This window comes from Larimichthys crocea, chromosome XXI (genome assembly GCF_000972845.2).
Source record: "Larimichthys crocea isolate SSNF chromosome XXI, L_crocea_2.0, whole genome shotgun sequence".
Lineage (NCBI taxonomy): Eukaryota > Metazoa > Chordata > Actinopteri > Sciaenidae > Larimichthys > Larimichthys crocea.
The window spans coordinates 11,251,816-11,323,904 of NC_040031.1; the positions used below are offsets into that span (position 1 = coordinate 11,251,816).

The following is a 72,089-nucleotide window of genomic DNA, read 5'->3' on the forward strand; positions in this document are numbered from 1 at the left end:
TGGGAAGACAATTTCCATGTGTGCATGCATACCTTACAGCACAGTAGCCTTAAGACACTTGCAATTCCTCCTGTAAGCAATAAAATAGATGGCAGCCCACATCTCCCTAGGTAGTATTTCAAGTCTTCTACTTTCCAACGTGCGTAAATATATCAATCATACAAAACATTTTTAAAAGTACGGGAGTTTTGTATAAACATTCCTGTCAGAATTCAGGAACAGATCACAGTATTAACTCACTTCTGAGTATTATAACAAATCTCTCAAAGTCCCAGTAGTAAAAGTAAGTTGAATTGTAATATAACTATAAATAAGCTCAGGGTTAACGGCGTCCACTTGGAGTTATACAGGAGGGACAAAAAGCGGATTTGATTAGTAATAAGTGGGTGTCTGTGGCCCCAGCCCGCCCCTCACGGTGCCATAATTAGACGCTCATTCCTCCAGTCACGCTGCAACTGCGACTCACTCAACTCCATCACATCCTCGGAGTCAGTCTTTGTGTTTTTTTTATTTTTTTTTTAAAGGAGCACTGCGGTTTATTCACCCCATCCTGAAACAATACGCAGCATCGTTTCGAAAACCCCCGAAGCTCTCGGACATCATCTTTTTTTTTTTTAAGTTTTAATTTTATTGTTATTGTTGTTGGGTCTCTTCATATTCAATGGGTCCGTGTGTAGTGCTGCTCTGCTCTCTGTTCGGAGTTCTCCTTGGCCAAGGTAAGTTACCTTTCTGCAAGAAAAAAAATAAACGGTAGAGATCCCGACTTTTAATGAGGGGGTAACAAAGCCAAACAAAACTACCTGTTCAAGACTTTTTAAAAACTTTTCTAACATGCTTTTGTCAGGATATTTACAGTGAGGATCAAACTGGTATTAGGCTGAAGAGTGAGACCCAGGGAGGTGATGAATTTGTCATAGGGCTAGTTGGGGCATGTGATGAAAGCACAGTTTAGAGAGCTGGGTGCTTCAAAGTGTTGCAGGTCTGAAGCAGGGTTAAAATCTCCATAATTTTATTCCATATGTGGATTAAAAATATGACAATTTTATTCACTGACTATTTTCATATTCCCTTAAGATGATGCCAATGAGATAAAATGTTACATAAATCATTTCTAGCAGCTATAAACCCTGCATCTAGAAACTACTACTTTTTTTTATACCATAACCTAGATCCAGCTTGATTCATAAAGTGATAAAAGAAGATGCCACATGACATAAAACACGAGTTGTAAGATTTCTCACTGCCCTGTTTTCCTACTTAGTGCCCTACAAGTCAAAGGCCAAGTGCCTTGGTATGCTGTGATGCTAAGTCAGATGTAAGTCTCACCAGGACGGGACGATCTAGACAGACGGTGGTGTGATTTATACCTGAGTGCCCACAGCAGGGTCACCCAGGCGTGGGACGAGTCATATCCAAATGCTCACAGTCCCCCCTGGTCACACAGGGGGCAATTTTCACAGTGGGCAGGCAGGGCCACCTTTGTCTAAGCTGTGTTCTTGAGATAGATAGATAGATAGATAGATAGATAGATAGATAGATAGATCATCTTGTGTAACAGCCATGTTATATCATTAAGACTGACAGAAACCTCCCAATAAAAGCCCTGAGTGCAGTCTGTGAAAGAGATGCACACTGCTGTTGTGATGTCTGGCTACAGCCAACTACTCCGTCTGGGCGGAGCTCCACCACTGGGCTCATTAAGCCTTGTTTACATGAGGCGTCTAGACGCAGGAAAGCCATGTGCTGCTCTGCCAAGACAGAATGGCCCTCACAACCAGCACCGCCATCCAAGATGGAAATCAGTCCTCTCCAGACAGACAATGCATCACAGAGACAGAGGAACGACAGAGGCAGACTGCATCCAAGACCGGAGCAATGCAATGCTGCGCCTGGTTTGCCTCTTTTGATAAAACTGTACCACACAGTTAAGTTTAAAGGCACTTCTGGTCTTTCAATTTAGGGGTTTTGCAGGGAGCAGCAGACAGCGGTGGCGTTTGGAATGACTCTGCGATGCTTAGTGGGTTCGAGTTAGTTATCAGCAGAGAGAGAGCCACTGCAGGGAGAAATGTGTAGAACAGACGTAGATGTGCCTGTCATTTCAAATATACTCACTGCGTCCATGGAGAGAGAGAGAGAGAGATTTTGAGATTATTTAGTTAGTGTGGAATTTGGATAGGTGCTCCTCGGATGCCTTTCCAGTTACGTTATAAGTTGGGTGTTTTGGCAAGAGGTTGTCAATTACTTGTAACGGTCGAAAAACAAGAACACTTGGAAGAGCAGCTCTTGGAGGGGACTTTTAGGCATTAAAAACCCTCTTTTACATGCGTATGATCATGTGTTTGTGAGAAAAACATTTTGTTTTTGTCACACTGGAACATCCCAGTGCTTCTTTTTAAACAGATTGATGTCTTTATGACAGACAGAGACTTTGAGAGAGCCCACTTGGTAAGCCTATGTGAAAGGCTTTTAAAAAAAAAAATGCCATCTCATTTCATCCAGCTGCTACAAGGTTTATTGGCCATAGGATTCTGGGATATGCCAGACTTCCAGAAGTCAGTAGTGAGTCAGCTAATGTGGCTGCCTAGTAATAAATCCTGTGTCCATATTCACTCCTTTCTGCCAGGTTAATCATCGTTCATGTAGTAGCAGTGACTTGATTTCTTTAGAAAAACCACATAGGCTCATTTTCAATAAACTCTTAGTCATTATTTGTTACACATACCTACTCCCCTGTGAAATGGACTGCAATGCTTACCCGTGGTTTTTAAAAAGGTTATCATTGCAGAAAAAACCTGTTTGTGATGATGAGTATTCCTGCTTGTGCTTCATCGTTGATTTAATGGTTATAATAAAATTCCTCCTTGCCCCTCTGGGAGAAAGCAGCAAATCTATAAAACGGAGTACTACAATTCCAGACACTTGTCCTCCCTACCTAATTTAACTTATTATCTGAAGTTGCTGATTTTTGCCAGACTTCTCGCGGCAGACGCTCTGTCTCAAACAGATGGATTTTGTTGAGTGTGTTTCGCAATCGCCAAATGATTCAGAGCGCTCAGTCACTACCCGTATTCTCTTACAATGGATCAACAAAATTTATTTCACGGTGAGTTTGTTTTCTCTTTTTTCTCTCTCTCTTGGGGGACTTATTGTTAATAACAATTTGGCGCACTCATCCCGGTTTGAGCCGAAGGCAAAAAAAGTCCAAGGAGCCGATCTGCCAAAGCTATTTCACGTTTGGCAGATCACACAAACCACAGGCGAATAAATGTACTTGATGTGATTGCGACGGCTGATTGTTTACAGAGTCGAGGCATTCCACGCTCTCTAATCCACATGAATAAACAGCCAGATCGCCGCAGAGTTGGTCGCGTTCCAGTCAAAAAAGCCTCTCTTGTGTCTGCAACAACATATCCATCATTCATTGTCTTTGGCAAAAAAATGCCTACAGGCAGTTTAAATTTGCCAGACACATTTTCAATTCTGTTTTTCCATCTTTCAGAGAACGCTCAACAACTTGCCTCGGAGGACAATAGCAATATCCTTTTTTCATTTGAGTTCGAAATCCAATTGCGATCGTAACTCACTTAATCACCAAAACAATGTGTCAATCTGCATTTCATCAGCTTTATTAATGCCAACATAAAATGCGTTTGTCAAACAAATTACACTGAATATCACAAGACAATGCCATTTGTTATATTTTGCACGTCATGAACGGCTTATAGGGTACAAAACTACCCTCGAGGCAAGTGTGGTAATCGCTTTGTGTGTGTGTGTCTGTATGCGGCCAGGTGTGTTAAGTGCAGATCTGAGATCTGTGGTGATTATCTAGCAGACTATGCCACATATGAAAATGTCATTTTGACCTGGAATGAGCTCCGATTTAGAATCTTCTCATCTGTGCACGCATGCAAAAACATACCTCGTGTAAATATATGTTTGTTTAATGTTCACAGGAGCAGAGCAGATCTCAATAGAGGACTGCTGTAAAGACGGCCAGAAGCATGGCACTGATAACAAAGACTGTGCTTCTCTCCCTCTCATCTCTGAGTCAACCACATGCAGGTAAGCAGGCTCTACCTGCTGCTGATCGCCAAAATCTCTACACCAAAAAGGGCTGGTGGGAAGACTTGCCTGGGGCTTATTCAGATTTACAAGTCATTAACTGCTGCACCCTTTTGTCACAATCTTACATTTTCAGTCTGCACCGCAGAAGCTCCTGCAGTATTAGCCCCAAGGGATTTGGCCTGTACCATGTATGGGGGGAAATGTCTGTAGGCTCTTAATATGAGATTGCTTTACCTTACACCCATAAATCTCCAGGCACATTATTCACTTCACGTGAGATCAGGAAACACTAATAGTGATGGGATAATAACAGGTCTGTTGGTAACCCTAGAAGGTGTGCTGCCACAGGTTCAGGGCACATAAGCTAGGGATATCTACTGCTGTGAACACACTGATGGCAAACACATTTACCGTAGCCACCCTTAGTGATCCCAAATTTGTCTAAATTATAGTGTGAGGAGGGAGAGAGAGGAAAAGGGCAGAGGTTTGTGGGGGAGTAAGGGTGAGTCAGGAGGGGCTATTTCAAAACCCAGGAAATACCTGGGTTTTGCAAGAGGTGAAACGCGACATAGAGGGACGACGGAGAGAGGCAATAACAGGAAATCTGAACGATTACTTTAGACACCGAAAGAAAGGGGGGGGAGTAAGAGAGAAAAAGAGTGGAGTGGGGAAGAGAAAAGAAAAACAGGAGCGCGGCTTTGCCCTTAAAAGGTTCTGCAGAGGAGGTGTGTGCCTTGACGTAAATTTGAGATCTTCAGTAGTTTATGTGGAAAGAGATTTCTGGTAAGAGTTGATAAAGAGGCTTGTTGGAAATGAGAGAGGAGAGATGAGGGGGTGGCGTTTCATGCTTTCTGTCTTGTAAAAATTGCAGCGAGACAGAGATCGAGACCAGACACAAACAGTCACCCACTCTTAAGTGACTGGACTGGTTTCTAGCAAGGAAAGCTAGACAATACAATGATCTTTAATCCGATTACTGGGTAACTGATATTTTGATAACAATGCTCGCGTGTGTGGGGATGATCCAAATATTACTTTTGGCATTTAAACAGCCGTCACAGTAATGTGCTGTGTTTTATTGGTCCCTGCAGAGAGATAGATTTTATGATCCTGAAGCATGGAAAGCTCAGAAGTCAAGGTCAGCTGCAATACTTCCTGTACCAACGTGTTACTCACTCTGTTCATGTATCATGTGTAACTGTCATCTTTAATTTCTAAGGAAAAACTGCGATGTTTCCACTCAGTTGACGTAATTGACCCCAAGCAAACTGTATATACTGGCAGCTGTTATTCACCCAAAGTGGCTCACAGGACACAACATGCTTATCTTAAGGGAGAGGTTTGTTTTAGCGATATTATTGTAACTGTGAATAAGGACATGTGGAGGTGGACAGATGTTCCTCTTGGGACTGAAATGTTGATTCAGCTCAAGTCTAAACCAACAGAGCGAAGGCCGTAGAGAGTGCTGCTCGGTCCACTTTATTCCAATGATGTCATTGTTACAAAAGGCTCGACTTGTGTTTTTGTGTGTGTGTGTGTGTGTTTGCTTGCTTACAGGATAGTACAGGAGCAATGCTGTGTAACAGTGCTTGAGGATGTCAAGTGCACCACTGGTATCAACATGGCCAAAGACCAAGGAGCCTGTGATACTTTATTCACCAACACCTGTGAGACCACAAAGACTACAAAGGTGTGTGCACATACATATGTGTATGTTTGTGAGACAGTGAAATCTGTGCGCACCAAACTATCTCCCCGTACTCAATCAGTGTACAGTACATCACTTTGCCGGGCAGCCGGTTTGGAGGCAAACGATTGATGAGAGCGATGGTGTGCATTTATGTGTGTGTGTTCATGTGCGTGCTCTGCGAGCAGGATGAGGCATGTCACTTCAGGGAGGAATGGAGCTTGTTGCTGTCAGATAGATTATAAATTCAGCTTTAACTCTAGGATCTTCCACAGGCTCACGTCCAAGTGCTTTTCAGCTGTTCTCTGTTTTCTTTCCCCTCTCTTCAACCCAACCCCTTCCTGTGCCCCTATATTCTTACAACACACTGCACATCAAAAGACCGCAAAAGAATAACGCTTGGCACAATGTAGACGATACAAGTTGGTACAGTACACTTTCTTAAAAGGATGAGATAATCATCAGCAGGACGGCTTGTCTTTACTTGATCTTGTGCAGACGGTGGCTTGTACTTAAATGTGCTCAGGTAACAAGAATAAAAGGAAATGTAGTCCATGCTTTGTAATACTATAACTTAATAAGACAACACTAAAGTCAGGTTTCACTGTACTTACAGTATTAAAGGGTTTCATTACACTGTGACGGCTAAGAGAAAAAGACAAAAAGCTGTGTTGTTTATCTGTAACATTAGAACAATGTTGAGAATTTTTCAAAATACATTAAAAATGGTTTAAAATAGTTGCTGAAAACATGTGAAAAGACTTCGAATGATACGTTACTGGAATGTGGAGTTAGAGGTTTTTTTCACCAGTTTTCAGTCTCAGGATTTTTGTGGGCGGTCCTTAAAGGGTGGCTCGATGACACGCTGAAGCCACCCTGAGCAGAGAAATAAAGATTCATTCATCTCACCCAGGGTGTTTCAAAGTTAGTCATGTCATTTTCTGAACTCATCTGACACGTTTTAGTGGCTTCAGTGCCTCCAGAGGACACGGCCCCACAGTCCTGGAGCTGAGAGTATTGCTCATTTTTACCCGATTTTGACACCTAAAACCAATCTGCTTTGCGCTGCTTGTTAGGAAGCCAACTCAGCTAACCTGTATCTGCATCTGTCAGTGTCTTTGCTTACAACATCACCAACCCTGATGAATCCTTTCCTCACCACCGTGGTGATAACCTAGACTTCGGGAGCTTTTCCACTGGCAAACATTACTTACAGACTGACTGGTGAAAGGAGAGAAATACACCTGGTGTTGATGTGGTGGATAGTTCATCACCCACAGAGTCGATCTCTTCTTCTTCTTCTTTGGATTAGGCAAACATGTGGGAACACTGAAGCCATCAAAACAATGAAATTACTCATGAATTATGTGGTGGGCAAAGAAAGTGTAAACAAAGCAAAATGTGTTTTATATTTCAGATCATTTTGCAATGATGACATCTTTGCACCCTCTTGGTTTTTTCTCTCAGTCAACTTCATGAGGTAGTCACCTGGACTGGACAACCGTGCCTCATCAAATACTGTAGGGATTCATATTATGACAAGGACCAGTCCATCATTACTTTAAGACATCAGTGTCAGTCAATGCGGAACATTACAAGAACTTTGAATGTGTGAAAATGCAGTCGCAGAAACTATGAAACACAATGATCAAACTTTCCTAAGGACCACCAAAGGAAAGGAAGGCTGCAGAGGACAAGTTCTTACACTTACCTCAGCTCAGAAACTGTAAATTAACCGCACCTCAGATTGGAACCCACATAAATGCTTCACAGAGTTCAAGTAGCAGACACATCTCAGCACCAACTCTTCAGAGGAGACTACATGAATCAGGCCTTCATGGTCGAATTGCTCCAGGGAAATAACTGTTGAGGAAAACCAACAAGAAGAAGGGAATTACTTGGGCCAAAAAACACATCGAGTGGACATTAGACCAGTGGAAATCTGGACTTTGGTCTGATGAGCCCAAATATTTATTTCTAGTGCCTGTGTCTTTGTAAGATGCAGAGACTATGAATAAATAGTATCTACATGTGTGGTTCCCACCGTGGTGCATGGAGGAGGAGGAGGTGCAAATTTGCGAAATGTTGACCAGGGAATGTGCAAAATGTGTTAAATAGAATTTGCATTGTGTATTTTACACTGTCCTGAAAACTGTGTCAAGGCCACACAGACATGCACCCACGCATAAACAAACACAGACAGACAAAGTAGCAGTTACCCACTGGTAAACAACAGCATTATGTAACAGTAGTATTTGGCAGAGATGTGGCACGTGTAAAGCCACGCTATCACCACACATGGTTATATTTCAGGTATATAGCCTGACCCCAAGTCCCTAAACTGAACCATGAACGCATCCATCCCCCCTCACTGAATTATGTGGGCTGCCACGATGATTGATGGCTTCAGCCAGAGGGCATGATGTCATCTCATCACTGTCTGTCTGTCCATCTTGCTTACTGACCTGCTGCTTTGCTACTGTCTGTCTGTCTGTCTGAAGCCTGTCAGTTGGCTTGTCTTCTCAATCAGCCTCCTCTTCTCCCTGTCTGTTTGATTGAAAGCTTTGCTCTCTGTCTGAATCACACAGCCCCATTCGTCATCGTACCAACCAACATCATCCCGCAATCTCCTTTTCCTTGTCTAGAGTTTAGGTTTCACTTCCCGTGTTGCATTACAGAGCTGTGCAGGGTGATAATAATTCTCTGTGAATTGTGGTTTTCTTCTCCTTTCTTGGTAAAATTGTGTAGAAATTCTTATGTATGCTTAGTCTGCATTATGCACCAAAGGTTATTCTATCATATTCATTTCTGTGTTCCGTAGATGTGCTGTGACTGTTGCCTTCTGGGGAAGGCGGCTCAGGAGAACGGCCTACCTTGTGACCACAACCTGTCCGTGGGCTACCAGTGTGGTCTGGTGTCCCGGGCGTGCTGCGTGGATGGAGCCGCAGACAACCAGACAACACCCACAGCAGAAACTAAAAGTGGGTGATGTAGGCGAAATGTTAACATTTCTCATCTCAGGTTTGGTTGCATCAAAGCACGTAACTTCTTCTATGGTAAAGGGGGAAAAAAAAGAGCAAAAAGAACAACCCACTGCCCAAATATTTCTCCAGATATTGCAACATAATTGAAGAAGAAAAGCACAGCTGGTGTTGTCAAACATAAACCAACACTGCCCCCTGCTGCATTTATGTTGCCATTGCTTTTAGTGTCCAGAGGAGATGAACAGTGATGACACATACAGTTGGAATTCATCTTTTGGTTCACTCCTGAACACATACACAACTTAGGTTCAGCTAAAGGACACTAACTCAGGAGATGGCAGGGATTGAATGTTTTGCTTATGGGCACTCCAGCAAAAATATATAACATCTCCACGCTCCAACTTCTCAGTTGTGAGGATTTGTGGCTTTTATCGTCATGCTTTCAGTATGAAATTGAATATTTTTGAGGGATTTGGACTGATAAATAGATAACACTAGATATCTGGAGATGTCCGTTTGGCCTTTAGGTTTGTTTGCTGCCATTTACAACTATTTTAATTAACAGACAAAGCAGTTTGCAGTTGAATGGATAATGAAAATAATCATACGTAGCTCTTGAAACATAGGGATGTTTCTTGCATATGCATTTAAAGTATTGTACGTTTTTCTCTCACACAGTACCGAATACAGATGAAACCAACGGAAATGGAGATAATTCAGTATTAAGTGATCTGTGCCACGGTATAGTAATACACACCCCCTAACTGATTCGATCTTGCAAAAGCAGTTAATTATGAATTATCAACATGCATGTGTTTCTTTTTTTGCAGGGAAATGCGCTCAACGCTGTGTGGGCAATGACACCTGTGCCTGTTTCACAGGCTACAAACTCAAACCAGATGGAAAGAGCTGTGATGGTAAGTAAGTTGAAAGGTTATATTGTGTGTGCCCCGTTGAAAAAAAAAAATCAGCACAATGAGAGAATCTCTTTCAAACGCTCGCAGATATCAACGAGTGTTTGCTGGGAGCCAGCAACTGTCGGGGAGGAGAGCGTTGTATCAACACAGAGGGCTCATTCCGTTGCCAGAGAGAGGTCAGCTGTGGGACCGGCTATGAACTCACCGACACCAACAATTGCAAAGGTCAGTCAGTCAGTCAGATGTCTCTCAGTTTGCTTATGTTACTATTTGAAGTATTGAAAAAGTGTGTTCAATTCTCCTGCGTTTTCCTTACCCAGATATTGACGAGTGTGAAACTGGTATCCACAACTGTGGCCAAGAGTTTGAGTGCCAGAACACCCAGGGGTCATTCCGTTGTGTTCCTAAAGTCAAATGTGGTGTCGGCTTTATCCAGGATGCCCTCGGCAGCTGCATTGGTAAGGACCATACAGACAGCTAACAGCTCTTTTGCATTGGTGCTGAGGACTTTGTTTGGACAACCAAACTTTAATGGTTGTTTGTGGTCACGAAAGATTGGCTCTTTGTGGTTTCGGCGACCCTTTGACCTTTTGTCTGAATGAAAACTCATCAAATCCAGATAAAGAGCACATGCTCATCAGTATATGGAAGCTTCGTGTTTTGGGAGGCAATTTCCAGGAAAAAAATTCCATCTGATCTACTAACATGAAATTGGGTTTGACGATATTTTGCTCATGAGAAACAAGTACATGGATTCTGGACCGCTCACCAGGGTCAGGATCAAAGACAAGGAGGCAGTGAACATGGGGCTGTGTAGAAGGAAAAGGCCTCCTTCCTCACATATATTCATCAATCTATCTATCAATTCATAATCTTAAAATATCATCTGTGTCTATGTTTCAGATATCAATGAATGCGTTAGCCAGACAGGCCCATGCCACAGAGGTCAGGTCTGTATCAACACGGTTGGCTCCTACATCTGCCAGAGGAACTCTGTCAACTGTGGTCGAGGATATCACCTCAATGACGACGGCACACGCTGTCTTGGTACGGCTGGAAAAACTCACCATTCCTAGCTAACATAAGCATCATCATTTTGTTTTCTGACGTTTGCACCCTCGCTGCAGATATCGACGAGTGTAAGGGCCCTGAAAAGGTCTGCGGGGGTCACGGTTGTATTAACCTGCTGGGCTCCTATCGCTGCGAGTGTGAGGCTGGCTACATCTTCAACAGCATCACTCGAGTTTGTGAGGGTGAGCATTCTCATGAAACACACACATCTGTGTGAATCTGCATATGAGAATTCTAGCTTCTTACTGTGGCATGTTTTGTGTTTTTAGATATTAATGAATGCAGGCACTACCCTGGCCGCCTGTGTGCTCATAAGTGTGAGAACACTCTTGGATCCTACAAGTGTAGCTGCACCACCGGCTTCAAGCTTGCTGGCGATGGCAGGAATTGTGACGGTAGGATGAGTATCTGAAACACGAGCAACTTTTTATACAGGATACAGCATGTTATGTGTATACTGTACGGCATACAGTGCATTCACAATGACTGAAACAATAGAGTATAGAGTAAGATGATTGTCCTGTCTGTTTTTACAATCCACCAACATTTATCAAGATAGACATCAACATTCAGAGTTTGATTTTTCAAGAAATACAACACTGCATTTCCCAAAGCATTCTGGTAAAACTGACAAATGATACTCACTTTTAAAAAAAATAAGTTATTTTTGTGGTAAAAAAACAAACAAACTGGCAGCTGTGGTTGCCAGAATTTTACCGTAATAAATGCGGTATAACTTTTTCTAATATTATAGTAAAAGGATGTTAGTAGATGACAGTAAAAGACCGTAAAGGTGGCAGTAGCTCAGTCCATAGGGACTTGGCTTGGGAACCGGAGGGTGGCCGGTTCAAGTCCCACATGGACCAAAAATATGGAAGGTGGACTGGTAGCTGGAGAGGTTCACCTCCTGGGCACTGCCGAGGTGCCCTTGAGCAAGGCACCGACCCCACCCATCTGCTTGCTGGCGCTGGTCTGGCTGGCTGCCCATCACTCCACCATCTCTCTCCACATTCGCATGTCTATGCCCTTGTACTGCATGTGTGTGTGTGTCTGGGTTAAATCCTAATCCTATCCTCGAGGGATTAATAAACTATTTCTTCTTCTTTCTTCTTAAAATATGCCATGAAATATTTCACAACCTATATTCATACAGCATTTTAATGTAAATATAGTAGTATTAGTATTATATTAGAGACTGTTAATTGCACAGTAAATCACAGTAGTATTTAATAGCACATTTTGGGGTCTTTTACTGTCACGTTTTGGCAATTTGTCACCCAAAATTTATATTTTTTAAAGTACAGACACATACATTTTTTTTTCAAATGATGTTAGATGTCAGCCCACGCACCTGTTCGCATGAAAACCAGCAACTGTTGATGTAGTACATATTCAAATGTTGAGCGGAGGGGTCCGCCTCTCAGGGTTCCTTTCAGTCAGCTCATAAGTATAGAGTTCATCATGGCCTCCGTCTTTTTCTCTGTGTAGATTTGAACGAGTGCGACAGCAACCCGTGCAGTCAAGAGTGTGCCAACGTGTACGGCTCCTACCAGTGCTACTGTCGCCGTGGCTACCAGCTCAGTGACATGGATGGCCTGACTTGTGAAGGTAAGAACTATGTGTAAATCCTTCTTTCCAACTCCTGTCAGACTATTAACTAACACCAGCACGGCTTAATGACTTTTTTCTATATATTTCTTACTTACTAAGTAATTTCTCATCAACCTTGTGTGTAAAATATACTGTAACGAGTGAACTAAAACTCTTATAGCTATGTGTTAATATGTATAGTCTGCTGTGTAAACATATATTGGAGCAAATTGTATCTTTTTGAAACAGAAGTCAATGAAGCGGTTAAAATATACTCAATTTCTTAAAGGTACTCTCTGGTTTGGCTTGTTTTTATCTCGCTGTGACAATTTTTAGATATAGACGAGTGTGCCCTGCCTACTGGAGGTCATATTTGTGCCTATCGCTGTCACAACACCCCCGGCAGCTTCCACTGTTCCTGTCCCATCAACGGCTACACCTTGGCACCCAACGCTCGCAGCTGCCAGGGTAGGCTATTTATCTTGTAATGTTAAACACGATTGTTGCGGAGCTTATGTCAGTTATTTTTGTGAATGTTTCCATCATGACACTTATTTTTTATCTTTTGCTCCTTAGATGTTGACGAATGTGTGACGGGAACGCACACGTGCACGGAGAATCAGAGCTGCTTCAATATACAGGGAGGATTCAGGTGCCTGTCCTTCGACTGTCCAACCAACTACAGGCGCGTTGGAGAGACGTGAGTGTTTAGATTTGTTGCTGAACAGGACACACTCATCAACACAGACACTGTCGTCTGCACTCATGGCAATATGAGAATGAATAGACAGACATAAACACACGCAGAGCAAGGTTCATGTCCCTCGCAGTCATGGCCATCCTATCAAGAGCCCTGAGCACAACAGTAAACAATGTCAGGCCTTTTAAACTGACCCCGTACTGTGTATATACTGTATATATATCGAGGCTCTGCATGTCCAGTATGCTGGAATGAGCTCAGAAAAGATTCGGCTGTAGCATGTTCTGTTGTTTTAGAGTGATGAAATGCACATGGATATTTTCTCATTGGCTCAGTTACAGTAGAGGCTGTGTATGACCACCCTGTTATGGAGGCACCAGTGACAGAACTTCTTGCATGATCCCACAGAGAGGCACCACGACTGGCCTATAGGGTGTCAAAATGCTGCAGACTGATGTTCCTCCCACTGCATGTCATGCACGGCAAATTAAATTTACACCTGGTCTCTCTTTTTTTTTTCTCTTTCTCTCTGTGCCTGTTTTGTTCCGTCTTGTCCCATCCTGCCCTGCCCCCCCCCTCGTCCCCGCCCCCACCCTTCTCTCTTTGCAGTCGATGCGAACGCTTGCTTTGCAATGAGTCTGTCGAGTGCCTGGCCATGCCCCTGAGAATAACCAACTACTACCTCACCTTCCCCACCAACATCCCTGTCTTCACCAACATCTTCCGCATGGGCCCCTCGAGCATCATGGTCAGCGATGACATCCAGGTTGCTATCACCGCTGGCAACGAAGGCGGTTTCTTCAAGACGGAGCGCGTGCCCACTGGCGGGGTGATGTCGGTGGCAAAGCTCATCAACAAGCCACAGGACTTTGAGCTGTCTTTGGAGCTAAGGCTGCGTCGCTATGGCACGCTCAGCACATACCTGGCTAAAGTTCAGGTGTTTGTTACCCAGGATGAGCCCAGAGTACCTTACAATACCCTGCTAGAATAGACACAGTTATGTAGGGTGACATCAGTTACTGCACTCTTTAAAAAAATGATGTGTCATTTTAAATCCTCTTTTAAATCGTCCATCCTGAACACAAAACGCATAAAGATGATACAATATGTTCAGAGCAATGTAGACTACTATATGTTGTAACATACAAATGACTGCAGCACATACTGAATAGATATATGCAAATGAATATAAATATAAATTATGATTCCCACTTAATGAAGACCAGTTTTCATCTTTATAACCAAAGATCATTTATGTTTATTTCAAACATAGATTTATGTTATAAAGTTTGGGCTCGCGTGGGTAAACTGTAACGAGCCCTTCCTATCCGTGCCTCTCTTCATTAAATTTATAAAAAAATATCTAATAAACACATTTAAGTTGATAATGTGACTGAGCGGTGCATATCTTAAAGGAATAGTTCGATATTTTGGAAAATAGAGGATAGTAATCGAGCATCTTAACTTAGTATAAAAACAAGGGGGCCGGGGGAAAAGGTAACAAACTCCACCTACCAGCACCTCTTAATCTTACTGATTAACATTTTAATTATTCCTTTAAACAACATTTTAATTAATCTAATTACTGCAAACTAACTGACACAGTAAGGCTGCTGGTGGTCAGCCTTGTCTTTCATTTTTGTCTGACACTAAACACGTGCTGATGGCACATCATTTTTTTAAGAGTTGACATGACAAAACAATACATATCAAAGAAGCACATTTTTAATACTTTACGTTACATAATCAACTTTCTAGCATTAAAGCTTAAGGGTCATTATTCAGCCTTATAAATGATGTCCAGTTGAATGTAACTTCTTGGAGGTAAGGCATTATGATTGCCGCTAGGTGGCGTTCTAGGTTAGGGTATATGATAAAATAGTAACAACCCAAGTCTGCCTACAATTGAGTGTAATTTGATGATGGTTGCATGATAAAATCTGAAGTTTTGCAGTATTTTATGGTTTATGTGTTGGATGAACAGTTTTCTATTAAAATTGAAATAGAAATAACACATGTTCAAGTCAAATCCAGTTCTTGATAATGGTGCATTGAGGGGTTTCATCAAATACAGCATAGGGAACAGCTGGAATGTGGGGCCAAATCACAGATGGAGGCATGTAGACTTCCTCACATAGTTTCATATTACGATTATTCAGTGAAGAGGAAAATGTATGCAAATTTCTAGTAATACAAATATAGCATTAAAGGTGCATTCTGAAATCTGATTTCATAAAAGAAAATAGTTGCTCGACTACAGAAATCTACACACAAAGTATTCTAATACATTTTTATTTAATATGGTATTAGTTATTATTATTTATGAATGTTTCCTGGTGATTTTAAAGTTTTTCAAGAGTTAGTATTTTTTGTAAACGCAGGACCAAACCAGGTGTATTTTAAATCCACTAAGAAACACACAAAGGTTTAAAAAAAAAAGTCAAAGCTTTTAGTCATATATGTGCATCCACCTCAAATTTCACTATTTATTATGTCCATAAAGTAATTCCACACCTCAAAATTCCAGCCCAAAACGAGCCAGATTGGGCCCTTTTAATGCACTTTTTACTCCCACTCCCCAAACATCACTTACCTTGCACCACAAATACATCTTTCTTTGGCAGTTATTTTCTTGCACATCTCTTTAGCTTTCATTACATTTGGGGCTTAATGTAAAATACACAGATTTCCACTGCATACTGCGGGTGTAAACCCCAGAGCAGACAGATAATCCAAATGAAGGCTGAGTAAGTGACACGAGATGGGATGCAGTGGCAAAGGAGAGGGAAATGTGCACCAGCAGGAGAGTATAAATAGTTTGACATGCTGTGAGGCTGCTGCCCGAGGGCTGTGGCTTATAATAACTGTAAATTCAGATGTCCTAGGTTCCTCCTGTCCTGAGCTGTCAGGCCAGTAAAGATGCACTTGGTCCCTAGTGGGGATATCCTTAAAATAAGAACATAGTGGCGCACATACGGTTTTTTCCTCCCCTTTGACATTGAGTTATGGGGCTCTGGGCTCTGGCCGGTGGTCTGAACAATTTGTGGTACAGCAACATCACCGCGCACAGAATGAATGATGCCCTGCAGTGTTTGTGTTGGGGCGTTATCAATGTGCCGACTATAAATAATAATTACCAAAAAAATAAAAGGCCCTATGCTTGACCAGAGGACTTTCATCCAAAAAGTCTGTTTTTCTTTCTGGTCTGAAAGTATTGGGGTTTTTCTCCTGGGCTGGGCCACGTGAGGCATGGGGAGATGAAGAAGAAGTTGTGCATTTGTGCATGCAAGTGCACACACACACCCACGCGCGTACACGTACACCAGCATGTTTTGCATGCACAAAGGCGCACATCCACAAGTGAACATTTACGCGCACATTCGGACGCGCGCATTCAGACACATGCATGTGTTAACACACACATGGAGCTGTAATTAGCTCCACTTGCTGCCCTTGCTTTGAAGTGCCCATCTGTGTGCAAGGGGGCAGTTCACCCTGGGTCATTATCTTCTCATAAATTCGCTCTCTACCCCAACAGAGCTTTCACCTCATCCTCTAGAGCCCCGCTCTGGTCTTTCTGCAGCTCAGGCCGTGGTATTATAAACTAGGAGAACATTTTGTGGGTTTGGCCTGGGCCAAAGCAAAACTTGGACCCACCCGCTAATTGCTAATTACAAGCCCCTACCCAGTGGTGGCTTGACTTTTTGTCAGGGGCTTCTCTCCTCGCTCTCCGTGGAAGGAGTCCTGCAACCCAAGCCATGCCTCGGCTTTGAGCTGCAGCCTATAGGTCCCCTGAGGAGCGCCAGAGATCCACGGCCCATGACTCACAATGTGGCTATATAGCTGCCATGCACATTAACTGGACTTATACATGGCAACTTGGCTGTTTTCATAACCCAATATAGCCGTGTACTGACATGTCTCCTTTGTGAAGACCGAGCTTGAATTTAACATCTTAGATGTCAAAGTCAAGGCTTTTATTTTGTTTCAATAGCTCTCTCATGATCACAAGTCCCCCGTCGTTTCAAAGACAAACTCTTGATTTATGAGGTTGTTAATGCCTTAGAAACCTCTCTCAGAGTCTTATGTAGCAGACAGGTAGTGAATAGTGATACTTCAGGTGGCGTTAGCTTTAGGAGCCAGCAGAGGCCCTCCATTCCATCCGACCTGTCACTGATTAGTCTGTGGAATAAACAAAGCCCTAAATAATAGGATGAGAGCTGCCCTGGGGAGAGACTGGGGAGTTGTCTAGTCATGTTGCTTACAATTTAGGAGTCTTTTAGAACACTCCCTTGCCCCATAAATCCTCCTCAAGAGATTATCTGATGTGAAGCCGGGGGATGCTCAGCAAATCCAAATATTTTCCTGAGCAGGTTGTGGATCATTCTCTGTGAGTGTAGTAATTCATTTCCCACACAGCTTGAAACAGTGTGTCAGAAAAGCATCAATGGCAGCACTCATCTCCACAACACTACACTACAAAGTTTGGCTTTCGGCATGAGCTTTGGCCATTGTTGGTTTATTATTCTTCCAAAATCACACAGATTGTTTTTGATGTTGACCGCTATATCCATATCTCCCAATGATGCCCTGTTAGTGTGAGCTTTAGAGGCCATGTGTCTTCTTTTTTTTTGTGTGTGTGGGTGTTTGTTCCCTTCTTTAGAATGGCAAGGCTTCAACTCTCTGACACCATTCGCTGTATGAAGACCTGTCAACCCAATGACGTCGCCTGTGTTCTGGACCCCACGCATTCAGTGTCCCACACCTTCATCTCCTTGCCCACTTTCAGAGAATTCACAAGGCCAGAGGGTAGGTACAAGTTCTCTGTGAAAACTGGTGATGAAAAAGTAATCCAGATACAGTTTCACTAAAGAAGAATTCTTAAAAGAAGAGTTGACATTATGTGATTTTTCCTATTTCCAATTCCCATTTTCGCCAAGAGATAGATGAGAAGATCAATGTCAATTTCATGTTTTTGAGAATTATTGATCTTCTCATCCAACAATTGCCACGAAATTATTCCCAAAATGGTAAATGGTAAATGGACTGTACTTATATAGCACCTTTCTAGTCTTCCGACCACTCAAAGCGCTTTACAGGACATATCTCATTCACCCATTCATACACTGATGGCATTGGCTACCATGCAAGATGCCAACTGCTCATCAGAACTGGGAATCGAACCACTGATCTTCTGATTAGTAGACAACCTGCTAAAACCTCTCCTCCTAACTGTTAAGTCTTCATATTAGAGGCTTCACTTCTGCGTCATGTTAGGATATTTGGAAACTGGAATTTATGTGATAACTGTGGTTTTCTGGTGTCAATCAAGCCCCCCGTTTTTTTCCTCTTTAGCTCAACTTTATCTCCCTTAATCTCTAAGATCCCATCAAACAACATTTCTCCGCCATTGTCAGAATCTATATGACTACCTCTGACCCCAAAAGTAGCTATTCCATGATGTTCTCTGTGCAGTCCTGGCTTGGCTGGCCCACACCAGAGAGTAAAGTACCATGCTGGTTGGATATGAGTAACCACGGTAATCACACGCAGACAGTGACAGCTGACAAGCATCTATTGGCCGGCATGCAGTGCATGTTTCAGACACACTCATGCTCAATGTCACAGGGAGTTAAGCTCTTGTCATTTCTCATAAGGTCTAAGTTGGGGTGTAAAGGACTTGAGCCCCTTCAGCTGAACAACAGTACTGAAATGCTTCAACCTTCCTGTGACCCTCTTAGTGTACAATAAACACAGTCCTCTCCATCTCCAATTTTATTGTCTTTCTCTTGGAAAGAAAAAAAAAAAGCAAGAGTTGGCATAAGGTTGGCGTTGCAATTCCAGTGTGATTATGATGGTTTAGGTTCCAAAAGCTTTTTGTGTCTAATTGTTATCTTCCAACAGAGATTGTTTTCCTGAGAACCACGGTGCCGGCTTATGGGTCCTATCACTTAGGTAGTTACGACGTCAAGTTTGACATCCTGGAGGGCAACGTGGAGAACGCCTTCGACATCATGAAGCGGATAGAGAATGGAATGTATGTGGGTGAGTACAGGGATTTTACTTTGTGTTGTGCGTTGGATGGATCAACCAAGTGAAAATACTCGACAATAGCGGCTTTAACACACATCCTGTGCCACACGACAGCCTCTGCCACTGGGTATTGGATTTTTGTTTTTGACAAAGGAGATGTGTCTTCTTACCTAATTTCTCTTTTTGAAATGTATATGTGTATTTTACTACAAATCAAACTCACATGTGCACATTGAGAAGGAGCAAAAATATCCCATAAGGAATGTCTGGATGTCTTGACATAAGTAAATCTGACATAGCCCGTTATGGTCTTTGCAGTGTGGTGGCATCATGTAGCTGTCATCGTCTTCATGGGGCTTCTTGGTGTCTGTGTGTTTTTGGAGAGTTGTCCTCTGTGTGGCTCTCTGAGACAGACAAAGGCCTGTTTCTGTCTCACCAAATATTTGGCATCAATTTTCACAGCCCTGTGGTTAAACAAAGTACCATTTAATTCACTTATCTACGGCTATGCTGATTCCAAACAGGTCATTATTTTCCACAATAACTTATGGTCGGTCTGAATGTACAGCAACAGAGTGTATAAATCTACAATTGTGTATGCACGTGCACATATGCAAGAGTAATTGCAGTTGACAAGCAGTTCATCATAACTACCTGCTCGGCGACCGCCAGCATGCAAAAAGAGCCCTGCACTAGCATAAGTAGGAGCAGCAGATACCATCTCCAGTGGTGTGTAAAAACAACACATGTTTGGGAAGAAGCCATTCCCATCCTTTAGTCTGGTGGTGACCCAAGGCTGCTGCACGCCTGTGGGAGAGCTGAACTGAGATTTGGCCCTGTGTGGATAAGGGTGTTGTGATCCCAAGGATGACACATTGTTGGGCCTGTCTAGGTGTTTTTGTTTTGGTTTTGAGCTTAGATGCAGGCAGGGTGGTAGTGGAAGGACAGCGTCTTTTCTTGCTGATGGATGAAGGGATGGCCTGTGTCAGTATGCACATCTGTCTTTGCAGAATGACAGGCGGAGAGGGAGGAGGAGGAGAGGGTGTGCGACTGTCCCTGGTTCTGGCTGGATTGTGGGCGCACGCAAGAGTGTTCTTCTCTTGTACGCTTGTGCAGAAACAGATGTGTGCTTATCAAACATACCCCAATTCACACAAAGACATGGGAGAAAAATGTTTTTAACCAGCAATGATTCACATAATTCACCGTTAAAGCAGTTATAATTATATTGTACTGTCTTATAATGGTATGTTTTTGTTGGAATGCGCAATGGCGTAATTCTGCATGAGTGATAAGCCTTATTTTGTAATATATCATTGACTGAGTGTGTCTGTGTGCTTGTGTGTAAAGAGGATTTAGGAGAAATTCCCTGTTTATGGTGGTGCTCATTTGCAGGGGCAAGTATATATATGTGTGTGTGCGAAGGAGGGCGAGAGAGAGAGAGAATAAAATTGCCAAAGAGAGAGAGAGAGAGAAAGACAAAGTGAGAGACTGTGATTCAATGAAAGAGGAAAGGGAGAGAGGGAGAAAGAAAGAGAAAATATGTGCAGAAGTAATCCTGGGCGCTTTGCTTCATGTGGTTAAATGTATTGTTCCATTTCCCCACGCTAGGCCTCAGTGTCTCGCCGAGCATTAGAGCACTTAAACTGACGACCACATGAAAGGCCTGTTTGTGAGGAGCCACTTCTCTCCCAAACCCATTGGATGCTTATTGGATGCAGCTCTTGCATGTTAGCACCAGTTGCCCATCACGTATCCAAATTGAGGCCCTGTGCACTGGAGCCTTTGGTCACTGACTGCTCGCTGTGAAGTGTGGGGTCCACGGTGCGATGAAGGCCCTCTTTGGTTTTATTTAGTGGGTTGTGCTGCTGGTGCTTTGGCCCACAGTTGCTGCTGTTGCGTAACCATTGTATGAGGCTCGCTGACGTGTCACTTAAGGAAGCTTAGTTTCCAGTATCTCCAACAGTGGTATTACAGTTTGGTGGGATGTGAAGAGTAGCAGACATTGAGGCTCCACTAATGAACAAGTGCGTGAACTCAAACTAACTTTGGCCATTATTTTTGGCCACTTTTCGTGTTTTCAAAAGGGACAAAAGAGGCAATTAGGAATCCTCAGGATCCGTTGCTAACTTGAAAAAGTGATTCTTAAAAGGTTTGATTGGCTGACGCTCTTTTCCGTTCTGCTCACTTAGTCACGATTTTAAAAACAGCAGTCGGCTGCAGACACAGGCATGCAGTGTTTGCATAGACATATGCGCACACACATGAAACACACAGACACACATATAGAGGCTGAAAGTACACCCAAATAGTGTAATAACTGCGCCACTCTTTCCTAGTTCCTGGTCATCCATCACAGGTTTTCCCAGCACTGTCACATCTGGAAGACAACCCTGACAGCCTTACGCATCTGTGCAAACATAACAGGCCCCTCAACACTCGTGAAACATAATCAAAACCAATGAAACACTTACAGATTCCCATGACAACCACGGTAGTGCGGCGGGCGACCACACAAATCCCAGCAGGTATGTAGAGCAGATCCACCAAAGCGATATATATAATCCTCACAACAAAGACAACAATTGTGACACATTTGGAACCACAAACAGTGGAAGAATGCATTACTCATGCTAACGCTGTCATCCGCTTGTGATTAGGGACAGGTTGTTTGAATAGGGTTGATAACGGGATGATTGATTTTGGCAGTCAGCAGGTGGATGGATGAATCCTCCCTTTGAAAATACTGGAACACTGTGGCCTCTGCTGGAAACATGGGCTGCATCTGGGGCTCTAACCTTGGACAAAATGCTCGTGGTTCCTCTGCTTGATAATCTGTCAGTGACATACGTTATTGCGGGGATAAATATTGTCTTTGACCTCTCCCGGTGAGGGTATTTTAGGGCAGGTGTAGCTTGTTTACCTTCACGTATTACGCTTGACTTGCTGAGCATTGTTTCCAACCCACTAATCGCATTTTTTCCTGTTCACCACCACCACCACCAAGTTAAGTTAATGAAAGCAACATGTAAAATCAGTAGCTATGCATCTAGACAATATTTATACAGTGTGACTTGTGTGACTTTTAGTTGACTCATCTAGCTGGCTTACTGGTATCAATGCGTGCGAACCAGTACAAAATACAATACAATTAGTAGCCAACTGTGGAATCAATCAAACAGCTCATGTTTAGTCATCGCTTGAATGCGTCCAAACGATTCCTCTTCATGAGTAATTATTTGTCATGGAAGGATTTCGGTCTAATCACTGCTGTCTACTTCTCGTTAGCAAAAGAAAAAAAACAGATTTATTTTTCAGTCTAATATTTGTGTTTATCTGGACAGCAACAGATAGTACAATAATCTTCTCTTTGTGAGCCTTCCTCTGGAGGAACTGTAGGCCTAAGACTCTGCAGCTAAATTCCACTCATTTTTGAAATGCAGGTGGAAATATGCCCTTGTGGTTTATATCCTCTGTGGAGAATAAATACCTTTTTACATTGCCACTGGCACATGGCTGGCAGCAAGCGAGGCAGCCAGTAAGATGAATGGAAGAGGAAGTGGACAGTTTGTCTTTACGCAGGTAGTCGGCGCAGCCGTCGACAGTGTCTGGTGGAATGTGAGCTCAATGTGTGAGACATGACTGCTTCAGAGCCAGTGGCTGTGGCTTGAGGCTCAGGGTTGCGTCTGTGCTGGTGGGGAGTCGAAGACAGCAGTGAAGATAAGCAGACAACCAGCTCCCTAAGCTTTGAGTGGCTGTCATTGTCACGTCATGACTCATGACGCTGGCAGCGGTTGGTCCAACAGAGCACGCCAAGCCCATGAGGAATCCTCGTCTGCCCCAAAAGAGATTTGTACAGTACAGCTAATCAAAACAGTGTCTTCTCCACCCAACAACCCCATAGTCAAACACACACACAATGCTCCCCTCGGGTGGTCCTCCACCATCAATGTACAGATCGAGCTAGTAGAGACAGTGGTGCAGATACACGTCACGCTTGCAGAGACACACCATGGACACGGTCAAAAACACACTGGTATGTACACATAGTGCATATGACTTGCAATAAAACTGTCTCAATAATTCATCAGTTACACTTATCTCCCTTGGTTGGGTGATCTATTTAATTTATGCTCATCATAACTCTTTGCTGTCTGGCGCTGTGATTTGAACAAAATGTAACTTTGTTTGGTTAAGTTCTCAAAATTAATGCTCATGTAGCAACATGCCAAAATAGATCGCATAAGTACTTAAACAGCTTATCAAGATGTTGTATGCCTCCATTTATAATGTCCATGTATATGGAGAATATAAATAAAAAATATAAATATACAAAGCAGGTTTTTTACCTAACATCCTTTCCATTTAGTCTACGTTGTCAAGTCTATTTTCTGCTTCTTACTTATGGGCCTAAGCTTGAAAGGTCATTTGTAATATAGTGCAAAGGTTGTGGTAAAGATAATGGTGCATGTTATGTCATCTCAGCTGCTCTGGCCCACAACTGCTAAAACAGAAAATCCAAGAAAAGAACAAACCGATTCCCCACGGCTACTTTTCAATGATGTCACCACCAAGTGAGTGACACTGTCCAACAATGAGCCATGGGCCATTTGAAAGATCTGTAACTATGACTCGCTGTTAATTGACCTTAAAATATCAAGCCACACATGTTGGCCTTTCAGAGCAAGGGGTGGGCAGTGTTCCTACACCCTCTTTGGAGTGGTCACAGTTGTGTTTGGACAGCCTGACCTGACTGGTCATCCTTGTACCAGCAGTGACCAGCGACCAGGCTGTAAACACACAAGATCCAGACCCTGAGGGACTTGGTTATGTTGGCAGTTTGAATGGATTATATTTCAGCCACACTGACGGTTTATCAAAACTGAAATTGGTCACGTTGCTAATGGGGTAACAAGGGAGCTAGTTAGCAATTTCTTTGGCATGTCTCCGAGCTTTTATGGGCTTTTTGGAGAAAAAAGTTTCTCAGGCAGTAAAAAAAGAATAATTGAATAAGAAACCACTCTTTGCCGTCTTTATGTTCATGCCAACAGTGCTAAGCTGCACATCAGTGTTACAGATATAAAACACATCACAGTCAGAGCCATAATGATGTCGAAGAAATGCCCTCCAGTACCCTCTTCTTCCTACTGGAACTTTGTACACCACCTGGATATTTTCCAATGGTTTCACTGTAGTGAGCATGCATAGCGCCACAACCAGTGTGTCATTATACAATACTGTGGTGAGGCCAATGCATATTTTTCATTTGTCTCTGGTGTTAAACCCGTTCATTTTGGATTTTGTCATACACTTCCTCGCTGAGTTGTAGAAACCAGAAAACCCCGAAATTGTACTGTTTACATGTAACCCTTCAATATTGCAGCCGTCGCGGCCATGAAGGATGACAAATGCCTCCTGGCATTTGCTTCACTTTGTTTTGTGGCAGTGTCTCTGCTACTAGCATGCATTTATTTAAGGCTATTTTCTACTTAAGGGGCTACTTTTATGGCGTGGCGGAATGTTTTGGAGAACGGACAGATTGCACAGCTGTTTGTTTGATGGTGGCTGTTCAAGCCAGCACAGTCACCTTTGCACCCTGTGGCAGATACCTCAGTGAGACGGAAAGATACCACAAACCTTTCTAGGGCTCCAACTGAATCTCCTGCTGGGGAACTTCAAGCTTCAGATGACATGACCTTACAACCGATCTACAGGGCAAATTGTCAGCTATAGGGTTTTTGAAAACATCCCCATGTTTATTTATATGAATCTCAGGTGGTATGGTAGCCAATCAAAGTCAACCTGTTTTGTGGCTGCAGCCTTGCAGTCTGGATAAAATGTTAAAGATGAGTATGCGGTTGTGGTTTCACCTCAGGTTCACTGTGAGTATGTTGAGGCCCAGCTGCTAGCTGATGCTTTCCTCTCATTGAGGATACCACTGCGCTTTTGATGGGAAGCCTACGGAAACACAGAGTCATCATGGTCACGTACACTGACTTCAGTATCAAGCTCCTTTGTGCGGCATTGGGTACACGAGCCCACATTGTAATAACATAATTACCTTTTTCTCGCCCTCAAGGCTGCGTGAAAAATAAGTTAAACAAAGGTAGAAGTTGAAGTTGAACATGTTTTGACATTTGAGGTGTTTCTTACAATGCCACAAATCTCTACAGTAACTGCGATACATCTCGCAGGTTAAAATACACTCCTTGTTTGTGATCACACCCAACAGAGTTTGAAGTGAGGAAATCTGAGCTGTGCTTTGTGTTAAGTTTCACGTCATCAACAGTGAGCTCGGAGGAAAATTGGTTAATTTGGACCATCCAAAACAGACACTGTAAGAGAATTTCTTTTCCGAGCACAGTTGTGCCCTATGCATGTGCTAATTAGACCACAAATAAATTTACAAAACATTAATGAGCCTCAGACACATTCCACATATTGCAGTATTTAGACGTCCTTAAATTTTCAGTTTAAACGCAGTGTCTGTGTTTTTTCGTTATTTATTTATGCGGTAAGATTGTTTAGCTTCTTCTCATAGAAACAATCTTAAGGATTTTCAGTGGAAAACTTACCCTCAGTTGACCCTCATTATGGAGTGTTTAGTCCTCGTTAGATACAGGCCGCGCTTACAGCAATTAAAAAAAATGTGGACTCAAAGCCATCTGTCTTTGTGGTGGTCCATATTGTGCTCATAATCATATCTTACTCATCTTCATCGTGTACTCGCTCAACTCAGCACTGGAGCTTTTGAACTGGTTTCGTTTGATTCGAGTACACGGACGAATCATGAACCTTCTGAACTCGTTATAAGTTTGCATCGGTCAAGTCAGTCAGAGTTGCATGCCATCTCAATTGGCTTATGTCTTTAAAGAATTTTCAGACCCAAAGTTCAATCTCTTTTTCCATGTCACTTATTCTCTAAATTTTGCGGCTGTTATTAGGTTTAAGCAAAGGTTAGCTCTTTCTGATGGCGCTGACGCTTTGGAAACAATAAAATCTCAGTCCCGCTCCCCTCCATCTAATGTCACTACGCAACAGAGTCCCAAAACACCCAAACAAAGGGGCAACCCTGGTAGAAGTGGGCCCCATTCCACACTCTTCTAAGTGCTTATCGCCGGAATCTGCTGGAATCTGTTGTGTGCCCACAGATCCGACTCGGAGAGGGACGAGAGAGCAGAAGAAAGTGACAGAGAGAGGGAGACAGCAGTTCAAGCTCCTATTGCTTGCCCCTCCCAGAGTTAAAGATGGATTCCTGGAGGAATGCCTCCATGGCTGTATCGCGTGACTGCGACTGCTCCCCTCCATCAAACACATGGGACTCATTTACCCTTGCGGGCCATAGTGATGGTGCCACAAACACCAGGCCCCCTCAGGAAGGGAAGAGAGGGGAGAAAGAGAAGGAGGAGAATGAGTGGGTGGGGGGGATCTGCCATCATACAATACCAGCGTCCCAGAGGACGCAGCGGATGGCGCATAATGGATCATCATTTGTCCTGTGGTGAACAACGACCAAATGGGTTTTACTGCTTTATTACAAGTACCACAGAAATGAGCCTCGTAATTCAGACCAGTGGAGGCAGTGATCTGTCGTCATTTTGATCCATGTTGAGTTAAACTCTTGAGTCATCATAGGGAAAAGCCTGAAGACTTTTACTGACTCAGTTATGAGTAAGAGAAACAAAAGAGGAGCGCGAGAGAAAAAGAATGAGGAAGGCTGAAGGTGTGATCGGAGGACAGTGTGGTGATTGTGCTGCCTGACTGCACTCTGGCGATGGCTGTTCAAACAGGCCAGAGCTGAAATGTCACCAGCCCCTCTGCAGAGAAAAGGCCCGCTGACAGCCTGTATAAACACTGGCATTTTTTCCCCCCTGTAATCGCATGTTCACTTAAAAAGAGCACCAAATGAATTCCATGGGCATTCAGTAATGCTCTGTTGCAGTATGTTTATTCTCCCATCTGTTTTACCATGATAGAGGATGTTTCTTGGCCATTGAGAGAGGGTGGAAGGAGGTGGGAGGGAGTCAGAGTCTTGACATCACTGGACTTAGTTTAGCTTGTAAACACACTTCATTTGTGAATATTCATCCAAATATAGCAGCTGACACCATGGCACACCTGAAGACGGGAATGTTTATAAGAAGTGATGTTGGCAATTGAAAGGTATCCCAGCTATTAGGCCCTTTAAATCCTCAGGCCCCTTTAGGGAAAGTTTATAATCATTTGCCAATCGGCCATTAGTGGAAGAGATCGATTAATGGTTACCACATTTTCTACCAAAGAAATGTTCTCTATGAAAATGATACTGCTGTATGTCAATGTGGGTTATCTTGCAAGATCACGTCTTCACCAGATCAGCCTCGTGACAGCTTCAGTCCTCTTGTCAGTTTCTGCTCCGGATGTGTTTGACCGCATGCAGTAGTGCCATGTACAAAATATGCCTTTGGTCTATAAGCACACTGCGTTATGCAACCGATGTAAACAGCTGGACTGAATAAAAGCGGAGTGGATGTTTTAAAATTGACAGGACACATTTAAAAACACGTCTGATTTGGACAGCATGTGAACAGGACCAAGACACTTTGCTGAAATACAAATGCAAATTGTTCAGTAAAGTGAGCACCATAAACAAAATTCCATTGGTATCAATTGTCCTGAGATGGCAGTAAAATTTCGGACTCAAACTCTCGGCACCAAAATCATTCATGCATAGATACCACAAGAGGTAAGTGAGAAAACATGTTGTAGGTGACTCTTTAAACCAAATAGCGAAACAAACATTCAAAATCTGATCAGAATGTACAAGCACAAATACAATCTTACCTTAACTTGCTGCTGTCAGAGAAACCAAGCAAGATGTCCTGCTTCTGCTAAGGTTTTTCATTCCAACCTTTCACTGGCTGCTGTCATTTTCCTGCTTTAGTCGCCTGTACTAAATGCACCCGATGACCAAATTGCTTTGGTTAGTAGCGTATGTATTATACCCTTGTCACTGATGTTGTTCTTCTTTGTCTCTTTCAGGTGTCGTTCGCCAAGTCAAGCCTCTGATTGGGCCGTTGTCTACAGTACTGAAACTGTCCATGCGCAACCTGTCAAATCAGGGCGACTCCGGCCAGAACATCATCAATGTTCACGTCTATGTCTCCGAGTTCTGGTTCTGAGAGATGGATGCCAAATTTTGATCACATGCATTATAGCATCCCGTGTCAACACTGTGCACATTGGTTTCGTTATATCAATGCGTAGATCAGTGTGGGGGTTTTTAACGTTGTGTTTGATTATTTTCGACATTTTCTGAGATGAAAGGCTGCGAGCTGCTTCCGATGCGAGCGTTACACTTTGTTTTGATGACAGGCTCAGCCTGAAGTGCACTTGTGTGCATCTGGCATGACAGAGCAAAATATGGGAAAACTTTGTTATAAAAATATCTTGAAGAAATGAGACATCCAGAACGTTTGATTGTTTTTTTATTGAAAGTGCATGCATTTAGAAAGGTCATTAAAGGATATGATGATTCAACAATATTCTTTTCATGACATTATAAGCCTTTGTTTTGTAACATTCACTTTCTCTTTCTTACTGTATACATTGGATGATGTATTTTTTCTATGGAATAAACACTATTTTAGTTACAGTATTGGTTTTTGGGTTTTTCTACCAGTAACATTTAAAGACTAGTTGTTGAATTTCTTACATAATTTTAAATTTATGGGTTAAGGGAGTTAATAAAAATACAAAAATATCTGTGTGTGTATGTTTTTACAAGCCAGTGGAAGATAAATATGCAGATAAAATAAGCTCTTTTTAACTAGTGCAGCTAAAACTACTACTACTAGTACTGCAATCAAACTATAGCGCCTCGATGATAAAGATTCACATCATGTCTCAGTCTCGGTTTACTGCTCATTAGTTAAGTCAAGCGATAAACATGAAAAATATAATATATACAAGTGTCTTACAGAGTAACTGATTAATACCACAGAGGGTCTGTTGTATGGGGAATAGTGAACAAGTGAACTGTATCTTTTATTTTACCAATATGCTAAATAAAACACTCAAATGTAAACACCCTTTAAAGCATAAACATATGTGATATGTATTTTCATCACACTAGGAGTTCAGTATAATTTTATAACATGGTGTACGTCATGACTTGTACAATACCCTGTATGTCATAACCCAATGACAGGAAACGTGACGATGATAATTCATGTCAATATTAGCTGACAAACACTGACGTGCAAATAGAGCTATCTTAGCCCGTTTACCTTCATTCATGGCGGTCTGTGGAAAGTCCAGTTTCCATGGTGACATTTAGAACCTTCTGTTTATTTTGCACCCAATGATATCTGTCCAGTAAAGATGTATATTGACAGCTTGTCCTCAGAATGCCCTCGGTTGAGTTAGGATGTACATAAGCTTCTACTCAAGACGCTCACACTGTGTATGCATGTAAACACGATGACTGTGGGTTTTCACTCATGGTCTTTTTTGTCATTCCGGGAGCAGAGGGAGGTAAAGCCTTTGGCGGAACAAACAAGGTGGCAGCAGTAGTTAGAGACCATGGGCGTGCGTACAAGCAACCACATTCCTAATTACATTTATCAGTGAACCAGAACTCCACTCTTCATCAAACATGAGGGTGGGGGGTAGACGTCTGACAGAAAGTGAGCTGAGCATGTCAGTAACGACCGGACTGTGAGACTGTAATCATCACTGTGGCGGGGCCCAGCCAAAGCCTCCCAATGCTTCAAAGACAATGGAGGAGGAGGCGCATATATCAGAATCCCAAGTCATCAGCCGTGATGGATTTTTAGGCTCTACTGAAGGGGGGATATCCTCTTCAGAGGAAATAGAGGCCAGAAGGTCAGCCTTGTGGTCCACATGAAAAGAGGAAAGAAATGCTGTGTGTGTGTGTGTGTGTTAACTCCAGAATCCTAGAACACACACACACACACACACACTTTCAGCCAGTGTTTGATATGGTACATGTTTTCTAATGCTTCTAATGCAATTTCCTAACTCAGTGCCAGGGGTTCTCAACCTTTTAGAGTCACGACTTCCCGGAATAATCAGGTTGGTGTTTTGACCCCCCCGTCTGCCTGTCTGCTCCAAATTTCAAGGATTACTGTAACATAACAAGAGGAGCTACAAAATTCACACAGAGCATGGCTTTGTGCACAGACAGAACAACAACTAATTTAATTCTGGCTTTAATGAGTGTTTTTTTAGTTTTATTGAAATAACAGCACCTTCACAGTCAACTGCTTTAGGCCTGAAAGAACGATGATAGATAGAAACACATTCTCATATTAATGATGTAACCTGTCCTCTTAATTAAGCGGCGCACACCCTCTCTCGTCTATACTCTTCACACAAATCTGTTGTTATGTTATCAGAGAGTCAGACGAGTCAGTCGACACACTGTAGTCGGAGAAACGCTTTAAGCAGCAAGATGAAACAATGCCTACATATTTGACTCGTCCACACTGCATACCAAAATCCGCAGAAAACACATTGTAAAGACGTAAACAGCTGAATATGAGCAACAAAAAGCCATATAGCCAGACTGTGTGGGAGGACTTTACCCAGGAAAAGCCTGGCTGGCTTCGAATCTGGACAGTAAGAAAGGCTGGGGCAGCAGTCCCTAGCAGCATTACCAAACCACATACATGTGTGGGGACAAATGAGCAAATATCTTCTGCCAGATTCTCCATCCAAAGCCAAGAGGGAGCTGCTCGCACTGGAAGCCTATGGTATGACTAAACCGAGTGGGCTTGATGAGTCGACGTAATGGCAGGGAGCAGACCTGTGTGTGTCTGCACTGTTTGTTTGTGTACTCTACTGTGGCACAATGGTGGTCAGGCCTCTCAATACAAGTGGTCATGGTGGTGTCTGGCCCAGAGTAGACAGGGTATGGGTCTGATGGGAGTCTAGCCCAGGGGTTGGTGAGACGGACTGATCCAGACAGAGACCAGAGGACCTCAGGAGGCACGTGCTCGGCCGACTCCTGCACTCACCCACTCCCTCTTTTTCCTGGCGTCCTACCCCGGCTCCCACCGCAACACATGTTATAGGATATAAGTGAGTTCTTTTAATAAATTTGGGGGTATTTATTTTTTTCCTCTATTTTACAAACCACTGTTCCTCATTACCATAAACACAAAAAATGTTTCTTTTAGATGGGCACTACCAGCTTGCTGTGGTTTTTGCTCCCGTCTCTCTGATATTCTCATCTTCGCAGTAAATATGACAATGGCTTCATTTATATGGTTTGAATGTGGAAAGGGGGTCTAAATGCCCATTTATTGAACACTTGGCTTATGTGTTATCTCGTACTATAAATCTGAATAAACCACAAACAAATTACTGTCTCTGCAGATAAGCACTCACTGTGCATTTAAAGAAATCTGCAAAGTGGTATTTCGTGCAAGTCCAATAGATGGCAGACACATACAACACAACACCGCACAGCCAGAGAGTTTTAGCAATTTATTTCCCTAGACAACTGTCACCACCTTACATTACAATGACAGAAACAGCCAAACTAAGACCAATGGTTTTTTTTTTCAGCAAAAAAAAAATCCCCTCATGAATCTTTCTAGACTTCTATCCAGTAGGAGAGACTTCTTTGCAGTTAAATGTGAACTTACTGAAATGTATGCCCGTCATGTTTACATATATTCCCATGGGACCTACATGGTACAACATTAAACCTCCTATAAGATTCTGATGTAAGTGTTGGATTGCACAAATAACAATGTGGGAGTCTGATGGCAATGAACAGAAACGTCTATTTGGATCTTCAACCAAAATAGCATCCTAAATGATTGGCTCCACATTTTCATGACAAGTTCTATATAGTCTTTGTGATATAGGGCTCCTATTATTGCATTCCCCTAAATCTATTAAATCTTTTGAGGTTTAGGGTGATAGACAGTACACCAATTATACAGGGGCTCCACCTTGACCCAAAGAAAAACACAAAGTACACAAGTGTGCCCCTCCATAACTTACAGATTTTAGACGTAACCATTTACAACCACTACTGAACTCGACCCGTTGCCAGAGTACACAGTGGATCAATCACATTTGGGAATATAGACAGAGGCTGCACTCATGAAAATTCAGAGTGCAGTCTCATTGTTGTTACAAGCAGCTCTAAACACGCTGTGACGTCCACAGTGCTTAAGTGGATACATATCATAGCAAAGGGAAGGGAAACAAATCCAACCACATATAACCCGTGGTGTGATGGGCACCTAAAATAGCCACTGACCTTAGACTGTAAAGTCATCTTTTCTGAGATGAAATGGGTGATTTTTAACATGGCATTTATTTGCATTACACACTGTATTTAGTCGACTTTTATTGCCTGTTGTGACATTTAAAACAAATGTGTTCTTTATAAAGATAAAACGCACATTGTTTATTGAGGAAACCATCCGTATTCCATGACACACTAACTGTGAGATTTAAATATCCAATAATGGGAAATAGCACTTCAAAAAGGAGTAGGCGGACTGTTCCTTGAAAAAGAAAAATCTGACCAGAGATTGACTGAGACAAGCTGTAATATTTTCGAGAAGTCACTGCATTTTATTGCCATGATAAGGCTGTTTTCCAGTTTGCCACACACGTTTCAGCACAAATAGAAAGATTATAAGGGAAGTTCTTCTTGTCCCATATCAAACCTATGTCATAAAATAGCTGTCTGCACGTCGAAAAGCTGCCCCAGCGGTGAGGCTTGGCCCTTGAGGAGTTCAGCTATATACCCTGACAATCAACATGATTTGAAAGCTTCTCTGCCAAAGGCTTCACAGACACAATTGGCCTTCAGACCTCAAATACTTGAGCTTTCATTGTATGTGAAAATCAGCTGGGAGTTTGCTGTGTCTGCCAAAGTGATGTTTTGTCTGTGGCTTAGTACACACACCCAGCTGTCACATCTCAGTGGACACCTCACACTGTCTCGGATGTCTTTGATTTGATGGATTTTGGCATGTTTGTTACAAGGGAAACCATTACGTACCGTATGTTTTCATATGAGGTGTCAAGTATGTAATCATCAGGAACTTACTTTGCACTTGCCCTTTAGGTTTGACACCATGATCATCACTTTCAGTGGTCATAATCACACCCAGTAATTCATCGGGAAATCACTCAACAGTATATGTAATGAACAAAGCAGCTTGAACTGCCGAGATCCTGTAAGCAGGTTCCATTAGGTAACCTTACATAGAAAATCTAACAAAAATGTCTGGCTTTGGGTTTGCAACAATCCTAACAGAAATGTGTGAAGCAGATTTGAATAGGGCAAAAAGGAGCCTGCTAACATACTTAGTCTGAACCAATCCTGGTCTACCAACAAGTGAAGAATAAATTAGCTGCTATGAGACAATATAAAATCTATAATTGTTTTTGCCTGAGCTCAATAAGAAGAAAAAAAAAGAAGTCTTTTTGATAGAAATACTATTTATGGATTTGTAAGCTCGATCTTCCAGAGCACATCTGTATGTCATTGTTCCTAAACCACTGTCTCTGCATACACTCACATTTTAAGAAAAGAGCTTCAGAGAATTAATTATCCAATTGTTCAGAGGCATCATCATGGGGAAAAGGACTTAAGGCGTCAAAAGGCGCATTTTTAATTTGGTGACAGTCGCAATGCGTTTGCCTGCTCAGTGCTCCGCTTTACTCCCTCCATGACTACAAAGTGATTTAGGTTTCCAGGAACCGTAATGAGACAAAGGTCATCTGTGATATTAATGAGTGGAAGGCCTTTGAATCTGGTACACTGGCATGGAGCTTTTCTGTGTGACTGAATGCGGCTTACAATTGCCAATGATAATTAATATGTCACATTTTGTTTTTCAATAGGGTGTTTTCTGCCTTTGTAACTTCAGAGGGTTGGGGAAATCCATCAAGATCTTTCTTGTATTAGCACTAGGTCACACACACAAAGTGGGTTTGGTTAATGGTTACCCGCTACAGTATGGATGCCTCTATAAGAGGTCTCTCTGAAGGTAATGCCACTTCAATACATCGACACTAAGCACGTACACCATACGTCTGTTGACAAAGCAGTTAGCCTTGTGACTACACATCTACTTCAGAAAATGCCTACTTAACGGGACATGTGGCCTACATCGGCTGGTGATGTCTTTTTCTGTTTACTCTCATGTCCGCATGAATTAAATAGATCAAGCCTTCTTGATTTCGACCTATTAGTGTAAAGTTCAGAGAAAACCAGACTGGTTGTCATATCCTGTGTGTACGATGATGTTACACAATCTGTGCATCAGCCTTGACTTGTTGTGTGGTAAGGATGAAGCAGATGCTACAGATAAGGTTAGGGTTAAAATGTAGTTAAGCCCAAGGAGACTCTGGAAGCCATTGAGTCATTGATCTCAGGGTTCTCGATCCATACTGAGCCCTGGGTTATTCCCTATCCCCTCACCCTCCTTCCCTTTTTTATCCTTTGTTGTGGTCACTGGGACAATCGGTTACAGCCCAGCGGAATGGAAACCACTCAGTCAGTCCCCTGCTACAGCAAACTATTAAACAGAGGATCCAGTTACTATGACCAGTCTGGGAGGGAAGGCAACTTTTGGGAAGATTCAGTTCTTCATAGTGCTTCACTATAATTCCAGCCAACAGAAAATATTTTCAAGTGTTATTCAAATCACTTACAACATTTCAACTCTGTCAATTTCTCAAATTACAGTGACTACCAAGAAATGAGCTTGTACATGCTGATTACCGTGTAGATCGCTTCCAGATCGCTTTGCTGTGTTTATATCAGTGTGAATGTTGTGTTTTAATATCTCTTTGCATTCAGGATTTTTAGGTCAGCTTGGAAGTGGCTTCCTTCCCAAAGCTATCAAAGAAACAGCAGAAGACAAACACAACACGATGATGAAGTGGATAAACAACATTCCCCCCGGAAACCCAATACAACTTGTTCCTGTGAATTGGTCTGTCTGTGTGTCTCACTGAGGCAACAATGATGATTTCTGTTTGAGTCTTGTGGGTTCCAACCCCAGACCCTGTCTCCCAGTTGAAGCGTCACAAATGGAGGGTCGTGGTCGCCGCAGATGCTTTGTTTTCCACAGTCCCTTCTCACTGCTGTCCCAGCCGCGATGGGACCATCTGCCTTCTCAATTAAAAGGCATGTTTGTGCTCCACATTTGTTTGTGCTCACAGATGATTTTTGTAATAAAACTCAGACTTTCTGGTATTTCTCGGATTCCTGGGTGATGACATTGCGCTTTGCTTTTTTGGGCTTGTGGCTGTCTCCCGTGGAAAATGTAGCTTGCAGAAACTACTAGCTGTTTTCTGGTGTGTCTGTGGGATGAAATGAAGAATCAAATGAGTCTTGCTGATGTTCTCCCTGCCACAATTAAGAGCAGACCCTGCTGTGTGCCGGGGAACGCACAAGATGAAGAAGCTGCCTTTGCCATCTCCTCTGAGACATGACTACAGGGACCATTTTTTCAGCCCAGAATATGTCATCATAATAGTCTGCTCTATTGTTCCGCCTTATCATCACGGTTACTCAGTTAATAATCATAAAAATGTAATAATTTATATAGAAGTCTTTTCTTTGTGAGTGAGTTCTATTATGACTGAAGACACAAATGTTTTCCAAATTGTTAAAATAGTTTGTTATTGCATTTGGGTGGCACAAAAAGTGTCCTTTATAGAGCAAGAGAAACAATACTTTGACAGGGTAACTGACACATGTACAAACCAATGAAAATATTTACAGTATATTCTAGGAGAGTAGATGTCCTTTTGTATATCCTTCAAAATATGATTTTCCGAATTCGAGGAAATGTTATTACGTTTTTACGTACATTGTGGATTTGGCATTGGCTTTCTTTTGGACAAGACCGGACTGTCGTGGGAGCTCCATGGACCACACACACAGCCTCTTGCCCAAAGCACATTCTGGCCAGTGCCCACTTGCCCATCAAGTGTGGGAAGAGGGTGGTACCGACAGTGACCACCAGTCACCCTTTGGATCAGTATTGTTCGGCAGATGGACCTGGCTGGAAGGCATCCATCTGTTCTGAGGAAAGGCAGAGAGTAAGTTTTAAACTTATGAGAACCAATTTGACATTGAAATTTCTGGCTGATGCTGGGTCAAGGACTAAAGTGTGCGTGTCTCAAAAGAGGAATCAGCTGTAATATCATATTGTGATCTCATCAGACTGTGAAGGTTCCCATTCTTGAGTGACCACTTGAGCAAAAGTAGATAGATTTAAGAGAGCTCTTTATTTTAAAAAGAGCTTATTGCCAATCAGTTGATGGTTTCTACAATTTATGGATGCCGGCTGTGTTTTGAAAATGGACTGCGTGTGTGGTATATGGTAATTGAAGAGGAAAGCAAGAAGGCCCAGTCTGAGCGCATTGAGCTCCATGGCTGCTTGGCAAAGCATGGCCTCTATAGCTTAATCTCAAGGTATACAGTAGTTCACGCACAGGTCTGTCATCAAACCTCCTACTGACAGCACTCTGCGTGCAGCAGCGTGGATAGATTTCTCATTAGGGCATGGTTGCAGTAGTAAGGAGTCGTGCTCTGTAATGATTTTAACATATGATTCCAGAACTGCGGCTTTTTGCTGCGTTCTCTCAAGACAGTCATGGGCGTAAGACCTCCCTCTACACTTTGATGCTTCAAGTATTCTTTACACCATTACGAATGAAGCATGGCACCATTTGAATCGAGGGATTAAAACCATAATGTCATTTTTCTCTCTATTGTTGTTTGTATTCGTTTCCAACATTGCACACCCGCTCGTTAAAAACAAGATTGTCTAGTCTGTCTTCGATATCCTTAGCTGTCGTCCATCAGCTGTCACTTTCTGAAATGTATAAACACACTGAATACTTGGCAATTGATTCCTCCACAAAAGTGCAAACCAATACTTCAGGACTGTTATGGTGCTGACACTGTCTTCTCGAAGGCCTAATGAAATCCTCTCAGATGGTTTAATATGTCACTGTTTTGTTTTCTCTTTGGGAAAAAACATATAATTACTGAAAGTCAACTTTCAACAAGATCCCTGCCATTAATGTAGCTGTTTTTTTGACATCTGCACTTAGGAAGAAGGATGATGACACCAAGTGTTTCCATTTCGATGAAAATAGCATAATTTAATGTGTTGTTTCTGTACAATATATTTATACAATTTACATGACTGTTATATCAGGCAAAGCTGGGAGATGTATTTCTACCTCCCTCATCCTTGAATTAGCTGTGTCAAACACCTTCAAGCCAAAAAACATACAGTATATCTCTCTAGTTCTGAAATTGCCATCTGGGGCATCAACTTTCATCCTTGCATATAGTAAGTCCTTCCCTTGGAGGATCTGCAGTTAGATAAACATGAGTGTCTTATGGGGTTTTATAATTGTGTTATTCATACTGTATGATACAATCAACCATAAGCCAGGTTGGGTGCAGTGCCATGAATGGTAGAAAGAATATGTGAGCAGTAAACATGAGAAGGTCTGCTCCATTGACAGGAATTCCACTTTCTGCTGCTGCTGTGAAACATGGCATACCTAATTGTACAGTGGTCACCCACTAGGTCTAAATAGGGTTCAAGACCACACAGTACGATGCAGGCCCACTGTAGGAAACTCTCAGAGACACAGGAAGAAACTGTGAACTTTCTTCACTGATTGTTTTACTTTAGGGTGATCCATGTGCGTAAGGTCTCAAAATACACCATTCTCCATTTATATCTGCTACACCTGTTTCATGTATACCAACAATTCGATATCTTGCCATGAACTTTGATTTATTCTTTGATTCAGTAAGGGCACAATATTGTAATTGTTACTTTGTAACAATAATTCCCATAAAGATTTGGATAACACCATCACTTTTGCACTTCATGGTACTGACCCAAAGCAACAAGTGCCAGAAGTCATGAAATAAAAGCTTTATGGACAAATGATGAGGAGGTGAGAAGATTTATGGGGTGGTAAATACCGTGCTTATTTTAGAGGCTATGGCCCCTATGTTCCCCCAAAATCTCTCGACAAAAAAAAAAAAAAAAGGAAAAACAAGTGGTGTCTTTGGTAGTATGTGGATTTTACTCCATCACTGGCCAGCCCAAGTTTAGATCACCCCCCTCCTGCTAATGACACATTCAAATTAGCTGTGGTTAGGGTTTTCTTCAAATACACAGCGAGATTCACACAAATTCTTCTCCCCACCTCACCTCTCTCTGGTCTGGCCTAAGAAAACCACATGCCGGGGTCACTGCGCTCTCCTCAAGCCAAACCAGACCCATAATTTTGCTTTTGTTTCAGATGTAGCCTCAAAGCCTGAAATATAAAGACCCAGGCCAGCCTGGGAAGGTCAGTCCATAGAAGGAAAGAGTGATAGAGAAAGAGAATGGGAAAGACTGAAATAAAGGAAGAATGAAAGAGTAAGAATGAGAGAGGGGGGTAGAGAGTGAAAGAGTGCTGGTGAGAGCAGAGTGGTTTCCAATCTGTTGAGGAAGTCTTTATTATACAGTATGTGTGTGGACAGGAAGAGCTTTGTAACGAGGAGCAGATCTCGCCAAACCACTGGCCATTACTGACCATTGCTGACCATTACACCCAATGAGCTTTAACTATTTTGGATCTGTGCTATCTCCAGGTTAACAGAGTACATTTACACTTAAGTGTAATTTCTCAGTGTGACATGGGAGCAACTTACAACTCTCCCGCAATTTCTTCCTTTGGCAGCCACTGACTTTAATATAGCCTAGAAAAATAAAACAAATGCACTTATAAAATGAGATGACTCAATATTCTTTCTTTTTAATGACCGTTTATGAAGATTGAACATGACTTTTCTTAGATTTATTTTTGTCCAGTATGAGCCTACAAATAAACATTGGCATCCATAAATTGGCTGTCCTCGCAACTTATATTTTGTAACAGTCTGATGAACAATATGCTGTTCATTTGGTGTAATACTGTTAATGTCAAACCTTTTCAACAATGGCACTATATATACAGTTCCTCTTCACCAAATTTATACACAGCTGACATTTAGGTGGGCCAAACCAGAGCTCCAGTCATGATGAAACAAGTTTCCTGCCAATCACCACCTTGTGTTTAAATCAAGGTCAAAATGCACACACCATAAGGCTTCCATTGTAACAAATGGAGAGAAGTGGAGGTGGTGTGGTGTGGGGGTGATGGACTGAAACCCAAAAACCTCAACCTCCTCTTAAGAAAAACAAACCAGTTTTATTTGAGAGCCAGCTAGTGCATTATACTCCCCTGACCTCAGGAAGCTTTCCCTTTTCGGTCCAGCTCTGGACACACTGTTCCACCATCGGGGGACCAGGCAGATCTATGACACATGTGATGGCTAAACTGTAGTGTGGCCCTGGCCACAAATCCAGCAACATTAGGCCCCTGGAGCCTTGTTTCGTGGGAAGCCGACGTTCTGACCAAGGGTGGACAATAACATGGTTTTTTGCTTGGCGCACATTGGTGTTTTGTGTATTATGTGACATATTGCTTGGCTTAGCATTATCTATTGTAAAACTATCCATATTCATTCAACCTCATGGAGACATGTTGAGTAATGGCAGGCAATATAGAGATTCAGAGTAACACTGAAACAAGTATTTCTGGGTAATACAATAGAAGACCATTGCAAGAAAAACCAATAAACTTAAATGCTAGTCACGACTGCCACCTAGAATAACACATAACAGCAGCGGTATTGTAAAACTGCCATCGCTTGTCAGTGATGAAAGAGGTTTAATGATGCGAGTGTACAATGTTGAACGTCATGACAGGAATCTAACCTCAAATCCCAGCATGTCTTAAGGTATCCTCTCCCATCATTCAGTGTAAGGAGAACATCATGTCACAGCGCTAACTCGGAATCGAGCTACCTGTTTTCATGGTTACCAAATATTCTTGTTCTTTTTGTTCTTGAGTGACGGTTGTATATGAGCAGCAGGTTTTCATTTTAGCAACAGTTTTGTTGGGCTATCCATTTTTCTGTTCCAGAGAAGCCATGCATACCTCTCCATCAAACAATGTACTGATTTTATCTTTTGCTTGGCAGAAATGCCACAGACTAAAACACTTTTTCTCTCTCTCTCTCTCTCTCTCTCTTCTCTGCCTTGTCCAGCCTTGTTGGATCGAGTTCCTTGGAAACCTGCTTGGGAATAAGATGACATCTGGAAGCCTTGGTGCTGCTTTCATAGTAATTGTTGATGTTTTGAGACCACTGGTGAGTCTGATCTTGTCATGTTTTATTAAGACCTGTATTAAAGAATCTACAGTCCATGACAGACTTGCAAGATACCACCATGGGGAGTTTTGTAATCAAAACTGAAATGCGCTGTAAAGGAATTTTCTGTGTTCTTGCTGTAGGCAATCTACTTATATGGCTTCCAATATTGAGCATGAAACACAGACATGCTGGCTTGTGGCTGGTCAGGGCATGTGTTATATCCAAGGGCAGTGAAATTGCCAGATTCTGAGACATATTATTGTAACAAACTGTACACACACTTGCTACATTGCAATGTAAACAACCTTGAATGCAGCCTTAAGGGCAACAATTTAATCCCAAGAGTATTGCTACCTCTATTGTGCATTGTTTATTTCTAAGGGGAAGCTTAGCTCTACGTAATTGTATCTGACAGGGTGCCCTGTGACAAGAAACCACACAAAGACATTATATGCTCATAGATTGGAAAGAAATGTACATTTGTCAGCATTATGATTTATTTTGCCCGCGTATGGTAAACAAGGCGAGACAGGCTATTCCTTCCTCTCTGAAACCAAGCATATCAGACTGGATTCCATTCCTCTCCCGTTTCATTTCATATTTCGTCCACCCCATTTGAACAATTGTGTTATTATGGCAGTGTAAATAGACCTTTGCACTGGGAAAGACTTCAGGAATGCTGATGATGTGTTAGCTGACACTATGCTGGCTGCAGGAAGCTAAAGCATCATTTATTGTAGATTGGTGGCCCCTGCGATAGGTGGGCGGTGTTTATTGCCAGCCAATCGTCTTGCATAGGCTGTCATAGAATGATTGGTAAAACTGTATCAGTGTCAGCATGAATTGAATATAATGACCAGTTTGGAATTGCAAATACGCACAGTGCCTCATTCAAATAGCTGCCCCCGAATCCAGTATTTTTTTCCCATTGAGGCATTCCCCAATCATTTTCATTTACGATGTAATTTAACATGCACGTTATTATTTTAGAGAAACATTCCTACCTACTCCATACTGTGTAATAACACCAAGGATGTTATAGAGACAGGTTCACATTACAAGACTGTGACAATCCTACTAATTTCAAAACCATGGTGCATCGCACATAAAGACTGGTCGAAATTTTATACCTTATCTGCTTTCAAATCGCAAAGTTTGAAATGATGAAGCTTTGGGAGCATTGTTTGGTTTAGCCCTATGCTTGACCCCTCATGCACAGACATTAGCTGCATTAGTGTATTCGCCGCAAACCACAGGTCAGAGCATCAACTGTCATTTATTCTCCTTTGCCATGGCTTGCCGCTTGCCAAATAGCATCTGAATTGCAGCAATATGTCTTGTGTTATAATAATCTGAGTTTATAGCGAAATAAACTGCTTATTCTTTGTGAAATTCGGGGGAAAATATTGTGACAACTGCAGTTTGACTTGTGTTTCCTCTGGTCTATTCTGGATGCAGTAGTTACTGTCAAGTTTAAAATTATACAGACACGATCAAATAGTAGTCTTGCAGGAGGTTGATAGGGGTTAGATATTGCCGGTAAATGGCTCACATTACAAGAAATTCTTTGAAGATTGGTACCAACCAAGGTTATGAACTATAATTTTTCACTTCATAAATTTCGCTTACACAGCTGACTCCAGCCACAATGATAGAGGCCAAGTGAGTATAGTTAACCTGGATCGTGTGCAGCGTTTGGGTTACCCCCCTCTATGCCTTCCTCCAGTGCCGTGGCCCTGGTTGCCCTCTTCAAGCCCCCATTCACCTCCACCTAAGACCCCAGTGAAGCACAGCTAAAGAATATCCACTATGCAAGAACACTAAAGGCTAAACTGCTTATGCGAGAAACTCCTGTACTTTTATTTTTTTCCTCAGATGCAAGTTTTAAATTTGTATGAGGCTACTAATGTGGTTTTAATACCTCCACATTTCCTTTCTTTCCACTGTATCCATTTTGCTGTAAACCAAGTCAAAAATCAGGGGTTTGTAAGCATAGAGGCTTTAATGCAGGGCTCTTATGGTGTACCTGAAGGACAACCACAGTGTAAATCTTCTCCCCTGAGGAAGGAGATTCAGGATGTGGCTTTGAAGGAAAGCAGAACTGTGTGTGTGTGTGTCCACAATTGCGAGCATTGCTCCTAGTGAATTTTAGGAGAAACATGAGAAACATATAGCAGTCAAATTTTCCTCTGGGATTTGCCTAACTAAGGCATTTAAAGCATGTGTTTACTGTAGTGCAAAAACAGCCAGCTGATCTACATCAATCATTCCACACTGTTTCAGTCCGATCTTGTTTCAGCACTTTCGCCAAAGCTTCCTCCACTTCCTCTTCAACGACCAAGTTTCTCACAAGTTGTTGCCTCACTTGTCGGTTTTTCTTCCTGCAAGTCATCTACGTCTTCGACCTTCTTCCCACCTGTTTTTGGTGCTCCTGGCTCTTGGGTCCTCCTTAGCAAGTATACTTTTCTGTAGTTAATTTTGATGGTTTATCATCTTGAGGAGCATGTCATTGCCCTTGGGTCTTCATATGTCCTTGTATTTGCTCGTAGTTCTTCTGAAGCAGCTTGTTTTCACTCTCTAAAAGATTTTCCATCTCCGAGGCCTCGAGCTGAAGCAGTGGACTTGTCCTGTTCTCGCTAAATCTTTGTGTCCTCAGTGCCGCATATTTTTTCATCCTATGTCCATTCTTTATACTGTCATTGGTCTGGACCTATGTTGTTAATAAGTGTGTGTATACACACGCATGTTAACAATTTTGATTTTTACTTTTAATATCAGGTGCTGCAGTGATCTCAAAACATGGTGAAATAAATTTAAAACTCTGAAACAGCAGTCAGAGTCTCAGAAGAGTGAATGAAGAAATCGTGTGTGTGTGTGTGTGTGTGTGTGTGTGTGTGTGTGTGTGAGACAGAGAGAGTGAGGAGAGGAGAGAGGAGAGCTTTGCACTCAGTGCGTGCATATGTGTTGGTGTGAGTGTGCATGTGTGTGTGGTCCTCTTAGTGAGGTGGAAAATTATTTTTAAGTTTTTAGTCAAATATTTGCTTTTCCTTCAAGTTGCCAATGACTCTTTTAGAATTAAAGCAGGACTTGACACCGGTGAAACGTGTGTGTGAAAATGATGAATACTGAGAGTGGAAGTTAATGTCGTTTCCTATGAATGAGCAATAGACTTAAACACAGAAAGAGAGGAGATCCCAAGGCTTATTTACTACATGAGACGATAGCAAATTGCAAGCAATTAAAGTCATGTTTATTTTCATCACAGACTTGTTTGAACCTTGCCCCATCTAGAATTTACATTGAGAAAATACACAGACACAACTGCAGACATCACAAATGAGTAACTTGGCATCCGTGACACTATGGCAAAACCCAAACACAAACCCAGGCTTGTTTAGTCAACCTGACCAATACTTTGTATTGTGGGTAACTCTGTTTAGCTAGGTTTCACTGTAAAACAAAAAGTTGGTATAACCTTCCAGCCTTGTACGGAAGGTCCCTCTCAAAGCTACCTTATAGGAAAGTAGTCACCGTGATTCCGAAATGCACTGTGGCTTCTGTTTACCAGTGTAACAGGGCTTTCCTTCGTGAAACATTAAGTGAGTGAGAACAACCCTGAAGATGAATGAAACACGTCATTTATTCCCACCAAATTCAACAGCAACGTGTGTTTTATGATCAAAGTTGAAGACAACATTCAAAAACCAGCCAGTGCAGGAATTCCTGCACGTTCCTGAACCAAAACGATGCCGTCAGTAACATTACTGTGAAAACTTTGTGCAAAGTTAACATCTATGTTTTTGTCCTTATCTCATGCTTGGTCTATGTTTTTCTCCATGTGCTGCTACAAGGTAAAAATTTGAAGTGCGTAGAACAAGTACAATCTGTAAAATGACAATGGTAATATAAATCAATGTCATCCATGATCCTGTAATTAAAGATCCAGTGAGACTGTGATGTTGACTGCAACCACCTTGTCTCACCCTCCTGTCCCCGATGTGTAGTAGAGACTATACATTCTTATTTTCAGGTGACTATACACAGATTAAAACATATTTGTGCACATTATTTTCCATTCCTGTAAACATGCCGGACTTTTTAAATGATCCAGTTAATTCACTCCCATTAAATATAGCCAACACTTTTAAACCTACCTTGGGCTGAGTCTGTCAATCATTGAGAGGCTGTGTTTCCAACTTGTTGACCAATAAAAGGCAAAGTAGGGTAAAAAATTATCTGTCTCCCATCTCCTATTAGGCGCATTAACTCTTTCGTGACAAAGGCACCACATGTGAGCAGATATTTTTTGCGATATTAAGTATGTTTTTTTGAAGTCTGCCATTTCCAATAAACGTTTCTAATGGCATACTTCAATTTGCACATCAAAATACATGAATAGAAACACAGCTAGTGAGGCTAGTATGTGACCACAAGCCACAAAGATGGAGACTGTGTAGCATCCTTTATTAATTTAATTAAATTTGATTATTATCTAATTAGCAGAGCGTGAACTGTAAATCAATTTGGCAGTTCCCTAATTTATTTTCGTTTTTTTGTCCACATATTAACCTATTATCTTTTCACTTGACCAAAGTACCTGGCTAACATGATGATAACTGAGTTATCTTTATTCATGTTTTTAGTTGTGTTTAAAAGTTTGCTTTATAGTCGGGACGATATTTTTCAAATATTTAATGACCTCCTTTTTTAAAAACACAGCTTTTTGTCACTGGATTAGAACTAGTCCGCCCCCATGCACACGTCAGATCTCTAACACATTGCCAGTAGGAAAATGCAGATATGTAATGGGAAAATCATACTCACCAGTGAGTAGATTTATAGGCTACATTGAACAATGTGTAATACCATTCAAAATGTTTCCTCTAGATTTTGGCCGTCTCCAAAAAAAAAAAAAAAAAAAAACAGTAAATCTGTCTTTGCGGTCATCACTGGACTGGCTTGGTGGAGGCCTAGTTGGCTAAATGGCAGAGGTTCATATGTAATATCTGTACTCAGGGAGTGCCAGAGAAAGACCAGTGGTCAAATCCTCTCTCCAGGTTGTCGGCCTTCCTTCTGAGGAGAATTTCCATCACCTGGGTGCAGGTATTACATGCTTCTACACATCTGTCTCAATGCACTGTAGATGTGGCAGGAGCAGAAGGGGACCACTCAGAGGATAGGCACAGGATGACAATACTGTGTTATGCACCAGATCATGATTATGTTTAGGAACTGATTTGCTGTTAAGACCGGGTGTAAAATAAAAATCTGGTCTGCACTTCATAATTTTTGTAAAGGAAGTGCTCCTCACTGACATCAGTCTCCCTGTCTTTCCTTGTTTGTCTCTCCATCATCTCTTCAAAAAAGCTTTCCTCCTTCTCCCCATCTTTGCTCTGGCCTTCCCTCTCTCTCTCTCTCTCTCTCTCTGTCTCTCTCCCTCTTTCACCTTCTCCTCTATCTGTCTGCGCTGCAGCTCATATCTCTCCTCTTTTGCTTGTAGATCCTTTCAAAAAACCTCAATAACATCTAACTGCCGCCTTTCTGGGGCGGTTGTTGTGGCTGTGTCCTGTTCTGGGGTCACCGCAGAGGGGGGTTCGACCACCGCCACATCCTGAGAAGACGAAGCAATGAGGACAGACAGTGTTACAGACAGCATTTTCCCCACTTGCCTCATCCATCAAACTGTACTCACCCTCAGTTCACTGCTAACCCCAGTCTGGGGTCAATTCAGGTCCTGCAAGGGTACTGCTGATCTGCTGTACAGAAATGCTAAGTAGGCTAAAATTTATGATTATGGTTTATGAGAAGACTATTACAAAGAAAATAAAGTTACTTCATCAACTCAAACGATACAAAACATTTCACATACTGAGGGCAAATTATGAAGATAGCCGACCAACTTTTTATTTCTGCTTCAGGCATCAAAAATGATGGATGGGGTCACACTTTCCTCCAGGCCTCAACCAACAAACACTATGTAGCAGAATTACGCGTTCACTTACTTGTATCCATTCACAGCTGCTTTACAGTACCTCTCCCTGTAAACGGATAGGCATTGGCAACATAATAAGGATAAGGAACTCATGTCCTCATCTGTCTCAAACAAGACCAGAACCGTTGCTACATAAGATTACTACTGGGTACATTCAGTATCCATCATCAGCTGATATACTGCGGTAGCGCTATAGCGGCTTGTCAAGCATCTCACCACACATCTAATACCAAAATCCTCTACAGCGAAGACAATTGAAAACATTGACTGCTTAAACATGGAATTCTTTTCAGTGCCAACCATGTTTCAGTGTTCCAACGTAAGTGTTTCAATGCAAGTCGTCTCTATCTTCAGTTCAGGTTTTGATTTTCCAAGCCAAAGTTTATTTATAGTGCCAAAGTTACGGTATAACCCCTAAATTCCACACGGCGCGGCTCTGTGACGTCGCAGCCGCAATTGCTAAATTTGGCCCATTCTCCACGCGAAGTGGAGTGTCATGCCCACCAGACTTTGGGTAACTAGACTACATTGTTAAAATATTTCCCTTTTGTCTTTTTTTTTTTTTACAATCAGGACCTTTGGATTGTCTAGAAGTTTGGGCACCAGATCATTGTAACCGACTCATCAACCGCAATGGACATCATAGCAGGGGCGAAGAGACGTCAGCAGATGAGAGTGACCAAGCAAAAGACTGCCAACAAGACTAAATCTCAGCTTCACAAAGGACATGCCACCGAGGCGTCTTGCTGTTAGACTTGCTTTGTCTGAGGGAATGATTCACTCGCTTGTTTGGCTGTGGAAGCGAAGTCAAGTAAGTATATATGTAATCATAAGAAATGCACGTAGGCAGCATACATAAGGCTTAGTTGTCCTATCACAGCTATCTAGCTGGCTTTTCAGAAGTCAGAAGTTGAAATGCAAAACATACTTTGATAACAGGTCTCATAGTATCATCGTTAGTTGCTTTTAGTGTATAGGAAGCACACAAATCTTCAATAGATGTTATAACTGAGTCTGGAAAATGCATTAATCACTTGGTAAGTAGAGCCAAGACTTGGTTTAGTTAGCTTTGAGAGGTGATTTTAGTAAGCTTGATGCCATTTATACAAAAATGCTAGAAAAATAAATTTTGAATGTTTAAGGCCTCTAAGTTGTTCCCATTATTTAGCGACCATAAAAAAGAACAGAACGTGGTTTTGGAATGTAGCAAAAGAGGCTGAAATGTTTGTTTTTAACTTTATAATGACTTAAGAGTCGTTGGCCAACAGAGTTTGTTTCCACAGTTTTGTTTTTTTCCCCATTTCAAACTGCACAACAGTCTTGGCGCTGTCACGTTGTGAGGAATGTGTGCTGTTAAATCAGTGTGACTGGTTCATGTTCAATTTAGTGGTGGTTCGTTGGACTGCTGTATAGTATTGTCTTTTAGAAAGAGAAAGAGGTGTTAGTCTTGGACCACAGAGGAAATCCCCATGTGGCGCCTGAGCACAGTTTCTTCGTTAATCCTTCCTGGTTTAACTTTTTAGCATCATCCTTCCAAAATAAGGCTAACATCAGTTCATCAGTGGCATATTTACATTAAATATTAACATTCTTTGGCATTATTGGAAATAAATACCCACAACAGACACAGTTGTGGTGAACTATGGGTCCATCAATCACAATGTTTTTGTTTACTTTCAGCTTGTTGTCACCAACTTTATGTCTAACAGCTGGATAAAAGTCATTCAAACCTTTCAACGCTGGCAATGGCGGAAAATTACAATTAAGTCTAATGCATGTGGCCCCATGGACGCACATAGTCAACAACAGCTCGAAACTGGAAGGAAGTGGCCAATCTGCAGATTCACAGAACTAATCACAAGGTAGCAGTCAGTTCTCAAGTATCTTCAGTATTTACTATATTGCGGTTGATTCAGAGTTGTAGTGGTTCTTGACTTCCTCTCGAAAACCATAATTACCCAGCATTCTGTGTACCTTATTGTAAACTTAATTAAATATAACCCTTCTATAATATGTGGTATGATTAAAATTAGACAAAAATCCAAATCCTTCCACAATTTTTTCTCTTGTTTATCATGATGTTTCCAAATAGAAAAGATCCCATCTCCCTCATTTTTATGATTTATGATTTTAGCCACCATAGGTGTTTTTTTTTTCAAAGATAATAATCAGTGAAAGCAGACAAGAGTGAAAAGCCACCAGCCTGCGGTTCATGAATGTGTGACGTTTAAAAAATGAGATCCCTTCGACCAAAATGCTTTCCAGACACACTTGACTTGGCTGGAGCACCCTTCCCTCGGCTCTCCCTCAAATCCCCACCTGTGAAGAGAGGTACCAACATCTTCCTCTGCCTCTACCTACTGCCAAAGACTCCCTGGCTCCTCATTCCAGCGCATCTCTCAGCACCGACTCTCTTATCCTCCCATACTCTGCCAGAAAAGCACCTGAGGGCCTGCACTCCTGCACAGGTATTTCTGCTGAAAGCTATAATAAATCATTTGCCTTTTGTGTCTCGGCTTTCTGCCTATTTTGCTAATGTGTTTTCTCTCTTCCATCCTGGTTTCGGAGTTGAAAGAGGCCTGCTTTAAATAGGCGCAGGAGTGCGCTAGGACAGATTCAGTGCTCGCAAGTGATTTTTACTTCCTGTCATCACTCCAATGCCCCATTTCCCCAGGCTGAATAGCACAGGAAGCATAGTGCTGGAGACACATCGTGACAAGTAACAGGTAAGGGAGAGGAAGAGGAGGGGAAAAAGAATAAGCTTTTGTCAGAATGTAGTAAATGAATATTTGATTCATAGTCCTGTGCTGACTTTTGTTGCTGTCCACAAGTGTTTTGACCATAGCGCTATATCAAATGCCAGTGACTTTGGTTGTGGTGAAGTGACTCTGCAGGGAAGAAAGCATAGTGTTTATTCAAGGGGGAGAATTTCACATTTTGACCAAATTGACTCTGTATAGAGAACAGCTCAGCAGGCCATGTAAATATCAAAAAAGGTTTAATGAAACCATGAGGGATGACAGTTTCCAAAGTACATATTATCTATGGAGAGGTCACAGTGGGAAAGCAGCCCGCCATCCGTCTGCATTGCTTTTGGTGGCCAGAAAGTCATGAGCGATCATTGGAATTTTTTGGTCAGAGCTTCGTGTTTGAGCCCAAGCCTTCCTGACAACCCCTTCCTCACTGTGTCATCCCCCACATGCACAAACTGGCACAGACACATGCACACGTGTACACACAGTCTTACACATTGACACAAAGACACACACACACATGCACATGCACATGCACATGCACATTCTGCCATCCAGCTCAGTGGCTTGGAGCTCCTAGTTCCTAAATCCGCCTCCTGCATTCTGGGTCGGTGGGAGCGGACTTCCTGAAAACAATGGAATGGACTAATCTGCGGATTTGCCAGTGGATTTGATAAAGGCCCATGTTCTAAGCCAAAGTTTCTCTGACCTCTTGTTAAAAACTTCTCATCTCTCCCAGCCCATCCCTCCCACCCTTGTTCTTTTTGTGAATAGGGTAAGAGTGGATTACCAGAGGTGCTGTGTCTCTAATTAAACTCTTCTCTCCGTTGCATCCCTCCATCTTCTGTCTCTCATGCACCCAGACAATCCTCACATTCTCTCTTTCTCTTGGCATTTTGGCAAAACCGTTGTAATGAAAAGGCCGATGACTCCCAACAGGAGTAAGGCGCAGCAGTGTCGGGGTCATAAGCCAAAGGTCAATCCTCAGAGGTCGGCCGGAGGTTAATAAGGTGTTTTGTCACTTGAAGAAATGTCTAATCTCCCTGAGACTCAAAAGGATGCATCTTTCCTTTGGCAAACTTCACAAGTAGCCGCCAACCCCCTCCTCATTCTCCTTCTAACCTTTTCTTTCAAGTCCACTAGTCTTTGTAGTCCACCCTTTGTAGTCCATTTCAACAAGGCAAAACTTTCCAAAGCCGTGGTTTGTCCAGGATTAATTTACTGCAACATTTCCTAAATCCCCCCACTTTTTTTTTTTTTATCTGCTCATCATCTTTCATGAAAAAGCTATCCTTCGCCAGCCTGTTTGAATGCCTAACTAGCTGATTCCCGTGAAACAATTAAAATTCCAGCCTTTGGCCCTCACTCTGTGAGCTGTCTTGAAGCATGGAGCTCAGTCGGGCACAGATGCAACTTTGCTGACAGGAGCCTACTTGATGAGGGTATTATTTTAATGGAAAAGAGTTGCCTATTCATTACGTGCATGTGGCCATCACTGAGACACAAAGCATAGATAATGACAGGAACCAAAAGCTGGAGGGGCGCCAGGTCTGCTAGAAATGTTGCCCACTCGCCAATCTACAAGTGCCAGTGACTTAACCAGACAGCTGCAGACAATAAAGTGGAAAACTGGCCTCCTTAATGGTCTTTACTGAGCTCACAAACATCACATTTACATATACTGTCACTCATTAGACTTGTCATTTATTTGACCATATGATACAATATTATTCCACTCCAAGACAAGAAGTATATATTTTTTCTTTGATAGCCTGCTGGCTGTTTTCACAGTCCTCCCCAGAAATAGATGCTGCTGTGCTGAGGACAGACTGGAGCTGAAACTGCAGAATGCATTTGGCATTCTTACGCCCATGTTTCCTGTTTACTGTATTATTTTCTTATGTGGTGCTTACTTCCTTATGGGTGGGCGGTGGTATCTTTAGATTCATTTCTGTGTGAACGTGTGTACTTGCTTCAAAGTGTCATCCCTGGGAATTATTCCCAATACTCGATAACAACCATGTGAACCCTCCATGGAAAACTTCTCGCAGGAACTTATCAGTGCGACACATGTTAGTGTGAAATGTGTGTTTGTGAAATATGCTTGGTTACTCCTATGAGGAAACCCACAACATTAGGTCAAGGCCATGTGGTGTGTTGTGCCACTGATGGTGAAGAATGTGACATATTGAGGACAAACAGGCTTTTCCACAAACAAAAATATGGGGAAAGCCCACATTCGTGTTTTCCACTTGTTTGTGAAACAACCACACTGTTATTGTTTTCCTGTCAATTTGAATTACAGTAGTGTGAGAGGACTTTTTGGCCCTCTCTATAATTGTCCATTTCTCTGTGAAAGGAATCCCCGGACATTGTCAGACTTTGCTGAGGGAGTAGTTCATTGAGTGACTTATGAATGTCCATAACCATTTTGGTTTCCAAAGACGAATATGTTTTTGCAGTTTTAGCCATTTCTTTGTAATGCAATTTTGTATGCAACATTACAACATTATAATAAAAGGCACTTTAGGGTAGTCCAAATAGTTGTAAGTATCAATTTCACATGAGATACAATAGCGTTTTGATTAAATATACCACAGATGCCTTGTAATTTGTCTGTATACTCTGTAACGAGGCAAGCAAATTTCTTCTGGGATGCATATTTTTATGTTACATAAATTGTTCATTGTGCCTTATTGTAGACACATAAAAGTTAATTGCATCACATGCACAGACCACATTGAGATTTGTTAAACGAATATTCTTCCTACTTAAAAACATTCCCTGTATTTCTCTTATAGATGTTGTGGTACTTTAATAATATTTCATCTATTTTTATTCAGCAGGGATTTTTATGTCGCAAATATGATATTTCCATGATTTTTATAGTTTCCCATCTGTAAAATATCCCTAACTAATGCATTGATGAATTGTAAGCACTATTTCTCTACATAAACCTTGAAGTGGTCATCTTAGATCGGGTGCAGTGAACACTTTAGTCTTGGATATCTCCATCATTTTAGTCAAGAAGGAAGGGTCAAAAGGAAAATGAGGGTTAGTATTTTTAGGTTAGGTTAGGTTAGTTTTCATTTGTGTATATTAACCTAAAAATAAGAATCATTATGTTTTTATTAGCTTAGAAAGAGCCCTTTATACCTGCAAGAGGAGCGGGTCCTCTTCCATGGAGTTCGCCATGTGTCTATAGTGAGAAGTTTCATGGCCAGTGTAGTTTATCCTTCATGTTTGAGGGTAAGACGAGCTGTATTCAGTTGGTTGCGATCTGCAACTTCACCACTAGAAGCCACTAAATCATATACACTGTACCTTGGAGACAAACAAAGTAGAGAGACCTGCACAGAATGTGGAGAAATGACAAGTCCAGTTAAAGATTAAGGAGGCTCTGTTTACAGAATATGGTAGAAATACAATATGATATGCATAATTATGTTTTTACTAGTGTATAATCACCTGAAAGTAAGAATTGTTGTGTTTTTGTTACTTTAGCCTTTTATATCTGCAGATACATGCAAGAAGATGGATCCTCTTCCAAGGACTCCACCATGTTTCTACAATAGCCCCGGAAAAGACAATTAAACACTGGCTCTAGATAAGGCGTTTCATGGCCACCATATTTTCTCCTGCGCACTCAAGAGTTGCAATCCACAACTTGGTGGATTTGCCATTAAGAAACCAAAAGGGATGCAGTGGTAGGCCAGAAGGTTTTGTCTTCATCAGGTGTAGAAAAATGTCACTGCATTGTTGTTGTTCCTGGGATTTTAACTTTTGTATGACCCATGTCTCAGATACTACACCAAAAATCAAGTGCTACTTGGCACAAAGTGTAGTCTTTATCGCAATGGTTGTTTCTCCCTGGTCAACAAAGTGGCAATCCAAGGGTCACAAGGCAATGGACTTCACCATCCCCAGGCACAAATCTACACATTTACAATGATATTTTCAGCCTCAGGTCGACATTAAACAGCTAACCCTAACAGTACATGTTTCACCCAGTGACAAAATGTTAATAATCAACTGTATTACCACAAATTCTTGCACAATATGATGTGGTTTCCTTTCTGAATGCTCTGTCTCCTTTGGCAAAAAAGCCTTTAATAATATCTGTTTTTCTCTGACTGTTTTAATACAATTGACAATTCTTCTTCTAACATAAAAACGGTATGGATGTCAACAACTTCTCAACTCTTCAGCAGTGACAGTGTGTGAATCCTTTGTACATCCTCTACTGCATGTTTAAAGTGTAATGTATAGAGTTCCTTGTCCTTACTGTCAGCAGTGGGATGGTTGTTCTTCACTGACGTTCACTGTGTGGTCAGCTATTTCAACGTTGGGTTACAGCTGCTCTGCTTTTTGCCGTGGCTCCCAGGCTTCTTGCGCGTCCTTGTGGTTTGGTATCACCCAAAGGTGTCTGATGCATTTGGCCGTCGTGCTCGGGTGGCCTGCCCTGCGGTTGCCCTCTGTTTGGGTTTCTGCTTCATGCTCAGATTAGCAGCTATCTCCACTGGGCTCTGGCTTTTCCTGGAATCTGGCTCATTCATTGAGTATTTGCTTATGTTTCAGTGTGAACTGGCACACTCTCTCACAGATAGCCTCTGCTCTGAATGGTTCAGCTCCGTGCCAGGAGCCATTGTGTACTTCTCTAAATCTCCAACTATTGATTTACAGTACAGCCACTTAAACCTGTATCTGATCTCTTCAAACATAAACAAATTTCTAAATCACATAATCAGGCAAAATAACATCCTATACTTGATACAGAGATTATTTTGTTTATAAATGTAAATCGCACATTTTTGGTCAATACGAGCGCGTGAGCTCTGTTTTGTGTCCGGATGACTCGCTGTTTATTCGAGCGGTTTGCTTACTGCCGTCTGTATGTACACTACCTATTGTCTATATGGTGTTTGCTGTGTCTGTGGGAGACTTGTGCAATTTAAAGGCTTTTATTATCAATATATCCTATTGCATATGATTGCATATGCAACAATCTCCAGTAATAATGAGGAATGCCAGCCTCAGAGCTCTAGAGCTTCGCATGAGATGGAGCAATATCAGTTGCACTGCCAGACTCGAGTTAGCGATACCCCTCTGGAGGTTTCACCACACAACTCAAACATGATCAATCCCAATAAAGCTGTCACATAGCACATGAAGATTTTTTCCTCACAGCCTGCTCATCTCTCCAAAGCATTTTGTCAAAGATCAGTGACATCTCTCCTTATGATGTATACAGCTTTACAGCACGCTCTGCTTGTAAGGTTATTCCTTCGCTAATGAGTGTATCTGGTTGCCCTGAACTGCAGCGAACAAATTAGCGGAGATGATTACACTGCCTTTTTGCAAACTTTATCTGCTAATCTCTTGTTCTCTCGGTTTCATTTACCCTCTCCCTCTCTGTCTGGTTGGTGGGAATACATCATTGTCTCAGCAGCTATGTGTGTTTCAGTCTCTCTTTGAGTGATAAGTAGAACCCCTGAGACGTGCCAAGTGCTGTTTCCCAGAGGTTTACCAAAGGACGTCGCAGCACCTCTCTCCCTCTCGTTGCTTTCATTGTGCTTATTTGCATTCATGATTAGTCTTGCTCTACTGGAAGTGTGGCCTCATCCCCACGGCATGAGTCCAGGGCCTTTGTTGCATTTCTTATAATAAATGCAAAGCCTGGCTTTCTTGATTGGCTCTATCATTGTCTCATTAGGTGCTCTGTGGTTTCCTCAGTTTAGACTTGGAAACAGAGATGCAGAAGCTGCTATTCCTCCTCTCCTGGTTGAGATAGATAGAGATGGAGATAGCTGTAGATAGGTGAGCGGATACAGTTGCATAGAATTTAGTTACAAAATATGAGCTTCCTGTCAACCAAGGCTAGAGTTGGGTATTCTTGGAAAGTGTCCAAACACCAGTACTGATAAATCATATTCGATGCTGTTCTCCAACATTATTTTTCATGACATCTTTTTATGTCACTGGGGGAAAAAAATAGGCAGATTTACTGAGGGAGAAAGAGATACAAAAGAGGATGTGGGTGAGGCAGTTGCCTGGCAGAGGCTGGGGGCAGGAGGGGGGGAGGGCAAATGCAGTGGCGGTCCAAGCCCTGTCATTCTCACAAGAGCGCTGCTGGTTTAGATTTGGAAGCCGGGGCAAAGTGCCAGAGGCTCTTTTCACCGGGGATGAGCCACTAATCTGAGTTTGTGTCCCACTGATGGGGCTTCCTGACCAGTTGAGGATGTTGTCATCATCAGTTAATGTCGAACTTGCTCATGGGGGGTCACATGAGCCGCTGCCAAGCAGCTCGCTGCAGACAGGGTGGGGGAGGAAGAGCGGGTGGAAGGGAGGGTGGTAGTATGGTAGTGATGTGATGGACAGAAGTGTTTGGCCTGGGCACTGAATTTCTCTGTCGAATGGACAAAAGTACCAAAGTTACCATGAAGTGAGATGTCATGAAATGTGTATCACTTCATCGCTTATAAAAATAATAGCCAGTTGTAGCACTGGAAATGTCTTTCTTTCAATATTTTCAATCAAATATGATTTTTTTCCCAACACTGCTGCCCTATCATTAACTTAATCATTCAACATTTTGCAAAAAACTTGTTAATTTCTCTCTTACCCAAGGCAAGATGAGAAGATCGATACCATGTTTGTCAGGTAAATATAGTAAAATTGAGCCAGTAGCCAGTTAGCTCAGCTTAGCTTAGCACAAAGGTAGCCTGACTCTGTCCTGAGATCTGCCAACAATCTGTTGGCGTCTGGTTTTACAGGGTGTTCTTGACTTTTTCTTTGATAGCCCAGAGCCGAGGTTACCTGGATCTTTATTGAGGAATAAATCAAGACATGGTTAAGTTGTCGGTCTAAATCCACATAACTCTTCAAAGTTCAATAACTTTGAATTGAAGCAGTCAAATTTTGATAAGATAGGTACAGTGAGCCTTTCCAGTGGACAAAACACAATAGATAGCCCTTCCAGCAGTGTAATGTAATAAACGGTGTTCTAGGGTATTAGCCCTAACCATAAGCCATTTCACCATGAATACATCTCAGCGCTGGTGCTCCAATGCATAGCTTGAATAGCTGATCTTTACCCCTCATATAGCCCCTCCACTGTTGAAATGCTGGAAATGCTGATAAATGGACATTTTGTGAAAATGATTCCTGTTTGCAACAATCGGCACAATGCAACAGTTAAAAGATTGTGAAATGGTATTTATTCGTAGTCGTATACACTGCAGTCTAATTTTTAGTTGCCAGCAGCAGCTCCCAGATGTACTGTAGGATTTACTTTCATGGTGGCAAGTGGTTTGTCTCCACTTGAGAACATCTTCCTACTCAAAAGCCACAGGTGTGACGTTTGTAGCACAAATCTCAGGTGATGACGCTCCAACAACCTACGCTAGTAATAACAAAATATTAAATGCGTGGAAGCTTCCCTTTCCCATGACAGCTGTCAGTGCCAGAATTAGAAGACTTTGTGTAAATCTCCTCTTCAGAGCAGACTTGATATTAGCAAAGACTTGTGTTTATTTGAACAGTCATAGAGGACCAGGTGGCTGGGGTTTGCCACATCCGGTCAGTTCAGATAGTCTTTTAAGTTGTCAGTGAAAAGTGTAATAAACTTTCTTCCAAGCACTTTCCTGTGCTTGTCTAAACAGTCTTGGGTTCATTTATTGTCCTATGTGGCAAATCCTACAAATCTGGCACATCAGTAGGCAAAAACAAACAGAACAGAACAGTATTTTCAACACTGTTTGACCTACGTCTGCTCCAGAGGAAGAGCAGCTACAGTAGAATGGTTATATTTACTCTCCAGGTTCCAGCTGAGAGCTTTTTGAAAGGAACCAGCTTGTACACCACAGGAAAGGTGTCATGGTTTAGCAAGGTGTGGGCACAGCACATTCCTGGCCTTGCATGCCAACCCGCGGATGGAAGCCACCCTGCTACCGGCCTTCATGCGGCTGGTGAATGGAGGCTGTTGGATGGCGAACGAGGAGCTTCAGGGATGGGTTCATGTTGAGGTAAACAGAAAGAATGACTCACTGCTAGTCCAGACAAATGCCACCCGAGACCACAGACAGATAAGTCTGCCACACTGTCTGTCAGCCACAGATGATGTAACAGGAATCAGACCCCCTTACCCACACCACCGCCTCCACCACCCTCCACTTTGCTATGTTTGTCATCTCCCTCTTTGCTGACAGCTTGGTATAGACCAGGTTAGACCAGGCCAGTCGCCACAGAGCACTGTACTCCCTTTTCTTCGTGCCTTTTAGTCACCTCCCAGACTAAACCAGCTGATTCCTGCTTGCCACTGTGATGCTAAAATAGTTGCATTATGTGATTGCCATCTGCCCAGCCAGACATGAGCTGCGTTCAATAAATTGTGTTCTTCTTTTCAGCATTCCAGACACCCTGCTTTAAGATGCAGATGTGAATGTGAAGCCTGATGTTTGTCACGCACCATTTTCTCTATGTATTAAGGAAGCCGGCTTAAGTGAGGTGCAAGGCAGCCCAAGAGGTGTGGCTTTGGTGTGGTTCAGCAGCACTCACATTACCTACATGCTTAACATTCATCAGTCATAGGTAAAAGGAGGAATGTGTTCACGGCAGTCTTGGCTCATTGCACCTCAGATATCACACCACCACCACCATGCCTACCAGAATAAACATCCAGCAGGAAGGGAAAACACGCTGCTGTAATTCCCATGGGAGAAAATGAAGGAGGAAAAACCTCTTTCTGTGGTTGTGGTGGTCGTGCTGACCTCATTGAGGACTTCATGGGATGATCACTGAAGGAAGAGGTCAGCTTGGTCATTTTATGGCACCTCATTATTGTGGGTGTACATTGATATAAATGAATGCACTGACGGATGTTTTTTTGCCTGCTTTCCACTGGTTATGAAGCGTAACTAGTCCATTTTAATTTAGTGGTCTGACTTCATCAAATTTTAAACTTGCTTTCCGGCTGTACATGAGAGTTTCACAAAACATGATTGCTAAATAAATTACTCAGATATGCTATCCTGCTGACATAATTCGCAGTAAGATAACACAGAAAACATGTCAGATTTGTACAATACACCGAATCTATCATTGCACCATGGGAAAACTTTTGGAAGGCATGAACCTGCATCAAACACTTGATACTTATATTTATTCATTGCAGTATTTTTCACTTATGCAAGAGTTTTATTTGTATTGCAAAAGAAAGGTTATGTGGTTATCTAATTGTAAGCAGTCCTAAGAGAAAGCTGTAACATTCAAGACAGCCCCTGCAATAACTAAAAAGAGTGCCCAAAGAATATTTACATGACAATCTATTGGTGCAATTAAGAAAGTGCCAATAGAAAGTGTGCACAAAAGTAAGTTTGTGCACACACACTGCCTCCATATTCTTTATTAATCTTATATTTATATTATATTTATAGAATATTTTTATAGTGCAGCACAGTAATGAGTTAAATATAACTTTCCAACAAGACGCATGTTAAAAAGACGTAACTCTGTGTTGCTGTTTAGTTTTTTTAAACGACACAACCAGTATCATCGTCATTGCAGGACATTATGGTCATGCATGACCTTCCGAAATGGTACTTACTCACCTCAACTTTTTCTTCTTCATCTTATAGTCCTCATCAAAGCGAGTTCTCAGAAATATCTGAACACTTATGAAGACCATACAAATGCTTTTTTATTGTTGGCACCTATAATTATTATTTAAATTGGGGCTTATAGTTTAGTTTCTACTGCATTAACATTTACAGTTTTACATTTTTGGTGAGATGTCTTTATAAGATTTTTAAAATCTCTTTATCTCTTACCTCGTTTAGTGCATTAAGTTTGTTGTGTCTTAACTAAAAAAAAATGTGGTTGAAAGTGCCAGAAAAAAGACAATAAGTAGAGTTGATCTTGAGTTGAGACTGTTTTGGGGCTTTTTTCCTCTTTCTGCACATATTTTCCAACATTTTTTTTTCCTTATTATGATTTAAAACTTGTGTAAATGAATGAAAAAAGTCAGCCCCTGAAATCTTCATGCCTGCGCCTGCGTCTGTGTCTGCTGGTGATCATCTGTACTGTATTTTTTCAGCTTTAAGCACACACACACACACACCAACCCAAAAGCACACACACATGTCTTAATGTTTCTGTATACGGGATTATGCCAACACTTCAAGCGCAGCGAAAGACTCTGATAGGGGGTCTCCAAAGCAGTGACAGCTGGCTGAATGTGGGTTACCATCAGTAGCAGTGCCAGTAGGACGCAGCGCTCAACACCAGCCAGCAGAGCTGCTGAGAGGGGTCCTGGAATTTACACGCATAATTATCACTCTCTGCTCCACGGCTTTAAGAGGCTCACTGTACGCGTATGTGTGTGTGTGTCTGTGTGCACATTTGTGTATGTGTAAGTCAGATGATGGTGTATTTGTCTTTGTGTGGTTTTGGGAACAGTGTCACGTCCAATTGTATCAGCATCACTCACCTCTTCCCTAATTCATATTTTGGTTCAAGCCTCCCGTCTGTTTGTTTTGACAATTCAGCGTGGGAAACACAAACACGCAGTGAGCTGCTACCTCTCTGTTTGTATTTTTCATACCTACATGAATCTTCATGTACTCTAAAGTATCACTGACAGGCACTGTCTTGTGTTGCTGTTAATACACCATTAATAAAGATGATGTGGGCAACATGTGAAGCGATCTCTGAGTTGCTTGCTCTAACACTAGGTGTCAGTGTTGTGTCTAGCTCTCGCAGTTGCCGGCGACAGACTTTCCATCCTCACTTTAATACTGACTTTGAAATTCTCTCACTGAACGACTCATTAAATGACATAGACAGGATAATGGTTATAGATCCTCAGCTTCGGATTTCACTTTTGCAGAAGCTGTTAGGGGAAAAAATAGGACATGGCAATGTTGTGACTGCTCATTCCACCATATTGAAAGTCCCTCATACAACAAAGAACATGCAATAAAGGGTTATATATATATGCTTGGTAATAAAGTGTTTGAAGTTTGGAGTTTGCTGATTAATTCATCAATTAAGCCTGTACTCTCCTCTGTCTCAAGTTTTTATGAAACACCCTATAAAAAAGCCAAACACATCTTTAAAACAAAATTCCTCTCTTAAAACTCATTTATAGATTAATACAACTGGTTCACATTCCTTTCAGAGTCCATAAAATAGAACCACATATCATGGCCTATTTGGTATTGTACCGTTAAAAGAAGTAAATCATTAAGCCGGGAGTGCATGACCTGTTGACTGTGCTATTTTTAAATAGCTCGTGTAACACGCAGCCACGTTGGTTGAATAGGCAAACTTGGCACCTCAACCTCTCCTAGGGCCTCTCAATAAAGCCCTCGGTGTGCTGATAAGGACCGAGGTGAACACACTCCATTACGCCTGCATTGCGGGGCGGAAAACAGAGGAAGATGGGTCTGCAGAATGTCAGCAACATAACGGTGACCTGTGGAGCAAAAGGATCTTGCAACAACAAGGGAGAATATGTCTGACCTTTCACATCTGACCGCCTTTGCTTCCTCCCTTGTCTGATCTCATCTACCCTCACCCAATTTCGTTACACTCATCTATTTCTTCCCTACTTTGTCTTTTTAATTTTAAGTTTGGAATCTGGAGTCATTTTAGGCTCAGTAATTTCCTGGTAGCTGAGTTCATGATGTCTATGCAGATTAGATCATACTGGATGACAAAGTATTATTCCAAGGAACAAGGAAGGGGGGTTGGTGTTCCTGGATTTTCAAAACCAAATCAGCCCCAGGGTATTGTAGTCACCTCACAGCAATTCAATGTAGCATTTGTAAAGTTTTTATTTGTTTATGAAAGAGGCACTGGGTTTCATTGTACTTCAGCCAAACAAAAAAGTTAAAGGGCTCGTTTCATCTTCATCCACCTTTTTTGTACCCACCTTGGATGCGAGTTTCGGTGCCTTGAGCATACCACTTTTGGCAGCCAGGATGGTGAATCAGAAAAGCCCCTCTTCTTGCATCACTTGAAACGCAGGTGCTTGGTAGAGATGACATGTTTATTCCATCTTCCTCAACCATCGGGAAAAACAGCGCTGTTTTAAGATGGGCGCCACCTGCATACAACTGGCAACAAAATAGGATGCCCAGTCCAGCCCAGTCGAAATGATCAAAGTTCAGGTAAGGCCTGCATCCTTAGGTGTCTGGACAGCCTTAGTGGTTAGTGGTAAATCAGTAGATACATGTCATAACTCTAGTTCTATGAAACAGGCAGCACCATTGAATTAATGGGGCGCAGCCTGTGAAAACACTTGTATCATGGCTCTGGGGGAGTCTGCTGATGTCTGAATGGGTTATCTCAGAGCATCCAGCACTTTTGCCTTTTGTAAATGAGACATTGGCCAAACTTTTCAATTAAACTCAATACTTAATCTTGTACAGCACTACATGTTTGTGTAAGAGATAAAGAGACCTGGAGGTAGGTACATCTCTCACGGTAAGGTCATGCGGTTCAACCGGCGTTCCGCGGTGATGCAGCAAGGTGTACGATGTCTACTGAGGAGGAGGGCGAGTGCTCGGTACTCATGACCACAAAGAAATGAACCCACATAAGCAGTGTTTGTTTTTGGAACCCGTGCATACTTAAGCTAAAGGCTAATCTCTTATGTGAGGAATCACAAGTATGTGTTCCGAGTTCAAAAAGAACGTGGGGATCCACGGGGAATCGGGTGCCTATATGGAGTTGCATGCTTTGCGCGTCATAGAGGAAATTGCAAGATTATGCCCTAGGCCTGGCCAGTAGTAATTACTGAAGAAGTGGCCTATAATCTGTGGTTGTCCTGTGATGTGTGTGAGTATTACTGTGATTGTGTGGAAGCCGGGAAAGCATTGTTGCACATATTTTTGTACTCATCTATAAAGGTAGTTTGCGGCCAGTCACATGTGTATGATATACACTTCACACCTCACCTTTGAGACAAAATTAGTATAGATGTATGACATCGTTTTAGATTCAATATGATACGATCAAACTTTGGCTGATTACAAAACAAAATTATGAGCCGATGAAGTACAGCGATATATTTTGCGGTTTTCGAGAGACTTGATAATGTTTGTTTTCTTTTCAAAGAAACTGATCGTTGCAAAAGTAACATACATTTTAACTGTCATCCATCATCTAATGGAAAGGAGATCAACTTTTGAACTACATAGACTAGTAATTACAAACTTATTCTCATTCCCAAAAATAAAATCAAGCTGTTCATAAGTAGCCCGAGGACAATAAAACCCCCTTTTTTAAAGACTCACCTTTGATCTCACAAGATCACTGGCACACGTTTAATTAATCATCCATTTTTCTTGGCTCTTTCTTTCCTTTGCTTTCGTCGCCTTTCCTCTTGGCTCTCCTTTCCACATCAGGATTAAAGTTTCTCTGAAATCATTAATGAATATAAACTTATATTTACCAGCCAATCATAATCTTTGTGTCATTAAGGCTTGATAAAAACCCCTCGTTCGGAGGAGAGCACCTGCTCTACCTGCCATCAGCTCCTCATGTGCTACGTGCAGCTGCTGCCTTGGCTGGCCCTTCACTGGTTCAGTTCCAGGCCCTGAAGCCCTTTACCATCAACACTCACTCAGAGCTACCACATTAAGGTTGGTGACAAATGACCCCTAAGGTCATGGCTCATCATAACACCACATCATAACACCTCATGCTCAGCTCATGACAGCTCACGGCAGCTCAGAACATCTCGTTCCAGCCAGGCCTTTGATGCTTGCCAGCCTTATTAACCACAAATAGAGGCTGAGTGTTGCATCTGCTAGTGGTGCAATTAGGGATTTCCCAGGCAGAGAGATAAGGTCATTAGGTCAAAACAATGCTGAAACTACAGGAGGATGATGAATGGGTATATTTTTTGACACCTGTCTAATTTTGAGCTGCAACCCCAAGTACCCCTTGTCCTAAAGTTATGTCAGGGGATGATGCACATACTAAAGTCAATATACAACAAAGGTAATGTGTAAACACAGGAAAGTAACCTTACACAATAACTATAACATCACCCTGTCTGATGATTATTTTTTGTAATTTTATCTTCAGTGGCATTCTCTGCCGACCTCTGTCCTCCTCGTATCCGCTAAATTGATATCTGGTTTGCCATCGACGTCCACGTGAATGCAGCATCAGAAACGAGTATGAAGAAAGGTCAGCTAAGTGTAAGTGATGCGAGCAAGGCCGACAAGCTAACTCAGACTGAAACCAAAACTTTCCGGTAATCTGAAGTCCAGAAGATCGGACTTGGCTTGGTCCTTACTGTGAACTGCCCCCTAAAATAATAAATATTAATGTAATAAATCTTAAACTATCTAAAATACAAAGCTTACAACTATGGGCGTTATGGGCGTTGAAAAGAAGCAACTCAAGAATCTCAAGTTTAGTCTGGTCTGTCATGTTAGGGTCTGTCTGACTTTTATTTCTGTTGCTTTTCTTCTTTGTAAAACACTTGGGTGACATCTGTTCCACAGAGGCACAACATAAATAAGCTTTACTTCGCTACTTGCTGTTCACATAATGCAAACCAAGTGGCCGGGGTTTCTGTTACTTTTACCTATAAATATTCCCACTTTGTCTTTGTTTGATCTACTTGCCTCCTCTACATGCTTCATGGCCTCTGTGCGATTACTTATTATTCTACGCGGAAACAGAATGGCTGCAGTGTTTGCACTACGCAATGAAGAGGAGAGGACAGGAGGGCCACGAGAGAGGAGAGGGGAGTGTTTTGTTTGAGAAATGCTCGTACTTTCAAAAGACCTTCTCTGTCTGTCTTTAGCCTGTCCTCTGTTTCCCTTCCCCTGGTGCTGATTTATGGGCTTGTCTGTTGCTAGGACACGGACACGCACAGAGGGGGGGGGTTCTTCATCACTCTGAGTGGACAAGATGCACTGCCAGAACCTGAATCTGGAGTCAGAGCCAAACACTAAACAAGCACAAAATAACCTGCAATAACTGTAACCTAACCTGCTAGACTAAGAAAACACAAGCATTAGCCAGAGTGTGTGCAGCATGTCAAAGTCAGCACACATTGGATCAATAAACTGATCAAATAACAATCAGCAGCCAATAGGCTTTTGCCGAGTGACCCGTTTACATCTCCAGCAGCACACTACTACTACTGCTCTCTCGCTACACTACCTATCCGCTAACACGCAGGCTAATTACCGCATAATGACTTAATGAGAGCTGCGGGTTTGACTCAGCAGGAAACAACTGTTCTGTTTTACATCCAGTAGCATGCTCCTGCAGCATGACTCACCCCTGCTTGGCCCAGTCCTTGGCTCCGTGCATGCTGGGGAGACAGTGCACAGGCCTGCCTGCCTGTCTGCCTTTGCCTGACTGAGTGATTGACACAAAGAGGGATGAATGGGTCTGTGCGGTTTAAGAGAAAAGGTGGAATTAAGGGTGAGATAAAGTACAGTTGTTGTTATTGAGACATGAGGAAAAATGCAGACGTTTGGAGAGGAAGTAGGTTACTTTCAAATGGATTTGAAGCTTTCCTGGAGATTTCTTTTTTTCGTTTTCATACACCAAGATCCCAAGTTTGAACAAATAAATGTGCACCTGCAAACTTTTTACATCGTTTCTATGTGACTGCTACGATAAGAGCATGCTCACGATATCTGAACCGATCCACACATGCACAGAAAGGTGCTATTTTTTTATGGTTGAATTCTTTTCCATCAGCATTGTTTCATTGATATAATTTTCGTCTCTGGAATTCCACTCTCTGGAATTAGCGCTGTTCACCTCATGAGGAAAACATCCTATCGTTCCACCTCCTGGCAGGAAAAAGACCAGGTCAGGCAATGTTTAACCTCAGAGATTCTATAATCCTTCCTTAATGCTGGCTCACTCTTCCACTTAAATGGTCTGCATGGCTGAAGCTAAGCTGACAAGATGGAGGTATTGACATGAATCCGGCAATAAAAGGCTGCCGGCTTCAGTTTGTAATTCCCTCTGAGGCCAGTTGGCTTATGCAAATAGTAGACCACCCGTTACCACTGAAGAAGGATTAGAAACCCACTGTAATGAGCCCGCAGTGGCTTTGAATGACGAATGAAAGCGTGAATGAAAATCCAATACAGTTTGTATACGGCGTATTCATACGCATGACAGCTTGGTCTCTGTTTGATATTCTGTCAGTTATCAATTCTTTATGATTTTTACAGATAGAAGCACATTTGCAAGTTTTTTTCCTCTTGAGTTGGGCTACGCTAGAATTAAGTTGAATATTTACGGATATCTATTGAAATGTAGAAATGTTTGACCCCACAGCAGGAATATCTGTTTAACTGCAGAATGATATGAATTAAAGGTCCAGTGTGAAGGATTTAGTGGCACCTCGCCCCATCACCCTGTCCTTCCTAGTGTTACGTGGGGAATACGCTGCCTTTCTGGTTTTGACGGACGCTGCGAGCAGCCTGCATCGATCTACACAGAGCAGCTCACAGAAGCCAGACACAGAAACGGCATCTGGCTAGTTTTCAAAATAAAACACCCTGTGCAAAACTGCCAGTTGTAAAAACAGCCAAAAGCCAATCAAACTAACTAACTGTAGCAGATTTGCACATTTAGAAGAACCTAAACCAAGAAAAAAACGACCAAAGTCTGGCGGGCGAACCGCTACGTTTCTGGGTTTGAAGTCGCGTGGAGGATGGACCAAAACAGCGTGCCTATAATGATTCTTATTTTCAGGCGATTATACACTAATAATTTCTGCCAAATTCTGTAAATAGAGGCACCTAAACCTGACACACTGGACCTTTTATATTTAGATTTAAAAGAACAATGTTTAACTGGCAATGAAAGAGCCATGAAAGGACAGACTACAGGCTCTGATTATGATTTGCTATTAGAGCCACAAACAAGTTAATGTTACTATTTTATATCATCTACCATTCAAAGAAACATAATGACTTTCACTAGCAGTAGCGGTATATTCACCACGCTGTAAGGCAACCTACAGAACCAACTCACTCGGTTGAGAGCTATAAGCGGAAGCTATACTGTAACAATATAGATCCATCACCAGATTGTGGAAATGACTGATGAGAGCTTCAGTGTGCGTCCCAGGCAGGAGTGGCGTTGGAATGGATGGCAGTCAGGCGCGTCCACTCTCACTGGATGAGAAGGAGGCACACCTGCAGTCGTGCCATATTTCTCTCTCATCACATCCACTGAGTGTCATTCACGAGGACAAACACACTCTTGTTACACACTCAGATTCTAGATGTGTGTGTGTGTGTGTGTTCGTCGGTGCACATGTAGCCACAAGTTTAGTAAGTTTGATTCTGTTTGGCGTTCTGCTTGCTGAGTTTGTGTCATGGAAATCAAATCTTGTACAATACTAAAATTTTTGCCAAAATGAAGCAGAAGTTTGGTGTTTTATTTGGTTGCTACTGAAACTATTTTAATATCTTTATCCTGATATGATACACTTTTATTGGTTTTGTTGATCCCATTTTTGCTGCTGTCTCCAGCTTATAACATCAGACAGCTTCCAGGTCAACCTATTCTCTTTCGTCAAGTGAACTGGGTGAACCGAGCCTCACTGGTGTGACATCGTGCTCGTTCAAGGTGATGCGTGTTATGTGGGTGCATCTTCCGTCTACAGACTTTAAAGACAAGAACTGGCATATTGCCTGCAACACAATTGCAATCTGCCGTATGCACTGCACAGAGTTTGAAAGTGTAAAGTCTGGGTTGCTCTAGTGGCTGTTACCAAATAAAGACAAATACATTAAGTGTCAAAGGAAAGATAGCGACACCACCCATTTTAAACTAGACTAATGCACTGTTGAAAAATGAAAGAGTCAGTTACATTCATATCGGGATAGGTCACTCTTAGCAACTGTCAGAAGGGTTTGTGAGTTTAACGAAGAAATTAAAGGTCCAGTGTGTCCAGATTTAGGACTATTGCTTTGCAGGAATGGAAACCAATAATCATTAGTATGTTTTCATTAGTGTATAATAAACTGCGTATAAGAATTGTTGTGTTTTTGTTGTCTTAAAATAGACTCTTTATATCTACATAGAGAGTGGGTCCTCTTCCATGAAGTCTGTTACAGTCTTCTACAGTACCCCAGAACAGACAAACCAAACACTGATCTAGATATGGATATAGATATTTTGCTTTTTATGTGAATTTCAAAAAGTTTTTTCTACATGCTTGGAAAGAGAGGGTGAGACGTGGAGTATTCACTTGGTTGCAATCTGCATCTTTACCGCTAGGTGCCGGTTTGTATCATCTCTTAACAAACTTATTTAAACATTTTTTTAAGGGGAGACATTTCATTTTTTCCTCTTCATGACCCTTGATTTGCTTTGCGGTTTTCCTACAAGTTCATTTTTTATTTTTTTTTACAATTTATTATTTATTTACTGATTACAAAAATATGCCACTTTGGCTGCAGCATCATCATTCCTGATGGCAATTGTTTAGAAATCGGAAAAATTGATAACATTCACAAACTCTGTGGGAAAAAACAACTCTGTTTAAGGTCCCAGACATGAAAGCGTCGGATCACACAGTCAATCTTTGACCTGTGTCTACCTGCTTTGATTAATAACTCAGCGCAGTGGACGGAACATTAGGACACTGTGACAAATAGGCAGATCTAAAAGGTTTTGGACAGTTAAGTGTACACTTAGTGGCATAGTTAATGAGATATGTACTGTAGGTTTGGAGGTGGCTGAGTGTATGTGTATATGTGCGCGTCTGTTTGTGTGTATGTGAAATCATTTTGGCTCCATGGATATGTGGTAATCAATTAGGAGTCATTACGCTGCAAAGTGAACTGGTGCCAACAGAGTTTTTCAGTCCAGCTCGTTCAATTAGAGCTAAATGTGTTGAACTCTGAGTTTGAGCCGGGCCAGACAGATGCAAGAGGTGTCCTTGTAATTTTACTCTTTAATGTTTCAACTGGCAGACTCTATGAGGATGTTTTTATAGTGGGTTCATTCACAGAGCATTGGGCCAGGCTTCCTCCGAATAGGGGGGTGGGTGGGGTGGGGGACTTGCACGCCATTTTATTTGTGTTTGCTTTTGCCTTGGCTTCTTGTGAGGCGCGTTTTATGATGTTGGGTGAATTCATGTATTTGTCATGCCTGCGGTCAGGCCTGTGAGCTCAACATGTACTCTGTATTTTGTTTTGAACATATGATTAGCAAATAAGCAAATGTTATGCTCTTGGCAAACAAAAAAGCAATATTTTGCTTTCTGAGAAGGCAGATTTATTTCAGGAGAAAAAAAATAAATATGGTGAAAGCTGAATATCAGGAAATAAGAAGACAAAAGACAACCTAACCACCTGCTCTTAATTTTGCTGGAATATGATCAAAACATGGGTTAGCTAATCAGGCACAGATGATCTTAATGTGCAATCTGTATTCTGTTAAAAAGGAGAACTTAAAATGGACTTATGCACTTCTTAAGAGACCAGTGAAGCCTTTCAACTGTAACAACTAAACATGTTGTGAATTAGTGCCCGAATGCCAAATTGAACCACAACCACAGTCCAGCGCTGACCTTTGAACTCGACTATACCCACCGGCTTCACGTTGGCACTCCTCTTTTTCTTCCGTGCTCTTCTTGTTGTTTCCGTACATGTGTGTGGGTGTTCATTCATCTTCGTGTGGTTTCTGCGAGGATATTGGAGGCTGTCATGCAGACATGCATGGGAAAGGTTTGTCGTGGCCTTGTGCATTTGGCAGCGCCGGGGTTAGGCTGTTTTTATTTGGGTTTGCTAAGTCGCAGGACAGAGTTCACGGACCTGCTGCCAGCATTTAATTGGTAAACACAATCATGTTTTCAAAAACAGTTTTTATGGCTGTCACTGGGGCTGTTAGGAAAAAGAGATGGAAAGATGTATTTATTCGCACATTAGCTGTCACGGCATATTTTTTTGCGCTCGCTATAAATGTGCCAGCGGTTGTAAAGGAACTCATAAATGATATTAACTATGTATAAACAATTTTGATTAGTTACTCATGCTTTAAATGAGCCTTTATTTGGATTTGTACTCTGTGATTGATGCTTAAAATCAAGATGGTTTAGAAACCTCCAAATCAGCTCCACACACACACACACACACATGTTGATACTGTATCTGTATGAATATGCAAGAACACATACAGTTTAGTTTCGCTCCTGCCAGGTGTTTGAAGCTCCTTTTGTAATATTTAACTAGATGTTGTGGCTCTTTTTTAGATGTGAGGGTGGTCATGGGGAGGAGGGAGAGGGGGGGCCTAAATTCATGAGCTGGGAAACATGCACGCATTGACATAGTCACATGCATGCTTGGATGATACCCACACTCATATAGCATGCACACACGCAACTTACTCTAACAGCCCTGAGGGATTAGTAATGGTTTCTTGGCAATGAGCCTGGTTTCTAGCACCACTCATCGTTGGGATCCCATATCGAGGGGATTTTCACTCCACCTCACAGTGTTTTTCTTGCGCGCTAAACTCATATGTTTTCATCTTGACAGCACATGTTAAAAGAGGAGGAGTGATCATTGTAATCGCAGCAAAACATACAAAGAGTTCAAGAGGGGGGATCACATGTTTGTCCTCTTCTCGGTGGTTATGAATCGTGCGTTCTGCATTTGCGATGCCGTGCGTCCATGCTGCTTTCGCAAAACAAATCCACTAATGGTTTTTAATAGCCGCCAGTCGCCATGGCAGCGCTGGAAGCCAAAACAAGTGCAACCCTGGGAGGACAATATGAGTGTGTTGAGTGTCTTCAGGATTAGGACCACACGGCTATTTTTCATTTCACCTTTGGGCCACCGAACAAGGGGAGTAATAGGGAGCATTGCCTCTCCCAGCATCTAATCTCACTTCAGCACTCGAGGCCAAGCAGCACACTGGGAGGATAGTGTGTGTGTGTGTGTGTGTGTGTGTATTTGTATGAGAGTGAGTAAGGACCAGATGATGCATGCTAACAAGTGCAGCCACAGAATATTAATCACAGTCTCCGAGAGTCCTCAGTCTCACCAGAGTATCAGCATTCATGACATGTCTACACTTGAACAGCAACACAAAACCCGCAACTTTAACTCATTTCATTAGTGTTGTATGTTTTTCGAGTTGCCAAATACTCTCCTGTGGATTTATTTGCTTAAAGGGAAACTCCAGTATTTGTCAACCTGGATCTTGTTTTCATACTTGCGTTTGTTATGACTATTGGTCATACACTCCACCTCCTTTTGACAGAAATTTGGGAACCACAGACTCTGACATCAAATAGACAAAGAGCATAAGCAACCCCGTGTATACCTGCAAATTATTAGGGGATCCACTTCCAGGTCAACTTGTCAGCTGATTTATGTGAGCACAGTGGTTCAGTTTTGCTTGTGTGCACGTAAAGAAGAAGATGGATCGTCTTTACAAAGTTTGTAAAACAATACACATGGACTGTGCATTTTGAGAGGGAGACAACAGTTTTGGGTAAAAGGTCTGTTTTTTTTTACAGCTTTTACAGGGATAACATTGTTGCATTTCAACCTCAGAGGCCGGTGCCTATTCCCCTCTCACCTGTCTGATTGCCTCACCACCTGTTCCTCATTCACAATCAACTGCTGTAGTATAAAGATAGGCTCTTCCTCTGAGATACTACCACATCCTTCTCTACCTCTAGGTATAAACAAGCGCTATGGCCAACTCTTTGTGTTCCTTTGCAGTGCTGCTCTCCAGTAACAGGATGTACAGTAAAAGGATCCCTGTTTATAGTCCCTCATGCACAATGATTTTCTTGTCAAATGAAAATCAACAAAAAAAATAAATGGATCCCAGAACGTTAAATGTGAGTTACGGGCTTCAGTCGTCCAAAAATTATTCAAATGTAACTATTTCACAAGAGAAAGTCACCTTTGTGTGCAAAACTTAGACAGAAACATGTGACACCTCGCCTACGTGTAAAAAGTTTTTGTAAGCCAAAAAGACGCCAGGTAGTTGTTAAATGCAGTGAGTACGTTATCATGATCAATGGTCAAAAAAAGGGAGTAAAATATGAGGAGAATCACCACGTATTCAGACAGGCTCCCCCACAGGTTTGTCCGTTTTGGCTGTGGCGGTACGCGCCACATGGGTGTCCGCCAAAAAATGCAACGTCCTTCAGCTGAGAAGTTGAGCCAGATCCAACTTTTGAGAAAAAAAACGCAGCCTGACATCAATCAGACACTCGGATTGGCCTGAAATGTAAAACTGAGGCTATCCAGGTGGATTCATGGACTAAACTCTGATAATCTATCTGTTGTGTTCTGGCTTTGTTTCATACCCAGCTTCTAAATCTCTATCCGGCTCACAATTTACGGTACAAAATAGTGACACGCAGAAGTTTTAGTTTGATTTGTGTCCAGTGGTTTGAGATATAGATGCCTCGCCTAGCGCCTAGCGGCTCGATAAAGTCGGTTCATCAGTGAATTCAAAAGTTTATTTCGTTCAACACAAATAGACAAACGCCCAGCAACCCAACTCAGCCCCCTCACCGCCACACAACGCTGCAGCGCCTGATCCTGTCTGAATGCACACCTATACTGACAGATACTGACATTTAGTTTTTTTATGGATCTTTACTGCAGCTAGAGACATCTTCCATCACCCTTCTCACTCATAAAGCCCATATCCAACAGAAATGGGACAGTGTATGTTATCTGCATCTTCTGTACGTATTATCATATGAAGATTACGTCAACTTTCTTGTTGGGTCTGTTATATAAAAACATCTATGGTGGACAAAGCTCTTGTTTCACCGCTAAAAGCTGATGTCTTCAGGTATACAGTACAGAACAAGACTTATGAGACTCGGCTACCACTTTCTAATGTGTTGTACCTCCAGCCAGGCGGACTGAGTGGTTACCTGGGAGAAAGAAGAGCAGAGCACACAAACACGTACACCTGCGCACACACACACACACACACACACACACGCATATAAGAACACTACCACCATCATGTTTAATGGTTT

At 42.0% G+C, this 72,089-nt stretch overlaps 1 protein-coding gene across 2 annotated transcripts; it reads left to right on the top strand.

Annotated features, from left to right (window-relative positions):
* The first annotated feature begins 431 nt into the window (after positions 1 to 431).
* Positions 432 to 28,684, top strand: fbln1 (fibulin 1). 2 transcript variants are annotated; one of them, XM_027272926.1, is made up of 17 exons: positions 432 to 716; positions 3,957 to 4,065; positions 5,626 to 5,758; positions 8,577 to 8,736; positions 9,418 to 9,480; positions 9,570 to 9,656; positions 9,744 to 9,881; positions 9,977 to 10,114; positions 10,560 to 10,703; positions 10,784 to 10,909; positions 10,997 to 11,122; positions 12,216 to 12,335; positions 12,654 to 12,785; positions 12,894 to 13,017; positions 17,681 to 17,826; positions 18,922 to 19,062; positions 28,072 to 28,684. In XM_027272926.1, the coding sequence occupies exons 1-17, from the start codon at positions 662 to 664 to the stop codon at positions 28,209 to 28,211; spliced, it is 2,082 nt and encodes a 693-aa protein (XP_027128727.1). In that variant the 5' UTR covers positions 432 to 661; the 3' UTR covers positions 28,212 to 28,684. The 2 variants fall into 2 exon arrangements, with proteins under 2 accessions (XP_027128727.1, XP_027128728.1); XM_027272927.1 differs by lacking the exons at positions 17,681 to 17,826; positions 18,922 to 19,062; positions 28,072 to 28,684 and adding an exon at positions 13,627 to 15,031.
* The last annotated feature ends 43,405 nt before the right edge of the window (positions 28,685 to 72,089 follow it).

What these genes read in the sequence shown, in the direction of transcription:
- fbln1 (XM_027272926.1), top strand. Translation starts at nt 662, where the DNA reads ATGGGTCCGTGTGTAGTGCTGCTCTGCTCTCTGTTCGGAGTTCTCCTT. An exon ending in CGACACCAACAATTGCAAAG is followed by an intron (nt 9,882 to 9,976) that starts GTCAGTCAGTCA and finishes TTCCTTACCCAG; the next exon opens with ATATTGACGAGTGTGAAACT. An exon ending in CAACGCTCGCAGCTGCCAGG is followed by an intron (nt 12,786 to 12,893) that starts GTAGGCTATTTA and finishes TTTGCTCCTTAG; the next exon opens with ATGTTGACGAATGTGTGACG.